The sequence below is a fragment of the Vidua macroura genome, chromosome 7 (assembly GCF_024509145.1).
Source record: "Vidua macroura isolate BioBank_ID:100142 chromosome 7, ASM2450914v1, whole genome shotgun sequence".
In the NCBI taxonomy this organism is placed as follows: domain Eukaryota; kingdom Metazoa; phylum Chordata; class Aves; order Passeriformes; family Viduidae; genus Vidua; species Vidua macroura.
In genome coordinates this window covers 26795055-26867143 of record NC_071577.1, presented here as the reverse complement: position 1 = coordinate 26867143, position 72089 = coordinate 26795055, and the positions used below count along the sequence as shown (strand labels likewise).

Below are 72089 nucleotides of genomic sequence, written 5' to 3'. Positions count from 1 at the left end.
CTTTAAGTAGCCAGATCTCAGAAAATCTACACAGAATCAAGGGCAGAGCCTTTTTTTTAAGAAAAAATGGCAGAGGATTTGAAGGCCCAAAAAAAAGGGCTAAATAAGAAAAGGTTGTGAGGTAAATTCCCCCTGATATAATAGTATGTTCATGTTGTGTCTGGATCACATTCTTTTACAGTTTGGGGGGTTTTTATAGATAATATTGGTTATTAAAAATTGTAAGAATATAACTATTGCTAGTCATATAGAGCACAAAAAAACACTGTGCAAATTAGAGGTAAAGGACGGATCCAGTCATAGAGACCTGCAAAACCCAATGAACCCTTTCTCTGCTTGTACGAGGCAGTAACTAGAGGGCAATTTGGAAAATGGAAGATAAGTGCTTGTTGGCCTCCAGGTATGGCAAGTCATTTTTCTATCAGCGAAAAATGAAGAGCAAAAAAGCATTTGCTGAGACCAGGTACAAGGAAGGAGGGACAGAGAGGTGAAAGAAGACAAATCACTTCCTATTGTGGCTGGCAGCAGAAAAACCTGCTGCTGCACACTGGCAAGGCACAGTTACTTTCTCCAAATAATCTTATAACATTTTCATAAGGTATTAATCAGCATTCACAATTTTCCAGGTAGGCAAATAACACTTCCCATGTTTATCGTGTGGATACATGAGTTGCTGAATGACAGAGATTAACTCAGATTCTTACAGCGAGTTAGCAATAGGTTTATAAAACTCTTTCTGAAATGGAAGGACATATACCTTCATTAGCTTTTGCTGCTTCACATATAAAATCTAAGAGCCCTCCTACTTGGTTGTGAACACTATAGTGCTTGGTCCTGAGCACACTCCTTTCCAGAGCCAGTGGTGATTCCCAAGGGTCCTTATTTCTTCACTCTCAGCAGATCCAGGGACCTCCACCTTTTAGGTGGCCCTGTCTCAAGGTATCTTGACTCCTTACTTTCAATTTTATTATAACTCCCTTTCTAAGTTTGTCTTTGCCATTTTCTATATCTTGTTTGACTGTACCTTATTACTGGTCATGCTGGTGACTATATTGTGAAACGAAACTGGTAATTTTTAAAATTACCAATAATGTAGAAAGAAGGCCTAAGGGTAGATGAAAGGCAAGCCAATATATGTGAAATATCAAGAGGATCCATGTCACACAGATGAAACCTAACAATAGTTAACTTTTATGGGTTGCAACTGTGTTGATGTCCCTCTCCTTCCTTAATCACACACATTTACCTTGTATTGATGCTGGGATGATTTGTTGCCATGGGTTTCAGCTGAATTTCAAGAAGAAATATATTAAAACAAAATGAATAGCATTGTGTAAGTTCAGGGTGAGTATTTATTTCTGGTGTGTTGCATTTCTTTTCTGCTGTGCTGTCAGATTGTCTGCAGGGCAGCAGCACCCAGCATAGCAGGTGAATCACTGCACTTCATTCCACAGCATGATTTATACTTCTTCTGTTTTGGTCACGCTGCTGCTGCCTCTTGTATTTATTGCTCTTTTTTTAGGCATTACACTTAAGACTAGGATCTTGATCCTCTGTGCTCTCACAACTCACAGCACCATTTGTGCCTACCAGGGTAGCGAGTCACTGGATTGGAATGGCTGATTTATAACTAATTTGTACAGTATGCTTTACATAGAGGCAGAGTAGGCAGCTGTCTACAGTGGTGTGTTATTAAGGGCTACAAGACTAAAGCCTGTAGCAAGGCTGAAGGAAGGAGACCATCTGGGACACCAAGAGCAGCTGTGCAATGGTGGATATCCTGGGCTTCACCTTCCATGAGAGCCTGCAGATCACTGGGCTACCAAGAGCTTACCTCTGGTAGAAGGTAATAGAATCGTACAGTTCTGATCTCCACCTTTCTCTACCCCTTCCCAAGGGATATGGAGAGTTATTGTTCCCCCAGAATACCTTCCCCTGGCTGTCAATCCCACATTGCCTGGGGTGGATCTGACAGCCATGCTCAGTACCAGCACAGGATGGGAGCAGAGGGAGGTACACAGAGGGAACAGGCACACCACAGGAAGAACTCAATTATCTGTTACAGGAACCAAGGAGGTGTAAGAGTCACAGCCTCTTGACCTCTTGAGAAGGTCAGATTTCAGGGCAACCGCTCTATTAGAGCCTTGAAGATTGAACTATGATGAGAACAAAAGATTTACTCTATTATCATCTTTGAAGGTTACTCAACACAATTTTGTCTATGCAGTAATACACTTTGTTTCTTGTAAATGGAAGTGCAGGCTGCAGATGATGAGAATCTGTTCCACGCTTGTGCCTCCCAAATCCTTCAAGGATCAGCACTGTTTGACAAAGAAGTTGGTATTGCTAGGGGAGTCCAGCCAATCAAACACTTCTTCATTCCAAAGGCATTAAATCAGATCAGCTACAGGAACTGATCACAAGAACTAGCTTGAATCCACTTTTAAAACAACACCTTTAGCAGCCTAGCTGCTGGCTGAGTGCAGCCAACACAAAAAGTTTTGTATTGCAAAAAAAAATTCTTGATGGTTATTAAATTCCTACTGTCAAAATAAAATCATGCCAGTGGGCTCTGCAGGAGAGTTGCATAGAAATTTCTATGCTGCATTATTAATTAACCATATATAATTTCACTTTGTGGAAAAGAAATATTTTGTGAATAGTAGAAGCCAGAAATATTTGCGCAGTTAGAACTGTCTCTTTTTCTCTGAGTGTTTGCAGGGGCTAGAAAAACAAGGCTCCTTACTGCAAAACAGGCAGTAAAGCTGTGTTCCTGAGTCATTTACAGGAGAAAATACTGCACAGGCAAAGAATATGCAGAGGTATTTACAGAAAAGAAGCCTTCAAAACTGTTGTGGAGTGTTACAAAGAGAACCATTTTTAACTACTTTATCCATGCTTATAACTGAAGGAACAGTTTCACCTTGTTCTTTCCTCATGCAACCAAGTTGAGCAGCCATTTAATGTCTTTTGCAAGGCAGGATAGAACTTATATGCTAGCACTTATATACTACAACCTACACACTAACTTGGTTTTCAATGTCCTATAAAAGTTCTCCAATGGAAATTCTGGGAAACTTTTTACATTTCTACTGGCCTTTCCACAATATTTACTATTGTTTTGTTCCAGTTCTATGTTTAAGAATATGGTGCCTGCCTTTAACCAGACTGGGCTTGACCAAAGAAGTTTTATCCAGTCCAACATTTCATCATGTCATGTTGGTGACATTTCCAACAGGCTGCCACTGATGCATGAATAACCTCAATTAATCTCCTGAGAGATGATGAAGGAGAGGGCATCAGATCCATGCAAAGTGCAAAAGCAGTCAAAACTATCCTGAAACATCAGAGGGGATAAGCATCACTCTTTTCATGACCTTGAAACCTGAGAAATCCCCAATTCAACTGAAAATGGATAAGAGAGATTTTGCTTTTTAGTCATCCAGAAAGTGAAAATCCATTTGACAGGTGTCACAACATCCTGACTGCTGGATAACCCCCAAGGACCACAGGCAATCCGTTTACTTGGCACCTTGACGCTGCAGGTATCAATCCCAGCCAAAAAGAAACCCCACACCAGTATTCCTGCTCAAGGTCCAGTGTGGAGGACAAGCAAGGTAACAGAAGGTGTCAGTGTCCCTGAGTTAGCTCTGCAGTTGGAAAAACCCCAGATGGGTCACTCCACGATTCTGAAGGGTAAGTAGGTCAACACTGGAAAAATGCATCCAGTGTTTTCCTAACGGGCTTCTCTCTCCTTGAGCTGGTTCAAAGGCATTCATATACTGACCTTTTCTGGAGTGACAGTGAATAACCAAGTAACACCCGTTTTGGTTTGGGGTTTTTTCCCAGTTCTATGTGACAATAAAAGTGCTGAGAATCCAGAACTTTCTAATAGACTGGACATTTTAAATTTTATGGGTCACTGCAGGTCCAGCTGTAACACTTGTGTTCAGTTTCAAAGAGAATTCCTGGGAAATAATAACTGTCAGTCATATTCAGGTCAACTTCTCTATGCTGTCTTGTTCACTGACTGTCATCTTGAAACTTTCATTCCTCCAGTGCATTCTTGAGTCAACCACTGCTGCTGAGTTGCTAAGGTATAAAACTGGAAGAAAGTAAACAATAAAAAATAATTAGGAAAAACAGCGAGGTATGAGAACAGACTTTGGAAAGAGAGTATTCCAAATACCAGGAATAATAGTTAGAAACATAGATTTTTATTACATAAGCACATCAAAAAACTAAATGGATTTCCTGAATTACTACATTTTCTCCCTGCTGCATGTCCTAAAGTTGTAAATGTTTTACAATTAAAAATGTCCTGTTTCCTGCTCATGCTGCTTCTGTCCCAGAATAGATTTCCATGCTACTGAGAAATCCTTCCATTTTCACAATTTCTTGCAGAGTTCCCAGCAAACACAGAAAAGCTCCCTGCTGTGCTTTGTATCTGGTCACCCTTCAGCTCTGTTTCTCCTGGGCACCAGACACTCTAGGTTCCACATCACTGATTTTCCATATATTGTACTTTTTTCCTTGATTTCCCTCTCACTTGTTACAATTTGACCCCTCTGTTCAAAAAAAAAAAAAAAAAAACCACATTTCACCCCCAAATTGACTCTGTGTAAGTTTGTGATGGAAGTGGAATAAAGTCCCTCTTTCTGCTTGCAACACCCCATGCTTTCATTAACACAACCTCTGAACAGCATTTCCCTCTTTTTGTGACTCTGTTATTTCCAGTTTATCATTCTTTCTATAAATTTTAGCTCCCCTGTCCTTCTCAGTGGCACTGCTGCCTCTTCAGGATGATTATTAACTCAGTGGTAGACTACCAAGTACTTAAAAGCCATAAAAAAGATGTGTTGCACTTTATATTTGGCTCAGGATACGTTGGGGTATCTATTCTTTATTGGCATTATTTCTCCTTTCTTTTTTTCCCCAGCTTCTAGCAGTGGCTTGCAACAATAGCAATGATAACAATGAAGCAGCTGAAAATGTTGCTGTTATTTTGATTTAATGAGCCCTCTATTCTATAAAGGAGTCAATACTTCCCAAAAATAACATCAATGCTTCCTGTAAGATGACTGGAGAGAGTGGAAAATTTTGTGTGAGTAGCAGAGTTTTTTCTCAGTCACTATTCATACTTGAAGACTGATGGTAGGAGAAAACTCCTCTGTTGTTTGCTGCCTGGTAAACCAAGCAAAGGGAGCTAATGATTATGAAAACTTCTGCAGTAGCAGAACAGGATCTTTTATCTGAAAACAAGGATTTGCACTATTTGTTACATGATGAAAACATGTTTTCATGACAAACAGGATGGAGTTGTGTCTCTCCGTTCATGCAGGTGCCCATGACAGCAACAAAAACAATCTATCTGAAAAGAGGGACTGACCACAATAAGTACATGTGTGCCAGAAAAACTGCATCTGCCTTAGAGATGGGCAATTTGATGATTACACACCTCTCCCACATCACTATGAAAGACCTGGCTTCTCTATGTGCTCATTACAAGCTGAACCTGGCTCATCTATTAAACAGACACAAAGCTCTTCACATTCCTGTAGATATAATTACCTATGATGAAGATAACAATCTCTTTCAAAAATATGTTCCATCTTTTAAAAAAACGTGTTTAGTACTGAAGAATCCAATGTAACCTTTGGTAGTTAAGTTCAAAGACTACTTTCCCTAACAATAAGAAAAATAAATTATTTCTTGTCTGAAAGTTAAGGGTTAATCATGAATCCTGTATCTGGTCAGGGACACTTTCAAGTAATGACAATTTATTCTCTGCAAACTTTTTTTTTTTCATATTTGTGAAAACTTAAGATTTATAAAGTAGAATTTTAATGAATGCTTTAGAGAACTGCTAGACAAGATAAACAGTCTAAAACAGAATAGCTAAATCTAGGAAAAGGAAAAAGATAGAAATTATTTATGTGAGAACAAGGATGCAGGACAAATGTAGAAATCATTTCTAAAAAAATTATGATCCTCTAAATTAAGATGTCTCCAGTCTACAGAATCAAGCACCAGAATCCTATGCTTTAGAGTCCTAAATTTCCACCCTTTTTCTGCTAGACAGAAATGCCATTTCTCCCCATACTTCCAATGAGCTTGTGTTTAATTATTGCTATGGCTCCTTTCCAGCCACATTTCTCAGTGTCAAAGCAAGCCCAAGTCCCCCACAGATCTTGTGCCACCCCTGCCTGCCCCATACAGAATCAGAGATATGGTGCCATGTTCCAAATGCTCTGGGTTTCTGGCTTAGGTGACTGAGCTCAGTCCCTATCTCTCATGCAAACACCACTGAATATTTATTTCTAGAGGTTCAACCTGGAGCTGAACCCCACAGGGGCACTTTCAGTTCTCCAGTGCCTGTAGTGCCATTTGAGACATCCACGAGGGCTGCCAGAAATGGCTCAGCACCTACAGGAAAGTCTTCCTGTTCTGGGTAAGAGTCGTAAGTCAGGCATGTTGTGCAGAGCACTGGATTGAAATACCAACACTACCCCATGTGTGTCCTGGAGATCAGTCCAGTCCAGCTCAATCAGTTTATTGATTGGAGATCTATATTATACTAAGCCAGAGAGGCAAAGCTTATGATTCCAAATTCATAACCTTTGGTTTTGTCACAGGTGCTGCAGTAGCTCAAAACAAAGCCAGATTAATATGCAGAAATCTCTAACAGCTTTTATCCTCACTGTTGATTACACGTAACAAACTTTCCATCATGTCACTTAATTCCCCCCGCCTCCTTCAGAATCATAAATTAGAATGTCACCTACAAGAACACCCTTCAGAAACTTTTCTTCAGAAAGAGTCAGGAACAGAATTATTGACCTTGGAACAGAAAAACAGAGAATGAAGAATCCAGGCCTCTTCTATGTTTGCTATGAATAGGAATCAACAGCTTCAAGAACTGAAAATTATTTAATGAAACTGTAGGTTTCCAGAATATTTAGCATGACTCCCAGGCTAACTAGTAAAGCATTATAGAAGTTTGGTTTATTGGTTGTCCAGGTAATACTAACCCTTTATCCTAATAAACTCAGATACTAAAATTAACATGTAATTAATGGATGAGCCATTACAGCTCTGAACAACTTCGTTTTAACATCAGAAACAGGCTGTAATTATATGGAGCTTTACATAAGCAAGCTGATATTATTCCTCAATGGTTTTTCAATTTGTGGTTTTTGTTTACAACCATCTCATGCAAGCTACCACATGGTACCACCCCAAGACAGAGCCCCTACAGTAAAGCCATTCAAATCTATTGAAATCAAATGTTAAATTTTCCTTGATGCCTATATTTATTGCTTTTGCATCCAGGTTTTTCTGTGCTTCTTTATCTGCCGCAGAGTGATGGTGTTGTGACAACAGATGCTTTCTGAGCTCATCTCAGTGCTGCATATTCCCACTTGAATCCCTGCTTGTCACTTTGCCTGGCTGTCCAATTTGTGCTTTTGTAAAGTATTCATCTCTAGAAGCATCAATTACTCTGGAAATCATTAGAAATGGAACAAACACCCAGGGTTTTTGTTGACTACTAAAAGCAATCCTCCCCTTCACTCTGAACAAGGTGATGGCAACCATTAGGCTCAGAGCCATGCAAGGACAGAATTAATCTTTTGTGCCATAAGACTGTCAGATGCCAATGACCTTTATTGAAGCAGAAACATGAAAATACAACCTCAGAGGAGAGACGATAGAATTAGCATTGTTTAGTCTACAAGACAGTAATGAGATACATGACAAGACTAAAATAAGTGAAAGGTAACTTCAATGGACAATTTATTCTCCAGAAGGCACTCCAATTGGGTGTTATATTTGAATGGGTATACTGAGCAATTTGATACACATCATAGTGGGGAGGGTATGTTTGTAAAGAGAATATAATCTTTTTGTGATGTGATATAATGCATTTCTCTGATTTGCAGAGTGATATAATGCATTTCCCTTTGCATTTTGCAGCTGAAGGATGTGATCCTAGCCAGGGAACTGCTAAATCTTGGCGGATTCACAGCAAAAGACAAGCTCTACCTCAGCAAGTGCTTCACGTTATCTAGGTTTATCTTTCCTGTTGAACCCTCCTTTGTAAACAGAGAGGGGTAAAAAATAGATTCCCTGTCACACAGTTGAATCCAGTTCCTGTCACCTTCCAGCTGGACTCCCACTTGAAAAACAGGAAGAAAACTTTTATCATTGAAATTGCTGAGCTGGGTCCAAACCGAGCTGGTGCCCTGGTGACATTTGAGTAGCAGTGATATTTTTGTTGTTGTTTTCAAGTATGTCTTTGAAGCAGCAAGATTCAGTGCTCCACATCTCTTATTGATCTTGGCTGCTGAATGTTTTATGACAGGGAGTCGCCCTGCATGAATTCAGAATAGAAGATCAATAGGCTGCTTAGGATGTCGTGCTGTTTAGATGACTGACATGCTTCCTTTCCAACACCACCACCACTCCCAACCCTTTTCTTTCAACATCCCATTCAAACCCTGAACTTTTTCCAGGTGTATTCTTTGAAAGGTTTCACCAGTGGTGTTATTACCTGTCTGATGTACACCCTAAGAGACTGGACACTCAATTTGCCTGGGACTTTTCCTGTTATTAATATAATTAGCACCAGGACACAGTCTGTAGGAAGGAAAAAAGCCTGCTTCCCTTGCACCTTCAAAGGTTCCATTCCAAGGACAGACTCCTAGAAAAATTTTTTTTGCATGAGGAGTACATTATGTCTTACTTTCCTTCCAAGGAAATATAGGTTTATGCCTCAGACTTATTTGGGGACATTCTTAAGGATTTCACTAGACTAGAGTGCTCTAAAGCAAATACTCTTGAGCTCACAGGGACAGCTGGGCTGTTTCTCAGGCTACGTTCCCTCAGCTCTTCTGGGTCTGGGAACAAATAAGCTGTAACCCAGGCACAGAATAGCTCCCTTCTCTATGGATTGCATGCAGTTTCCTTCTGCCTGTCTCCCTCTGAGCTCAGAAGTTAATGCAATGATAAGAGAGACATGAAGGGAGCACCAGTGGTGAGGTGGAAACCCTTTCACTGAGAACTGGACACAGATCAATGTATTTCATAGACACCAACACCTCACATGCTTAGTATCTGATGCAGCTCACTCCACAGAGTGCTCACCCCAATTAAGAAATGTTAGCTCCACAATTTTCTTGGCTGTGGCGCAGCTCTAAGGAGGCAAGGGCTGCTGTCCCTCCTGGAGGTCTGGGATAAGCAAAGTACCTTCATGAGCCCTCCCACTGGCAAGATGACCTGTAAAGACACATTTCTAAGGCTTCCCAGCATCACTCTGCCCCAGCTTTGCCATTTCTACTTCTCATGAGCAAGCTCAATTGCGCTACTTCACCTGTCAGGGAAGGAAAATATTCTCTGTCACTGCCTAGAGTCAGTTCAAGTTCTGGAATTACTCACCAGATTAGACTTCAAGGGAGAACTCTCACCATGAACTCTTCTGTCCCCTCCTGCTTACTCAAAAGAATAAATTTTGATTCAAAAGCTATATTTTAATTTTTGAGCAGTGAATAAATATCCTAATGAATATTCTAATTAACTTTTTAAGAAGTGTTGGCTCAAAAAAAAATCTTATTCTATTCTGTTACTTACATTTATAGTGGAGAAGAGATTAAGCAAAGAGCTCAGTTCCTATCCCAGGTGACTGACCAGGGTTTATAGCCTGTGGTACCAACCATCTTAGTGACTCTCAGGCTAATTAGCTGCAGTCTAATAGATAGGAAAATGTGATTAGTCTTATGTTGAGAATAGAACCCAAAAAACTAAAATCAAGGAATATTTTGTGCTGTCACAAACCAAATATTTGCCCTTTATGAAAAGTGTTGATTTTCTTTAGAATTCCTTTTCATTAAGAATGTCTCAAGCTTTCTACACATTAAAAACTACAAAATTTTGCTTATTGTCTTTATGACTGCCAAAAGTGTTAACATGTTCTAGGGGGTTCTGCTTGAGCAGGGAGGCTGGACTAGATGACCTCCAGTGCTCCCTTCCAACCTTACCCATTCTGTGGTTCTGTGATTCTGTGAATTTTGAGGTTTTCAGATGGGGAAATGAATAATTTTAAAGTCATTCTCATTTAACCTTTTGCACACTAAAATATTTCCATACAGTTTTATTTCACACCTTTTAATTATCAGTATCTCTATTATCAGTAATCTCTATAGTATACTTTTTTATTATCCATTTCTGGCCAGTTAAGCAGTGGGTGACTGGGCCCTGCAGAAAGTCCAGGGACAGAGCAAGGAAGGTGGTTCTGAAGGATGGGAGATAGCTGCAAGGAAAGGCAGTGTGGTACAGGCTACTCAATACAGACTACAGAGCTGGGACTCTGGACAGCATCTGTCCCTCTCTGGCTGTGAGATACTGCAAAGGACCTTTCCCTTCCATTGTGAGGAAGGAGTAGCATCATCTCCAACTACCACAGTAACTCCAGACCTTGGTGGGGTGGGCAAGGCAACAGGGTATTTCAGGAAAGACTGTGAGAAAGAAATGGCTAAAAGCCTTTAGCAGCACATAAAAAGCTGCAAATGCACCATTTACTTAACCAGAGAGAGGGACTCGTATCAGACAATATTTCAGGTCACAAAACAGATAAGCCAGGTACTTGCCAGGCAAGGAAATTAGTAAATGTTGACCCTAGATCAAAGACTGTATCACTTCTCTATAACCTAGCTTATATTTTACTAACTGAAAACAGAATTAGGCTAAAACATTTTGAAGCCTGCAGCAAGTAGATGGAAACTGAAGAAAGCTTCTGACTGAATACAAGTACCCACTCTGCATAGCACCTAGGAGTGACTACAGGGTCATCAAAGCAGAGAAATAGTAAAAGGTAATTCTGAACCCAGATCTACAGGCACAACACAAAGATAGAAGGACATGAGAAACAGCACAATAACCCAAACTCATCAGCAGACAATGTGATCAGCATGGCCAGATTATAACAGAAACTAAGTAGGGATCATAGAGCCACTAAAAAGTCTCCTACCTTGGTGCTAATCTGAAATCCAGATGTGTTTCTCAAAGACCAGAGATCTGACACATTCCATGACTTTGAGAACATTAGGATCCCCTCATGGGCCAAATACCTCTCCCAGGCCTGAAAAAGTGGAAAGAGGTTGTGTGAAGAGAAACACATGGCATTTTCACTCCCTTTTTCTACACTGTATTTTTTTTTTCAGGAAAGCAGGTGAACTGGCATTGATAATTGAAGGAGAACCTACTCTGAAGGAGGAGCAGAGATCCTGAGAGCTTGCAATGATCTCATTGCCTTTCCATTTTGTTACAGCAATCATACTGGTGTCCTATATGTGCTTTGTAAAATTTCACATCTCATCTGAAAAATCTTTGTACTTATTTAAAGTTCTTAGCACGACTTGATTGTGAATTCCTGTAACAGACACAGGCAACACATTGGTGGGCATCAGATAAAGTATAAGAGCATCCTTGAGACTCTCCCTTGGATTTGCTGCTCTTCAAGTAATTACCTTTTGCTTGCACGGATGCTTGAAGCTTAGTGTAATCCAAGCTGATAGGAGCTGGCAGTGAGAGCACAGAGAGACCCCCCAGATGCAGAAACATAAACTAAGCACGAACTCCACACGCCTCTTGTTAGACGTTAATTGTCCTCAATTGTAATACGATGTTTTCTGAGCTGACTGGTTCTCAAATGAAATCTTTTATAGCTCCTCTTTCGAAGGGAGCTAAGTTGTCTCCTGCTGGGTATAATCCTAACAGAGACTGTTCCCCTTCTCTACAAAGAGATTTGACCAATCTCCCTCCCAGAGACAGAGATGGTCTGACACAACGATTCTGCTCTCCCGCACAGAGATGCTTTGATAATCCTTGATATTGCTGTAAGGCTCTAAATGTTTCAGTCTTCTAATCTCTCTTTAGGGGCTTTGTCCAGACCCACTGCATATAAAAAGCAATTGACATACTCAGGCAAATATTTATGATGCCACACTTTACAGCAGGGCTGAGATTTCCCAAACCATCTCTCTGAGATGAATGACCAACATCTATAAGTGTTAATGTAAATCAATTGCCTCAATGCCCTACAGGGCTTCACAGATAACCACTGGAGTCCTTTGACATATAAGAATTCTCTGGGTTTTTTTACTTTCTCTACCTATTAGTTAGAATCTCAAACAAATTAATGTCACAGAACAGGTGTTTTTCCATCAAAGAATAATTATGAAATACCACAGAAAATTTCTAAACATACAGAAATATGTCTACTTCTGTGAATTTTTAATTTTTCCTTTTAAAATATTTTTTGTATTTGGAAAAAGTATAGTAGTAAGTGGTGGAAATTAACAGTGGAGCTCCACAAGGTTCTGTGCTAGTAAAAGCTCTCTTCTGATAAACATATTCACAAATTGTGTAGTAAAGCAGACAAGCATGTCTCAAAAATATTTCAGTGTTTCCACTGAAAAAAATTATATTCACATCTACTGAAGACTAATTAGTCCTGCTTTTATTAACCTGCATCTGATTCTTCATTTTTCTTATTTCATATTTCTTAAAAAAATTATTTTGCCTGGGATATAGCTCAGTTCAGCTTTAGCTGACTTACAGTGAGCAGAGTGCACAAGTGTGTAACATAATCACTACAGAGAGGCTTGAGGAGAGTACACACGAAGCTTTATTTGTCACAACAAAAGTGACAGCAAATTCAACCAGTGAACCTCAAAAAGGAGATTAAAAAAATCAGTCTGTGATTTTAAAAAATGTCAAAGTGAATATTTTCCAACCCAGCAGATTTCTTGTTTGAGCACGCAAACCCAACATGGTAATAACTAGTTAATTAGTGAAATAAATCTTGTCTGTGCTTGATCTGTCCTTACCACATACCTGTAGATAGACTAATGATTTAGGCTGTCCATCAGTTTTATGTTCATCCCAGGATGTGAGTGTGAGGGTTCACTATGGATGGTAAATTAATCTAGTCCTGGGGGCAGGGTTGGACTTTGAGTTAATAAGATTGTATATCCTAAATCATCCACCATGGCTCAGTGATTTGAGGTTCACAATGTCCACATACAAAAGCATTCCCCTTTGGAATTTTATACCTTCAGATTTTCATCCCTGGTATTACCTGCCAACTTAGCAGAAATTTTGATTTTAATTGGGAATAACATTGTCTGTTAGTAGCCTACAATGTGCATTGCTGAAATTATTTGTACAACCTGACTGCCACATACAGTTAAGGAGATCCACACAAAAATTAAGTCCTCCAATCACCCCACTCCCATACTATTTGGTAACAAACAATCATTTAGAAAAAATTCCTTTGTGAAAGTTTTTGTTCAGTGCTGTATTGTGTCATCATTTATGAAGCAACAAACTTTTCTTCCATGGGAGTCAGATGTGATTTAGCAAAAGGGCTATTTCTCCCTAAATCTAAATTCTTTCCAGCTCCTCCTTTTATCCTTTTATCATGTCTTTTCTGTACTTAAAACTGAAAATTCATGAAGCACAGGATTCTGTTTTAACTTGCATATCACATTTGCCATAGACAAGAGATGATAAGAGATGCTGCAAATTTTTACTTTTGAATGTTGATGAGTCTTTAACATTCAACATAAGAAGGATCTCCCAAATTATCTGAGAAGGATTTTCTAAACTATCATGACTTTTGTTAGATTTCTTTTTCTGTGTATTGTCTTTGTTGCTTCTTTATTTAAAGAGATTCATCACTGTTAGCCATTATTAAAAAAACAACCAAAAAAACCCAACAAACTCTAATACAATAAAATAGAAAGGAAAAAAGAAGTGTAATATAAATAAATAATTGGGTTCAGATCACTGGAGAAAAATTGCTCTGCTATCCCAGGAAAAAGTAGCTATATTCTATCTCCTAGGACACCAATGTAATCCCTCTGAAACTGGAACTGGTAGGGTAGTTTACCTTAGAATTATTAATTCACAGTGTGGTTGTTCTGATTTTAATTTGATTAATCCTAATATAATTTTATTCTGATAAATCTAGAAGAATTAATTGGTTTTACACTTACATAACTGAGATGAAATCTTACCTCCCTATAGCTATTACCATTTAATACCAGTCTTGCTCCTCAAGCCTCCTTGTAGCCTTTTTTGAATGGGATTAGAGAATAAAAAATCCTACTTGTACAAAAGTGAATGGAGGTTTTACCCAGTGAATTTTGCACTGCAATTTCTACAGGCTTCTAGTCTAGTCTATTCTGTCTCTAATCCTGACCCATAAACTGATAAACCATAACTGATAACCATAAACTGGCTCATCATCCATTCCAGGGAAAACTCCATGTCTTCCCAGCACACTCCCATGGAAAAGGGCCACTCCCCTGCTCACTTCCCAAGCAGGCTTGCAGCATTGCAGGTCTCCTTTAAGGCAAGGAGGAACAGTCTATGGGGAAAAATGTTTAAATGTTAAATGTTTTCTCCCTTGCACGGGAAGAAAAAGGATGAATAAATAATGTGACTATCAAGAGTCTCTTTTGATTCTCTGGATTCTGCAAAATGTTTGACCCCAATATCTTCAGCTTTTTTTACTTTTATACTTTTTTTTTATTATTTTAAATTTTGTGGCTGTGGGTATACTCACTACTGTACATTACAGTACCACAAGCTCCAAAATATGCAATATCACTAGGCTTTATTAAACCAGGCTGCTCTTCATAATCAGAGGATGACTTTGTAGACTAGTATGTGCTGGATTTATTGGAATCTGAGATAATTTTTCAAGAAATCATGAGTCTCCATGTCAGAGATCTGACCTGGAAAATCTCTAGAGCATGACATCAGCACTTCTCTGCCTGTAATATTTTACTTTTTTGTAGTAATATACAAACCTGTCATATTTCTATGGGATGAAGCTCTCAATAAAATAAGCAGGTTAAATCATAAAGTAAGGGAAAGGACGCTTTTAAGAACAATATTTACATAATGGGTCAGAAGAAAGTAAACAATACCTAGACATGATAGACAGTTCGTATTTGAAGCTAAACCAGTTGCAAAGGGACATGCCATCACTCAGGGATTTTTATGCCTCTGTATTTATTTCTCTATTTACAAAGTGAATTGGCAGCCATTCTAGGAAAGCTCCCACTGCCCATCCTTACATACATGCTCTGTGACTAAATGAAATATTTCCTGTTGCCATGCCTACTGGGTCCTTTTTATATTTGTCCTCCCATTTGCATCCATGAGAAACAAATTATGCTGACCAATTAAATACCAAATAATAGAGGGGAAAGTAGGAAAACAAGGGCTTCACGTGTCCTCACCTGTAGCTGTTTGAATGCTGGGTGGCTACCAAGAAAAGAGGACTTTCAAGTTTAGAGATTTCTAACTTAACTAATAAAAGAAGCCACAGATATTTCAGAGCAGCAGGATGTGTGAAGGGCTTTTGATGCACAATGCCATCTTAGGCAGCTCACAAAGTACCTGGAGAGGTGAAGCAGCTCCAAGTGGCTTCGAGTCTTGTATTCAAATAATCTTGGATTGTTACACTATCCTTATCTCCCTGGCTCAAGCTCATTATGTAAATTAGCTCATTTCACAATGGATCAGGTCTCTATATCCTTGTTTGAGCCAGAGCTGTCAAACCCTGAAAAGACTGAGCATTAATAATTTGCATCATAAAAGTCTACTTTTCATCTGGATAACTGAGCTGGCCAAGAAAGTATGATTTAAAACAACCTACTATTTTTTAAATCAAATGCATAGACAAATTCAGGAATAAGTTTACACTGAAGACATTCATGCAAAGATAACACTTCTGAGATGTTTAGGACACAACTATTAGGGTCAATGTCTGCTTTTCAGGATAATGTTGACCAATATGTTTAAGATATATGTCATATCATATATATATAGTTTATATACCTCATAAGATATATCTCATGAAGTGCTTATGAGCCATTTCATGTCTTGGCACTGAATGCCAGAGTAGCCCATAGGAGCTGAAGAAAATCAATACAAAAGGGCAAGGAATTATCCCCAAGTGTTGTGCCTTCTGCATTCTCCACATGTCCCTGATATTGAAGAAAGTTTCCCATAATGCAGAAGTCATTGCAGTATATTTCTCTCACCTGACCTTTGTTTCTGAGGGAAGTCTACCAATACAGCAGCAAAATTCATCCTCAAGTTTCTGTGGTGAAATGTGTCTTTTACTGCCACAGTCTCACAGCTGACTCATGCAGCATAATCAAGCCCTAAAGCAATTAAGCTACTTTGGCCTTTGTAAGGCAGTTTAAGAGACAGATCCATTTCAGCACAATTCAAACAGCACAAAGAAAAGCTTTTATTGTCCTGATTTATTGAGTTTTTCCATTTCTCTTTTATTTAAGTCCAATGTCCTGCATTCAATTTAATGACAATGATTCTGTAAAGCATTAAAACACCCTATGACTATTAAAGGAACATTTATTGAGGTCTAATAAGAGACAAATCAACTTTTCATTTAAGTGCCTCAAAAATAACACAAGCAATAAATGGCTGATTATATATTTAATGACACTGTAACTTATACTGTACCAACAGAAAAAGCTTTTGCATTTCCAATTTACCACTATTGCATGTCATCATCATTAGGGAAAATGTTTATTGTTATTCTAATTGGAAGCAGCAAGTTAAAATACATCTTCATTTAAAAGCAAATAATGCAGCTCAAATGCTTAGTAAGTATATACAACTCTTGGCTATAATGTAGGGCTCATTTCAGAAAAGGCTACTCCAGTTGGAAAAGTATGGCCCAAATTATGACTTCAGACTTGTATATACTTGCACATACAGAAGAAATCATGAAAAGAATATTTCCAGTGGTAGAATCCAACTTTTCTCCTTAGTCTTGGAAAAACTTTATTTTCAGAGTGTCTCATTAATCAAGGTGATTGTTGAAACTGTTCTTGTGTTTTCCTTCTAATTCTGTGTTCCATGTTTTTTTTTATTTCTCCACTGTGTAACTATCTTACACTTTGCAAACAAGACAAAGTTACAAAACGTCTTTTTGTTAATCTGTGAAAAATTCAGGAGACCAAGAAAGGCAACCATAGAAATTTACCTTTATAGAAACTTTATAGTTCATTCAGTTGTGAAGGAAAGAAATAAGTTGTCAATCTCTGTCCCCCGAAATAAAGGAAAATTGAAAACATTTTCAGAGGAAGTTAAAATTTTGATACAATATCTTCTATTAAACTAAGAAAATGAAGCATGAAGAGATTTAGTAGCTGGCAGAAAAAAATGTCAACAGAAGAGGTTTAAAATCTTATTCTGTTGTCTTGACTTCACTCTGACCTAAGTGACTAATATGTCTTATTTTAGAGGACATGGGTTTCTTTCCCAGTATTACATTTCTGGCTCAGTTTGTCCCTACAATTAGGTCCTTAAGCCCAATGCCCTGCAATACCAAGAATCAATGCAATAGAAATTTCATCCAGAGGTATCCTTCTGGCACCCCCTCACACACCTCCCCTGGTATCTCATGATAAACCAGATTTTTAGGAAAAAAACAAAAGCCATGATTATTGTGCAGTGTAGGAAAGAGAGAGAGGTAGAGGCTATACCATTTCCTTATAAATCAGACCCCAGGGCTACTGGATGTCCATCAAGTGCTGTGCAGGACACAAATGCATTTCCCACTGCTGAGGTCCTTCCATGGATTCAAACCCCATGGATGTTTCTCCTGGGGAAGTACTTCCAGCTCAGGTCTAAGAGCTCTCTAAACATTTTAATTTTTCATGACAGTTGTCTTACATTAGTTCATTTGTGCTTTTCTTGCAAAGATACAGTAATGGACAGGTGTGGTGATGGTAGCCACTCCTTGCAAACAGCAGAGATACAACTGTCTATGGCCATCTGTGGTATCATGAGGGCAACTAACTAACCCCTCACTGCTGCTGGTTTGCAGTTCTTGCATTTGGCCTCTTCAGTCCCTTTCATTTGAAGGAAGTTCAGAGTAAATTTATTTTCTATAATCTGCAACTGGCTCTAAGGAAAGGTAGACCTTTGGCTATGATTCACTGACAAGGTTATTTTCTTTCCTAAGAATTGATTTAACTATCAAAGCAAAAGCTAAGACAGTTATTGAACCAGTTAAATTACTTAAAAATAGGGGACTGAGTGTTTGAACCATCAACAGGCATCAGCACTGAGATTAAACCTGCAAGAAGGCAAGGACTTTTTTTTTTTTTTTTTTTTTTTTAAAGCCCATGTGAAGTTATTTAGACTTGAGACAAAGATTAAAGATGCTGTGAAATTTACTATCCCTGCACTCAACTGGGGAGCAGGGCAGAGTGGAGTCTTGGTATGAATGCTGCCACTTCTGACACCCTGTTAGCTTGCTAGGATGAAATACGTTCAGACAGTGCAGGAATATTTGTAAAGCTTATTGGGAAGGATATCAAATCATTCTGTTGTTTATTCAGTGAAGCTTAGGCATATCACCCTTGAGGTTATTCTGTGTCTTCCTTGACTTTCCCACACCTTTCCTTTGCAAAATATCTCCATTAAAAGACTTCAATTTACCTTCAATGTTCAAACAGCTTTGCACCATTTCACTCTTAGTAATGTAAATTATTCAATTCATGGCTAAGATTCAAAGCCATAAAAGTGGACATTTGCAGTTTTCTACAGTCTGCATTTGTCGCAGAAGGATATTTATAGAGTCTAGGGAAAATAAGCAGGCAGTGGTCCATGTGATTCCTGCTGTCCTGGTGATCACATTTTATTTGCTGTAGACCTCCTATACTGTCCTGTTTAATTTCTGTCATTCACCTGTTGCATTATCTTTGTCTGTCAACTTGAAGACTTACAGGGCCAAAAATTTTTGTTTTCATGATTCTGTATCATAATGAAGTCACTAGCAGCATCCACTTGTACATATACATTTGCTGCAGTTAAAGAGCACATCTATTATTATCCTTTCCTCAAATGGTCTAGTATCTGAATGCCTTCATGAGCTATTGTAAAAGATCCTGATCACCAAAGGAAGGAAAGACCAATCACTCTTTAGGTTAAAAAAAGAGAGAAACTTTTAGAGACTGCAAGTTGAATGTTTTGCTTTAGAAATAATGCATCTAAAAGCACATCAGCTCCAGACATTTCAAGCTTGAACCCTACCTTATTTCAGAATAATCCTCTTTTCCACACAGAGCATTACAGTAAAACTAAAATGTAATCAACAGAAAGACAGATAGCATTTAATACAGAAGATGGTACATCACAATATGTAGCAAACTGAAGCAAATTCAAATATTAATTTAAGCTGGATCTATTAGTGTCAGGGGGGAGGGGGAAGGGGGAGTGTTTCTGGTTATTTGTTAACACTGTCTTACTTCCCAGTGGTGATATACCCTGTATTGATGAGATTACAGAAACACCATCCCTCGCTTGATTTCAGATAACCATATCCACTTCCCATAAAACACATAATTAACCGAGGAGAGAATACTTCTTAATTAAAACTGTCTGAAATTAATCAAACACTGGTTTGCAAGGTTTGCAGAATAATCCTGGTTTTGCTCTTACTTCTTTGCTTGCTCAGAGGAAGCTCAAGTGCCCCATGCACTGGTGTCATGGTACAGGAGGTGCTCACTTCCCAGCACAGTCAGGGTGGCTTCCTTTGCAGCCTGGAATGACAAACTCGCCGAGTCCTTCTCACCAGTAGACAGCAAGCAAGGAGGAAACAGCAGAAGCCATGAAGAATACTACCTTTTCAGTTTTGAGGGTTATTCTGGCCTCTTCCTGTCTTTCTGAAACCGTATGGGAAACAATCACAGAGGCTGTTTCTCCAAAAGGACAGAGCTCTGGGCCTGCCTCCTCAGTAGGTGCAGATGCTCCCGGGGGAGCCCCGCTGCAGGTAGAACAGGGGAGGTCTGTGAAGATGCACATGAGCTTGTCCTGGGAAAAGAAGCCTAGAAGACACTCTGACCAGCCTGCAGCAATGGCACGGTGGCACGGGAAAGGGAAACAGCTCACAAACCACCTCTGCCCTGGAGCTGGGCCAGGGCAGCCGCCTCCTTTGTGAGCCTCAGCAGCACCTGTGCTCCCATGCATGGCTCTCGTGGATGCTCAGGGGCTGCACGGTGCACTCGTGCCACAGCAAAAGTACATCACAGGGGCAGGGAGGGCTGCTCGGCCATCCCACGGGGGAAGGCTCAGCACCAGCAATTCCACATCTAAGGGCTGTGAAGATGCCCTTGTGGGAATCAAAAAGAAAGATCAAAGGCAGGCCTGAACAAGGAATAGCACTCTCTGAAGTTACTACTTTCATTGTTACCTTTGTGCTTCATAGACTAGTACATCACAGGGGTTTTTTCATTCCTTCTTTTTTTTCTTGGTGATGTTCTTTCATCTTATTTGATGGATCTTCCCCTAGTTGTTCCACTTCTTTTATCTCTTGAAACACAGCTCAGGGCTACATTGTTTTCTCCTGTTAAGGTGGTATCATGAACCTTCTTGCTGTAACATGGCATGACCTCACACTGACAGCTCCTGAGAACAAAGCCCTGCTCTAACTGTGAGCTCAGTCTCCAGGGCTCCATATCTGCAGAGTTCAGTTAGCCTCACTGAGGACTTACACCTTTCTGGGGGGACAAGGACAGGGTGAGAAGCTGCTGAGAGGGAAAGACAGAGAATACCCTGAGCTGAAGTTGAGTATGTGTCATAGCACTCTTTAATTCCACTTTACATTTGGTCTCTGAGCTCAGTAAGGGCACTCACAGTTAGCTGGTACTGGAGGTACTGGTACCTTCAGGAGTAACAGTGGTATAAGAACTAGAACAGAATAGGATAACAATATAGTCACTGAAAGAACAGAAAAAAAAAAAATTCCATTTGTCCAGGGACAGAGAATTGATCCCAAATAAACTATTTCAAAAGGAGGATGCTGAAATATTCCAGAGGAAAAAAATTATTATTAATATATATATATATATATATATATATATATATATATATATATATACACATACATTACATATGTAAAATATTATAAGCTTACCAATTAAGACATGGAAAACACTTACTCTGCCCTGGAAAACAGTTCAGGAGAATGCTAAAGCAGCTGTGTGCCATCGTAGAGGGGTGTTTGCAGTGTAGGCACTGTGCTGGGACATGGTCCCAAGCCCTGGCCGGCCATGGCAGGAAAATGAGGTTGCAAATTGGCATTGCAGAAGGCATCTGCCAAGTCCAGGCTCCAGAGAGGCAAGAAATGGGGGCACTGAACTCCTTCAGATAGTACCTACTTCCTTTTTAGAAGGTGTTATTGCTGAGTTTACTCCATACCCAGTCACGGTATCCTTCTGCTTTTCTTTTATCTTTTTTCTCTATCTGTCTTTCTCTGCTCTCTCAGTGCAGAAGATTGTTTTTCCCATGCACATGGACAAATTTTACACTTCTCTTGAGGGGAAGGTCATAGGTATGGTAATCATTGATTCCCCTCTACTGTGGAAGAAGGACCAAGGATTTTTGACCAACAATGGGATCCTATGTACTTACAGGTAGAAATCCCTGAACACAAAACAGGTACAACATGACTGTTTAACATGGTTAACAGAGGCACAGGAGAGTCAGAGTAAGAGCCATGGGCAGAAGATCCCACAGCCTGGGCCATATAATGCAGCACTGTGGATTCTTCCCTCTTCAAAGGAAAAAAAAAAGCCAGCCCTCTGGAGGGGCCTGAACCTTTCCTGTAGCAGTCAGTGGCTGTCATTGCCAAAAATATAATTCCTCATGCTCCCTTGAACAGTACCTTTTCAGTCATGCTTGTAACTATTAAGAAGCAAAGCACTGCCCCTGCCTGCCAGGGAGGAGATGTCCCCACTTTGCCACAGACCCCTTTAGAAATGTCACAAATGTTTGGTTTCTGTATTAACACCTTTAGGAAACAAGGACCTTCATCTACAGGCCAACACCTTGTGCATTTTTGAGCACTCAGTCATAAAATCACATCTGTGCACAAGAAGAGCATGAGAAGGCCATTTTAATGACTTTTTTTAACCTAAAGGGAGCTTACACCATCTGTCCTGCTGACAGGTTTGCTGAGGAGACACATCCATGGTTTGTCAGCTGGGTTACACACATACACTTGTGAATCCAATCCACAAATGGGATACTTCTTTCTTATGCCAAGGGTACTCACTACTTTAATTGAAAATAAAACAGAGATTATCCATATCTGTAATCATAGTTTCAAACAGCCACCAGGTTTCCCCCAAAGGTGCCTGTGCTCCAGGGTATGGAAGACAAACATTTCATGAGCTTTACATTTCCAGTATGTGACAAGCCAAAAGTCAATACAATGTACAGCAACAGAGTGGCAGAGCATTAAGCGAGTGTTGGGCATCCTTTTGTGTTTCCACCAAGATTTTCTTCTTCCATTCAAAAGAAGCAGAGGTGTCCATGATGATTTTCTTGCACGTGGTTTTAGTAGTGCTTTGTTTAATAGAAGAAACTGCCCAACTCTTGCATGCCACATGTAAATGGAAGTGTCTACAGACACACTTCTTGACTTTTTACAGAAAAAGACTCATCTGCATCTCTAATTCAGAAACTCTATTTCATTGGCCCTTCTCCATGTCCAGCAGCTGGCTGTGATGATGAAGACCCCCAGCACAGTGCCCCTCTCCTTCCTGAGAGTTCATATGGATCTCAAAGCAGTGTCTCCACTGTGGAGGCAAATACTCTCTTGGCTTCACTATTTACTTCCATGAACAGAAGAATCCTCAGGTGGAGGAACCAATGCCTTTACTGCAAGTGATACCATTCAAGCTTTCTGCAGGGAGCCAAACTGGAGTATAATGATTCCATTGAAGAGTACCTCAGAGAAAGTGGATGGAGTAATGCAAGAGAAATGAAGACTGAAAGCAGAAGCTGACATTTCATCTTGCATTATAGCCCATGGGACAGAAGGCACAAATACAGTAAATTATCTCTAGGAGACTCTTCTTCCTAGAATGAATGACTTCAAAGGCTCTAGCAATACAATGAAATGAATGAAAGATTCCCCCTGTCTTTAGAGGACTGAGTAATAACTTACATGCTTCTTTGTACAGCAATGCTTTAGTCAATATTTATACAACAATGCAGTAAAGGAGCTTCAAATTTGTTCCTTATTTGATAATAAATAAAGATGGTATTCAGATTTCTAGATGCCTTTAAAATGGTCCAATCTTCTATTTTTATGTGATTTCAGCCTGAATAATTTAGAAAACGTGCCCTAAAAATTTAAGGTCTCAAAACATCCAGAGAGAAAATTTGAGAAGCAAAAAAAAAAAAAAAAAAAAATATACATTTGTGTGACATAACAAAATATGGCACATTCAGACACTGTACTAAGACAGATCAAAATTCAGGGACAAATCTTACTTCATGTTCCTGTTGCTGGTTATGTGTAATAAGAAAGTAGGTGTTGATTACAGTTGCTACTGTGGCAAAAATTTCCAGTCCTTCATTCTTTTTGAGAGCCTTGAATTCACCAGTTTCAAGAAAATCCCAGTGTCTCTTCTGCTTCTCTGCTCAGTTCTCAGTTTGCACTACAGCAGTGGGTTACATTTGGATATGATAGTCATGGCTGTGGGAACAGAAAAGCACAGAGCTCCTTTATTTTACTTTATCAGTTTTTTCTTGTTCTTCAATTATGCCATATGTTCATTCCTCCATGCTTCAAAATCATTGATTTAATATGTAACCTCCAGTGTTTGAACTTCTGGAATAACACAGATATTAATCTGCTCTGAAAGGTGTCCTTAGCACCATTTATATTATAATTCAGTGTACTGTTTCCTTCATCATTACAGCTTATCTAGCATTCACCTCAGGTCTCCCACCTCTTTTTGTTTTGCCCATGATAAGTCAGTGAGTGAACTACCAGAAATTTCACACTTCTACCCTCTAAAAACACTCATTAAATCTCATTACATCCCTCAGTAGTGAATAGAAGCAGTCACACCCCTACAAAAGGATTTCTTATGTTACTATTCTTTGACAGAAACGGATAAATCCATTGTATTTCTCTTCTGAAATCTAAATTACATTTAAAACTAAGGGAAGAAATCAATAGAAGTCAGCAACCCAACTTGAAAAGGCTGAAGTTGGACAAACTTCAGACCAATCCTGCAGAGCTACCACATGCAGGAAGGCCCAGGATCAGGGCACTGTAATCCAAATCAATCTTGATTTACAGGAGCTGGGTATTAGACCATGAAGCATCAGCCCATCTTATCACAACAGCATGGTTTTCCACCTCACCAGCTGTGCTGCTGACCTTCAGACCACGTATACCACCACATTAGCTGAGGAACTACATTATCAATCACTGCAATAATAATTGCAGTAGTCAGTGACACTCTCCCTGACTTTATTTAGATTCATTGCTGGTGGATCTGTGTGACCCAGGGTCTCCTTCCCCAATGAACATATCACCGCTGTTATCTTCCCTTTGTTCATTCATGAGCTTGATTAATATACACATTTCTTTGAAAAATGCTTTAAAAAAAGACAGAAAAAGAATGTTTTTGTCTTTCTCTGTTCAAGATAGTTAGTTCCTTCTGGGCAGGTAATAGACAATTAAAACCCCCCAGCATGAGTTAACCTTTACCAAAGCAATGGGTGTGTAGCAGACTCCAGCAGGAAGCAGCAGCAGCAGCAAGGTAATAGCCACCCTCCCCTGTGCAGCTGGTCCTCACCCTGCCCCATCATGCACCATCTGTCTGAGCTGAGGATCTTTGGCTCCAGCATCTGAGATGCTCAGGTACCATCTGGACCTCAGTGACAGTATCCCAGAGAGGACTGATTTGTTAGTCAGTGTCTTCACACTTTTAAATCCTTCCTCCATCTCTCCAAACTAGTGACTTAGGTTTCCTTCATTACTTTGCTTCTCTAAGAACTATGGATTTTTAAAAATATGATGTTTCCACCTGCTTGACAGAGTGAAAGTGACAGCAGAAAGAGGAGAGCAGAAATGGCAACAGTTTACAGCCTAACCCAAAGTGCATCAAACTTAATAGAAAATAACCCACGGTCTCCAGCAGGCCCTAGCTCAGGCCTGAGAGGCAAAAAGGGTTCTGGTAGCCATTAGTTATTTTTAACTTACCTTGTATGGCATCCAGCTGGACCTGCTGTCGTATCTCAAGAAAGCAGTAAAGCCTGTAGAGGACTCTGAGAAAAGAAATCATAGTACACCTAAAAAGAGGTTAAAGACAGCCACAGGCCACAGGTAGAAAATGGAGCCAGGATCTAAAACTGGTGTGTGTCAAGATGCATAACTCAGTCCCCCTTTCCACCACACTCTACATGGAGTTCATCTAAAGCCAGAAAAAAATAGGTTCTCTCAGCTCTGCTCCAGCATTTGCTCTGTGACATTTGTGCTCCTGAGCCTTAATTTTCCTGCATAGAGAAAAGGATTTTAATCAGATGCTTCCCTGACTGGTTTCTTTAGGCTGGTAGCTCTTTAGGACCAAAGTTGGTTCTTACTTTGGAATACAGAAAATACTTTTGTTTTGGATCTATTCCTGATAAAGGCTTCTAGGTGCTTACTGGAACTTACTAACATTTGGTCAAGGAAAAATGTTGGGTAATTTTTCTCACTCCCTACTGGTTGACTGCTAGTCCAACACAAGACACTTGCCAAAAAGAATACGAGGAAAATCATAGAATTTTAGAATCTAGGCAAACACTCCCCCAGGTTTGACTTCCCCTTTGTCACCTGTGCAAACTAAAATCCTCAGTCAGGTCTAGGTCATGTTGTGCTGATGAGTGCCATGTTGTACAAGAAAGCTTCATCAGCACATTCAATCAAGATGTAATTGCAGCACCCATTAAATTGCAGATAGCTCCTGCACTCTGCTTTCAAGATGGTAATGATACCTCTTGTTTTGCTTTTCTGCTCTCATTTTGGTAATGAATTAAGGCTTGTGGAAGCATTCTACTTCACAGACAGATGATGAGGCAGGACAGAGACTCTGTAGTGCAAGGAGGCACCAAAGGTTTAAGAGAAATGTGCATAATTTGGGGCTTTTTAGAGGTTCCAATTATGAAAAAGGATTATAAGTCAAATTTATTCCCTAAGAGAAACATCCTTCACTTACTTGTTTATGGATCAGTTACAGAAAACCCATCATGCCAACTTGAAATATTCTGAGAACAGGAAATAAGTAGGACAGGTCAAGAGATTAAAGGAATGAGAAAAACCTAGAGACAGTGAGTAACCCCACTGTTCATTCTTATCAGCAACTTGAAAGATCTCTGCTTGTTAATTTGTGATCTGTCTTGTTAAACTCTGAGCACGTAGCTCAATGACACTGTGTCCTAATTATGAGTCTTCCCAAAGTTGTTAGACCTGGATGGTGCTTGTCAGTGTTTCTGAAAGTAGAAGGAATGTTTGTAAAGGAAACAGAGCTGTTCTTGGTTTGTTTCTTTTTCAGCTGCAAGGGAGAAGGTGCAATTTTAATTGTCTTCTTATCATGATTTGGTCAGGGATAGAGAAAAGATTCAAATGCCATTTGCACATGTCATTTTTGTACAGTAAAATGCCAGGATCAGCAGATTAGTATCTACCCTGACCCTGACACACATTTTCCAGTTACTGGGGCACAACCTTCCCTTTCTTTGTCCTGCAGTGAGAAGATTGTTAAATTTGAGGAAACTATCTTGGGCAGTAATTCCAGTCAACAGATTACTTCCTTGAGGAAAATTAGAGCCTGAAAATAAGAGCAGGCTACAAAATGGAAATTGTTCTGTCGTTTTTCTATGTTCCGGTATGTCTCCTCAGACTTCTTTATTTTTTTTAATCATTATATTTTTCATCCAAATATTTAAAGAGACTGGAGTTTTGGAGTGGCATATAGTAAAACAGAATAGATGGGTACTACTGTCTATCTAAAATGCACTTAGCATTTCCATAGCAAGGTGCTGTTAATTTTGTGTTCACACTGTCTTTGGCTCAGAGAATTAGCAGTTACAGCTGTGTGCAGGAAATACTGGAGAACAACATAGTGGCAACAAGAGTACAACACTGATAAGCTGTGCCTGATTGTACAAATTCAGCCTGTTTCACCATCCCTAACAAATAAAGAAATAAGTTTAGAAATTAGTTAGAAATCCTAACTGTAATGCTCAAATTAATTGGTATTATAATATAATATATATTAATCAAAAACCATATATGCAGTTAAACTATTTGACAGCTTCTGGCCCAAGCTGTGAAAATTTCATGCTGATGCTCCCTCACAATCCACTGAACACTTTAAACATGGGCAGTAACAAGTAAAAAGTGGTTTTGCCATGACAGCCTAAAATACCCCACTTCTGCAATGCAGGCATCAGTGCTTGGAGCAAAGGGGACATCTCAGTCTCATCACCCATGGGGCCAATGGTCCTTCCTTCAAGACAAGCAAATATAGATCAGACTGGGATTTAGTGGCTTTCAGCTTGTAGGTTTCAGGGCTTTTGGTAATAGAAACGTTTAGAGAGCAAATCTAGCTAAAAAATCTGTTCATATGAGAGCTCAAATGGGAGTCCTTGCTGGGGGGTTCCACTACCTCAGGGTGATGGAATAGGTCTGGTGCTGAGCCTCTGTCCTGCCAGAAACCTCCTGGTGGCAGAGGAGAAGGGCTCACACAGACATCAGCACAGCGCTGAGGAATGCAGGAAGCTTTGTTCACAGCACTCAGCAGATGGGCACATTCTGTCAGCCCCCACCCCACCCAAAAAGGCTGTGGCTTGTAGCTCAAGTCAGGAGATTGCTCAGCATTTTCTGTAAAAGAATAAATATTTTCAACTGTAAAAACAATGGGGTCAAACTTCTTACTGACAATATGGTGATCACTGTGATTTCTGCAAGCTGACAAATTACACCAAGCCTTTGAAACTGGTAATTAACCATTTATTACTGGAACAGGGGAACAAAGAGGAAGACCAAATTGAATCTTAATTAGGTTCATTGTCTCAGCATTAAACACAATTACAACTGCTTTCCTGGACACCTTCAATTTTCACCATCATTAAATAGACACATATTTCAACTACTTATTGACTACAGCCTAAAATGAGACCTTAAGGAAAAGAGTTCTCCAGAGCCAAGATTGTGTTTCCCTAGAGAGCAAATTCACCCATCTAGGCTGAGGCAGCCACACAGTCCCAAGCCAAAGCTGTAACAAATGGAGGCAATTAGTCCCTTCTCCATTTGGAATTCTTCCTTGTTGGGGTTGCTCAGCTCTCCCCTTTCCCACACACTGTGATTTGATCATGAAATATACTTCCAATGTCTTTTCCATAATGTGGATTGTGCTACATCAGTGTCACATGGGAGTGATAAATCTAGGATGTACAAGGATCACAGTCTTTCTCTAAAAGTTTAAGAGATTTAAAAGATTATGATGACTCCCTGTGACATCAGTGGCAGGGCAACATCATGACCTTCCCCACTTCAGGCCCACATGTGCCATGCCCGTGGATCAGATGTCAAATCACAAGCTCCAGAGAGCCAGAGCTGATGCAGAGCTGCATGGATGAATGCTGGTGAGCCACAGCTGGGCAGTGAGGGTGTGAGCCTCCTGCCTGGTGTCTGAGACTACACATCTGAGAAATACTGAAGAGTAGAGCCAGTTCCTGCCATAATCCTCTGCAGTCACTAGAATAATAATCTTTGATGTAATATGTAAAATAATATTATTTTCATTTATGTACATCTTACTTTGGCAAAACAGTCACAAACTTAATGAAAGAGCATATGTGTCCATTCCTGTATCTGCTTAACTTTGAACATGAGATTTAAATGCATTTAAGGTTCTAGAGCATATGCTTAAAATTAAATATGTGCTAAAATATTTTGCTAAAGCCATAAAACAACCTAAAATTAACACATACAGAAAATGTAAGTGCAGTGGAGCAAATAATAACAATAACAGGAAAAAAATCCATTCATTATTACCACGTTGAAACGTATTGCGATAGCTGTAACACAGAACCCAGGGGTCTTCATGGCATCCTACAGCAGAACATGACCTGGGAAGAACCTGTTGTGCTCATGCCCTTTCACTTTTTGGAGAACAGAGTTGTTCTTACAAAGCTAAGCCAGAATACAGGGACCTCGATTCTAGCCTTGACTTTGATGCTGCTCCACAGGAAAACTTGGGTAAGATCCTTGTTGAGTCCTGCATCAGTTTGCACATCTGTAAAATACTGAACACCTTTACAAAGCCCTTTTGATATATATAAGTTCAATAATGAGCATGGCTGATCACCTCTCCATTTTTCTACTGTGCAGAGGACATCAATGGAGAGACAGCTAAATTTGTCCCATGACCAAAATAACTGCATTAATGAAGAGGCTGATTGTATGAAGCTAATTGCCACCAAAAAGTCACAAGGCAGGTCTTGACTCCAGCACAACGACACCCTTGTGCAGGTCTACTGCTTTCAAACAGCCCACTGGCAGACAGTTCTTACATGATGCTCCATGTTCATGCACGTCACCCCATGACAGCCCTTCCATTTCCATGGACCCTCAGTCCCCAAACTCTTTTCTCAATAAATCAGTGCTGAAGTTATTTTTTCATCTATTTTGAAACGGAGGTCTAATAAACTTTAATTGTTTTTGTCTTCCCCTTAAATTCATCAGCAGTAGACTCTAGAGGGTGGAAATACAGGCCCCAGGTGCCTCACACAGACTATTTGTCTGCATAGAAGATTAATTCAAGTCAGATGCTCATTTCCCCAGCAGCTTGTGCTGAGATCCAAGACTGCAGGTTAAGCCCACCAGTATGTACTTCCAGGAGACAGTTTACGCTCACATTGCCTTTTTGATAGGAAGCCTGACAATTTCACAGATTCTTCCACTTGCATCTGTCTCATCCTCTTTTTCCTTATTACCCCCTGCAGAGAAGTAAATGAATTTGAGGCACTGAGGGTCTTCACCGGTCAAATGCACTTAAACTGCTGGAGCCTGCTCAGCAGTTGACAAGTTTGCATTGCTACAAACTTGACTTGTGACACCTGCCCAGCAGGAGAGCCATTGGTCTTCAGCAGCAAAATTGACCTTGGAAAGTCCAGGCTGGCCTCCTACTGTGTGAAATACAGCAGAGATGCTGTAGGGGATCCTGCCACGCAAGTAAACAAAGGGCAGGTTCAATTCTCTGTGTGTGATTTCTGCAACACCCAGCTGAAAGAGCCTTGCTAAGCTTGGAGTGCAGTTCCTGAACAATCCATCAGGGAAAACAGAGGGATTCCCCCCCCCATATGAGTGCAAATCAACTGATGATAAAAACGTTATTTATGATTATGAAAAAGTACAAAACGTTTTGGAAAAGCAGCACTTTGGGGTCAAACATCAGTCCAGTCCCATTCTATTCTATATTAATGACCTGGCTGAAGGAGTAGTTGTGCTACTTATTGAATTTGCAGTGATATTGGGCTGGAAGGGGCTGCCAGCACTCTGGAGGAATGGATCACTGTCAAAATTCTTATGCAATTAGTGGAGAAATAGAGGCAGAAAAATAACTCAAAGACAATGAAAAAACCTGGGCTTCTGTTGGAGCAGTCACAACTGGATCTTCAAGTTAGGTTGGATTACAAAGCTAAATTCAATAATGTCATACATTAAAAAAAATAAACCTTATTCTGAGATAAATACATAAGGGGAAGGTCACAGGAAAGACAGAAAATGGAAGAGTAATTTCTTCTTTCTGGTATGAAAGCAAAGAATGGTGCATCATGCCCAGTCTAGAACATCTTTAAAAGAAAACAAAATGTGAACTGAGTGAAGAAAGGGGAGGTAAGAACATAAGAGCAATCATTGGACTTGAAAATATGAGCTAGGAGGAAAATCTGAGTGAGTTTTCTCAGTCAAGTGGGACACACAACAATCTTCAAATAAATCAAAGTTGTGTAGAAAACAGAAGATTGTTGGCTTCAATTGTGACAAGCATGATTTCTAGGCTCAATTCAATAATAAACATAGCTGTTTGCCGTCATTTCAAATGATTTGAGGCATGTGATACACTTCTAGGAGGCTGCAAACTTGATACAGGTACTACAGCAGACCAAGCCTTTCTGGAGAGATAGCTGGGGATGGGCTGGCAAGATGAGCAGCCTTTGAGCACAGTGCCAATTGCCTGGCTTCCCAAAGCCTCTGCCAGCCAGAGGCACCATCCCTAAATTAGTTGGTGTTCTTCCTCTCTCGTACCTACAGGTAAGCAGGCTTTATGGGAAACAAGAAAAGCCTGTGCCCTGAAGCCTGCTGTTGGATCACAAGGCGTGGCACCCAACCATGGACTCTGGAATGCTCAGAGCATCTTCAGCCCCCAAACTGTTGCTGTTGCAGGTGATTGACAGGGATGAAATGCCTTCAGCAGCTCTTTTTCAGTAATAGGCATTAACACGGATGCAAGTGTGTAAGATATGACTCTGCAGTGCAAGAATTTCCCCCCCAGCTGACACAAAATGGTTTGGGTTGGAAGGGAACTTACAGATCATCTCATTCCAGCCCCCTTGACATGGGCAGGGACACCTTCCACTCGACCTGGCTTTGAACACTGCCAGGGATGGTGACTAAGCCCAGCTGTGAGGAGGGGCTGCAGTGCCATGTGGTCTGCTGTGAGGGGAACATTACAAATGTGTTCCTTACACATTGGATGGCTGCAGCTCGAGGATGGGAAATTAATATATAGAAAAAGAGAACTGGATACAAGAGTTAAGGATAGTTTCTGTACACAGGGAGCATGAACAGGGCATGCCAACCTACCCTAAAATTTCCTTTTCCTGTTCCAACATTTCTTTAGTATTTTGTGTTAACTCTCTTTCTTCCTCCTTCAATCTGTACTACAAGAGGAACAAGGTAATTTGAGTACAGCTTTAAAAGAATATTTGCCTTGAACTGGAAAAAAAAGGGAAAATTCACTCTGCTTGTAGAGGAAGAAGGAGAAGTGCTCCACTTTAAGTGGCCTTAGTTCAAAACTAAGCTTCTGCTGTTATAGGACTACATTTCTTTCTCTTCATTCTCATAATTCAAAACTTTGGTGAGGAAAGGAAAAAAGAAGGCATTTATTTGAATGTTAGAGGCATGCCAACACCTCTGAATTTACACAGGTTTCTGTGGTCTGTGAAGCTCTCAAGAGCTAATTTGTAAAAGCCCATTACAAGTGTCTGCCAAGCAGTGATGGCTGGGGAGGGTGTTGGTGGCTCAACAGGTGAGGCAGCCTCACCAGGAATCACTAAGGAGGGCTGGGAAGGTGTCGTGCAGAGACGGTCCAACATACGGTTACAAACAGTTACTGGTGGTTAAAAAAACTGTTAAAAACCCAACCTTGCTTATGCCTCTCAACACAGCAATACATTTCCTTTAAAAACAAGAATAAGCTGTCTCATTTCCTTCTCACTGCCAGGAGCCCCATGCTGTGTGTGGTTCCTGGAGCTGGCTTTGGCCCCGCAAAACACCCTGCTTGCTGAACAATGCTGCCTCCTCTTGTGGGGATGCCTTCAGTCTCATGTGGATGGAAAGCCCTGAGGGAAGAAAGGGGTTGAAACAGAGGCAGAAATTCAATGCTGTGCAGCCCCTCAGAGGCTGCCCGTGGGCAACAATAAGCCTTGTGATGGACCCTGCAAAGAGCTTCACTTGTTGCAGAAACAGCAAACATTTCTCAATGAGCAAAGCTCACAAAATATCAGAATAAAAGGCCCTTCCATCAGGTTGCAAAGTCAGCATGTCCAGCACTGTTCGTGCAAAAAGGTGGCTTAATTTTTCCTGTTTCTTGACTATCCAATTGGTGCATAAAACCCTCCAGCAATTCTCTTTCTAAGGTATTATTTAGTAACTCTGGCATGAAATGCTGAGAGGAAAAGTGCCTAGATTAGCTGAAGTAGCATCTGAGACTGAAAAGGCATCTAGATCTTCTGTATATTTAATGTTTCAATCAGAAATACAGTCTCCATGCTTCAATTTAAAGACAGAGAATCTCTAATCTTCGCAATGTGGCCTGGAGTTCACAGCACAAAAAAGAAAAAAAAAAAAAAAGAGAGTTGGGAAGACTATCATAACCACTTAATTAGCTGCTACATCAGCCACTGTAGCAGAGTGGGATTTATTTGTGAGATAAATGGGTTTTCAGGTTTCTGTCTTACAGTTTTATGATTCTCATCATGAGATAAAACAAGTAAAATAACTCAGAGTAAAATATCAAATAGGTTTTACACAATGGGTGGTTCCCCCTCCTCTTACCATTTTCACTTGTCTCTACCCACTCTCCTATTTAGTGGAAGCTCAGCACTTTTCAAAACTTTTCAACTCTGTTATCAAGACTAAAAATTCACCACTGAAATATTTGTGTAACAAGTTCTCATGTTCCTGGCATGAGTGGTAGGTCTCAGAGTATACTGAAGAAATATTTGTGCCTCATGAACTGGCTTCTTTTACACTGTAAGAAATACAAGAAGAAGAAAGAAGAAAGCTGGAATGGAGCCCACAGCACCTGAATTTTCCACCCGTCATTGTTACAAGGTAGCAAGAGATGGGTGTGCTGTGATTGCCCCAGAGACAGATTCCAAGCCATGGCCACCCCCTGCACTTTGCATGTCTGAGCTGACACCTGATGCTGCAGCCCTTCATCCATCACAGCCAGAGCCAGAGCAAGGCTGTGATCCAGGTGCACTTCCCACCTGATTAGTCTCATGTGAGATGTCACCTGCTACCCCCATGGTGTGAATGTCATCCTTTAAAGGCAAGTATGGAAAGGCCAGCCTGTCCTGTAAATTATCCTGCAGCCTTTCTGCCTCCCTGAATATTTTGGTTACTGTACTGTATTTTTCTCTGCATGCTGCAACTGCTCTGCTCTCCTTAGATGCTGCAGCTGCATCGATAAGTCCTGCAATCTTTCTGAGCTGAGTTCATTTCTGCATGCAATGACCTTGAAAAGCAGCAAGGCAGTCATGTTGCAGTAAAATGTTATGTGCCCACCCACTTAGAAAATGAAGGAGTCCAACTGCCTTGTGAAGGCAGCCTTGATGCAGATTCAGCAGGAAGAGATGGCCTCACTTTTCAAATATTTCCAGTGTCTGGATATAAACTTACGATAAACCAAGAATAGCAGTATACAGACCTATATAATGATTATGTGATTGGAGGGTTTGAAGCAAGTGAAAGAATCACATGGAGCAATAACTTTTCAGTGTAATGTAGAACGTCAGTATTTAGCTTTGGTAACTAAATGGGTCAAATCAATGACTTGGCTTTATCTTTAAACTAAAAGCTGTCTTTCAAGTCCATTTCCTAACCTTGTATTTAAAGAGTAAATACACAAGTTGCTTTCCTTTTTTCTTCCCTTTTTCTGTTTTAACTCAGAACATCTGTAATGCTTTTTTGTGGTGTTAGGATGGGTGTTTTCCCAGTCTCACCATGTTTCTAAATAACCCAGTGTGCTGAAGAACAGTTGACATAGCAAATTGAACAACAATGAACCAAAAGTCTACTTCATCCCATGTCTTGCTCCTTACCTCAGATCAAAAGCAGATCTCTACAGAAGAGGATATGTATCAATACTCCAAGAACTCCATCCTCCAGTGTGCAGCTGGAGGGTTTCAAATGCTTTGTATTGAATAATTTGCAGTGGAGACAGGTGTCATTATCTGCATTTTCTTTTCATTGGAAATGCTTTCTATCTGTCCTTTGTACAAACCACATTTTTCTTCATTTATTCTTTGTTGTAATCTTCACTTGAACAGGAAAAAAAAAGTTTCCTAAAGAATTTTTTGCGCAGAGCTAACAAAAAATTGGAAAATCTCAAATGAGATTTCAGAGATCTGATGAATATTTTCTTCAGTCACAGACTTGAGGGTCTGTTATACATTTCATCAGCACAAACTCCTATACCTTTCATACTCTTGGTACTCCAGACTGAGCAATAAAGCTATAAACATCTTCTCTACCTTCTAATTTGTAGCTGATGTTAGTCCAAAACACCTGGTCTGTTGTCCTGACTTTATAGTCTTTATTTCTATCAACACTCTCATCATTTTCTAAGCCTATCTTTTCAAAATGCCCAAGAAATTACTTGCTGGCAAGACATGGTTAAGTAGAGGACAGTGCTGGTAATTTAGGAAATCTATGTTTCTCAGTGTAGCAGCTAAGTTTGGACCTCAAATAATTAAGAAATGACAGAACCCTCTGAAATGCACAGAGTTCTTCAAGCTCCCTCCCATCAGCTTGTTCTCAGCTGGAAGTAAGCCTGTTTCTAGCAGAAATCTCATTTATTACATGATTTTTTAAATTTCAGATTTGTAAGACTGCATTTGTGACAGATCCCTGACTGCACAGGGAAAAGCAGCAGTTAAAGAATCACTTTGTTCCGCTCTGGACTCTGGGGTGAATTTTGGAGCAGGCTGGGGTAGATGAACAACTTTGATGAACACGAGGATGCTGTAAGCCCGTGTCGGCAGGTATGAGCACAGGAAGAAAATGACAGCCATTAATACAGCACTGGCTGTTAAACTCCAAATGAGCCTGAATGCAGTTCTTTGAAATGAATCTATTTCCTTTTTCCCCAAAGTGTAAAAGGTCCCTGTGCCTAAAGAAAAGGAAGGACACTGTGACTGTCAGAAGACGGCTGTAGGGAAGGCTTTTGCCTCATCTTCCCTTTCCTTTAATCAAGCCGTTTTTATTGAGAGGTCAGGAAAGGCTAGTGATACAGCTTCTTCACTGCAGGGAGACAGCAGGGCAACACAGCTCTGATGGAAGAAAGGCACACTGTGTTGTCTGAAAGAATTTTTTGCCTTATCATTGTTTGTAATTTAGAAAAGGCCAAAGCATTTCAGTGGCTTTTTTTGCACAGTGAGTTTCTGTATTCCACTTCAAAGTAAACTGGCTTTTCCAAATTTCTCTTAATAAAAATTTTCAAAGTCGGTCCAAGAAAGAAACTCAAATACTGAAATATCTTTCAGAATAATATGTTAATATGTTTTGGGTTTTTGGTGGTTTGTTTCTTTTTTTTCTGGAAGAGATTTGGTTTTAAATCCTGTTAGAATTGAAATAGAGTCTCATGTATGTTTTGGGAGATGGAAAGCAATGTTTCTCCTGGGTACCAGTACAGAAACTTACACAGCTCCAAAATAATGCTATTTGGTCTCTTTCCCCAGAAACTTTTGAAAGGACAGTTGTAACTCTGAACGTGTGTTCACATGAGCATGAGCAGAAGGGGACATTTTTTGGAAGGGATTTTATCTCTTCAGTGTCTTCCATGCCTGCCTGGGAATCACACAGCCACACACAAAATGCTGTAGTGATGCCTGGTGGTGTTTAGGACAAGCTACAAGAATTGTATTGTCATTGGACCACAAATGACTGGTGGATGTTGTGCACACAAATGAAAGTTGGGACTTGGATTATTTAAAAGGCCCCTCACAACTGAGGTGTCTGACTTCATAACTCTGCGCGTGGATCTCCTTTTCTTTTTCCTTCCTCTGCAGGTGTGCCTGACAAAAATGAACATAAAAATAAATTCCCAAGAGACAAGAATACAGCATCCTCTCCATATCTGCTAAAGATGAGCATATGGTTTTATTCTGCACCTTGAAACCTGCTTCACACTCTTAGTCTGCCTCCATAGACCCTAACCCACTTTCTGAAGGTCTCCATAAACTTCAATTTGTTTCTTTATTGCTGAAGAAGTAGTGAAGTTGCAAAAAAAAAAAAAAAAGCCATAGATTTCAAGGTGAGGCAAGCACAGCTGTGGTTCACTTAGAGCCAGATGTTGCTGAGATGAAGGGTGGTGCCTGTGGGCGCTTCGCTGTGCGGTTGTCGCCTTGCTCCCTCTGCATCCCGCGTTTATCGCTCCTCCTGTCAGCAGCTTTGTGTGTCACTGCAAAGCTCCGTCCTCCCCCAACCCCTGCACATTTTATTTGCTGTTGTCAGCACCACATTTCCAAAGTGCAATCTTTAGGAAGGGGCCTTTCTCCACACATATATATTTTTCTACTGTTTCTGAAAACACAGAGGTGTTCCCCACAGCCAGTTTGAAATTCTTTTCTCACATACAACAGAGGTGAGGAAGTACTCTTTTTTTCTTGGCTTTGCCATAAATCAGTGGAAGTAGTTATTGCTGCCTGACAGGGCAATTGAATGAAGATGTTTTTCAGAGGTGGCACTATAAGGGACACTGACCATTGATACAAACTACTCCTTAATAACTTTCTCTGGGTTCCCTTATCAAAACTGTACCAAACAGCAAAGATCTCACATTACGACCAAAAATCAGCAAGGGGAATAATATTCTATTTCAATTCTCCTGGTAACCACAACTAAAGAGAGAAGTGTGATAGACTATTGAGGTTAGGGATCTAAGTGGTTTTTAAGACAGGACTTGTGGTATTAAGCTAGTTCAGATACAAAATTAAAGAGCAGTCATACTGAAAATCATTCTTATGCTGAAGGACTGCAGAAATTAGCAGACACACTTAGACCTGTAAATAACTTGCTGGCAAACTGCTGTGAAGGTGGCTTTCTTAGAGGGGCATGATAGGCTTTGTTATAATAAAGATAACTAAAAAGGCTATGGTATGATGACGTGGGATGCGATGAACAAAATGAGGCTTCATGTGTTGATACTTTTTGGTTTACCTACAAGGAATGATTATAGCCTATTTCATGTAGGAAAGCAGGGCTTATGACTCCTACTATCAGCCTGAAGGTTCAGACTGGGTGTCACCCCAACAATAAATTCTGAAAACATCACTTGTCTTCAGCCAAATTTGACCGAGGAGCAGAGCTCTCAAATGCACACCTTTCATATTCCATGAAAACCTGCACCATCAAAACAGAAGAATCTGTGTTCTTCACCTATGAATATTCAGCAGGATGAACATGTCCTTTCCTAATCAGCAGCAAGCTCAGGCACAAATCACAAAGCTGTGCAAATAAGGTTTCATTCATTGTGCTGCTCTCAGCAGTATTTGTTTGTCTAAACAAGCACATGTGATGAGACATTCTGTAGGAGTCTTGGGGGCTGGGTGACATTCATGAGCAATCAGCTTCTCAATGAAGCTGGAATGTTTGGGCTTATGATTAAGGTGGACAATCAGGGAACAGAAAGTGAAATTTCATCAACATGTCAGCGTGCGTGCTCATGGGGCAAGACAGGCACTTCATTTTCACCTCTATATTCTGTCTCTGTATCCAAAAAATGGACACAGTCATTCAAGCAGAAAGAAGAATTTGCAATAAATGATGTATTTGACTTTGTTCCCTCTGACTTACAAAAAGGGAGGCCACAGTTTTCACTTCTGAATTGGTTTAGTGTGTATCCTCCAGGACACCTCCTTTGGTCACCCTGTCACCTTCAAACAGTTCCTACAAGAGGGAGAGAAATTAACAAAATGTTTCATCCAGAATGATTTGAGGAATTAAAGTCGAGTTTGTCTATCTAGTATAATGCCCATGCTCAACCACTGACACTCCATAGACAGAAGGAGGTTACTCTGAACCCCAAAGTACCTGGTTCAAACAGGAGGTTCCATTTGTGTCTCCAATAAACCTGTTTAGAGATTATTTCACACATTGCCATAAGCAACTTAATTAAATTTCAGTTAATAATCAAAAATAGTCAGATGGATATGCCAATAATTATTTAATCAATTCCACATTAATATTACATGCTGATTAAATGCCTAACACCATCTCTTGATTTACCATGTTAGCAAGCAATAAGTGTATAATCAGGTTAGTTATGAAACTTCAGGCCCATCTAGCATTCTGGACAGGCAGTCTTTCTTTCTCTTTACCAAATCAACTCTGGGATCAAACTAGCCAGTGATATAATGACACATCATCAATGTAATTATGCTGAAACAGAAAATTGCCTTTTGATCTTACATTCAGCTATATAAGATATATTTTGAAATTTAAAGGATACATCTTCATTTATGCTTTTCATTTGTCGATTATTTTTTTATCTGCTTCTGCAGCGTATTAGACAATAAGGATTCTCTAAAGTTTAGACTGGAAATAAACATGAGATTGAAGAAAATCACCTGTAACAAAGGAGCCTGATATACTCTGTTAACTGATCCTTTGGCCAGCCTGGCTCCCTCTGTTTCTGTTGAGCAGCTGAAGGTGCAAAAACTTGGTTGCTTCATGCCTTGACTTTCAGCACTACAGCCCCACTTTGTCAACCAATGCCACAGCTGTGTTGATTTCTGCTGAATTCCTGGAAAAGTTTCCTCTGTAAGCAGCAGGGTCTATCTGCCAGTGCAAAGGAGGTATGGCATAAGAAAACACCTCCACAAATCAGGCTGTTCCCAGTGCACCAGGCAGCACAAATGCTGGCTGCTCCAGAGCAGGGAGGAAATCTAAATTTTAATGGTAATGAAGGTGGGCAGAGAAGAATAAATACTGTCAGAGCCTGCTAATTATGAAAAGAGATGGATGGCTGCTGTAAATCAGTGTGCTGTGGGGAGAGAGTCTTGAGACAGATTAAGTTATTATTCATACTGGGGCTGTTCAAATAAATCAATGGAAATTCCATCAGCAGCAGGTTCCATTTTTGTTTCGCTTCTTGATTTATGGGTTATGCCTTTGGTCTTTTTATCAGAATCTCCTTCTGCTTTATTCCTAACAGGTATGTATAATCTAATCTGAAGCCACCAGATATTTTCTTGTGCAAAAAGATTTTCATAAACAGCCTAGTAACAGGAGAATTCACAGGGCAAGGTGCTTCTTATGTTTCAAATCCTTCAAAGTTTCAAATCCTGCTCTTTACTTACGTTCCTCACCAGAAAAAAACAAGGATTAAAATAGTAATTTATTCCATGTTGTTTTGCCTAGTCTTCCAATGAAACAGTATCAATGTAGTCACTACATTGGCTGTACTACTTGACCCTTCCACAGCAGATCATTTACATTTTTTCACCGGTTTCAAGCAAATTTAGGGAAAGATAAAGAACCCAGGGACACTGAGTTCCCAGTGGGATGAAAATAGGTAGTTGGGCAGAAGATCCCACATGTCCTTATGAGGAAAGTATAGTGTCTCCAGCACTATACTGACGAGTGTGAAATCTAAGTAGAAAACAACCAAGGAGCCAGCTCCTGAGCTCTGACATTTATATGTCTACCTCATTGCTTATTTAGATGACAAGTTTTCTGTAATGGTGTTGGTCTTTCTGAGTTGATGTTCAGCATCTTATGTGTCACAAGAGTCCCTGTGCACTGCTGAAGGTGAATCAATAAATGGCCCAGGGTATGTGGTCAGGAAGGCCGAACACATTGCACCTCTCCTTAACTTCTGCTTCAATTTATTATTGTGTAACCCTATTTACCCCACCAGCAATGTCTCAGGGTCTAAATACAGGTAACACTGTGAAGTCTCAGTGGGTAGTTATGTCTGCCAGTATTTCTAACAATGGGTCGATTCACGGGACAAAAACATGGATTGCAGTCAACAGATGAATGCCCAAGTAGTGGCTGGACAGTACAACAGCACATGGAGAGGAGAAGCATTTCAAAGATGAGGTGAGTGATTTGAGAGAGGGCAGCCAGCCACCTTTATTGAATAGACAGGCTTAAGCTGATGGTAATGGGGCACAGATTCCTTTGAATAACAAGAGCAAGTTCATGGGCTGGGCAATGACTTCAAGCAATGAGGGAAATTATTAAGGGCCAGCTGACATCTACAGAGACCTGGATTATCATCAGGCAGGTGCCTGATGAATGTCTACTTAAAAGGGCTGAGTTTTACCTGCTCACAACAGCTTAAAATCACCTCTGGCTACACTGTAGGAGCAATGATGCAGACAATAGTAAAACTGGATGGAAAACATTTATCTTTTCCTGTCTCTTACTTGCTTGACAGAGCCATTCATACTATTCAAAAAACCTGCTATATCGTGTGTGCTGCTACTAAGTGCCCACTTGCTTTGCATTTGTAAAAAAATTGTTTTCAACATTTTGGCAGCCTGGCATAGTGTGTTTAGATGTCCTGATCCCAGCAGAGTGTTTGCAAATCCAGTAATTGCATATCATTACCTCCTTTTGTTGCTGATGTTATTGCCTGTGCCTTCATTTACCTGTGGCTCTGAACCACTCACTGTTAGAGAGGGCTATCTTTAATGCTCTTCTCTCCAATGGTTTGTTTGAAGCAGCATGCATACATCTTAGAGTCCTGCAAGCAAAGCAGCATGCCACAGAGCTTAATTAAAGAGGAAATAAAAAAAGAAGCCTTTCCCCAGTGAGCTGGGGGAGTTGCATACTGCTGAAGCTGATGGGACAAGATTGATTGTCTGATGTTAACATACAGAAAAAGGGAACTTATGACAGAGGTGAGAGAGCTATATTTCATTAGGGACAGCACAACTGAAAAGGACATTCACTCATAATCTACTCAGGTTTTTTTTATTATTATTTCAGTATCCCGCAGTGTTTTAAGGCATTTCCTATCCTACCTCCTGCTGTAAGCTTGGAAGTAAAAGAAGCCAGCTTTATACATCAAAGCTACACTAATAGCCCCTTTTCTCTCCCATGAACCATTAGCATGGGACCAGCAATACTGACAGGTCATGGCTGTGCTATTTCCATCAAACATCAGACCTGTGCTGGAAATGATGGCAGGATCTCGTCCAATTAGTCTAGAAAAGGCACTGGGATATGTCTTCCAGGTGATTACTTCTGACAGCCAGGTCCACCATTTTCCATTTCGCATTTTCTGGAGGTGCCTACTCCAGGATTAGTAGTCACTATTTCAGAGCCTTCAGGACTCTTTGCTCTCTTTAAAGCACAAAGCTGATTCCTGTGGGATTTTTAAATGGTTGTTCAAGACAGTTTGCAACCAGCCAATGACAATAGAGGCAAGTCTGTGGGAGTTTTTCTTTCTCTCCAAAGCAGGAAAGCACTTCATAAGCTCTTCATTTTTGCTGAACAGAATGCCATCATGCATCTCCAATAAATGCTAAAAATCATTCCTGAACCTGCTGGAGCCTGTGCTGATAAGGCAGAGGCTGCACAGCCAGGGAGTGCTGGCTGTACAAGCCAATTGTGCCAGAGGATTGGTCCCTGTGCCCACATCAAGTGGCAGCTTGCAGCAGAGATCCCTGTGGGCATACTTATCTGGGATCATTCACAATGATTCTCTTGAAAGGAGCTTCTCTCGTTTGCAAGCTTCTTTATTCCAACATCAGCTTCTTAGGAAGTCACCCCAAGAGTGTGTGGCTCTGCTCTGTTTTCCTTGCTGGTCAGCCACGTGAAAGGGACAGTGAGGGTTTAGGTGATCCAGGTGGTGAACCTAAAAGGAACCTGGGATCTCTGGGTATGCTCCAAGGAAAATTGCCTTGCCATATAGAGGGTCTCTATCTTCCTATGTGGTATTTGCCTGACAAGTTGACAAGTTCCATGCTCCTCTCTCTCTGCAGCAGTGTTACAGGATTGAGGCCATGCAGGCTGTGCAGCTCAGGGCCTTTCCTGCAAGGACACATATACTACAAGGACACCCCATTACCAGGATGCACAAAATGGGCTGCCAGCCTACAGCCCAGCTGAGCTCAGGCTGTCTCCAAGAGAAGTTTGGAGGCACAGCAACACAGTTGTTGCTGCACTGTGCATCCAAAGGTAAAGAGAATTTTGGTGACTGGACTTCTATGCAGCCACAAGCACCAGTACAAAGACTGTACCTGAGGAGAATTATGGTATTTCACAGCAGCCTTTTAGGTGTAGTTGTACATAACCCATTCTTCTTCCTAGGAGGAAGAACAGGCTGTGCCTCAGAGGTCATCATTTTCCTTAGATGACAGTAAGTTTGCTGACCAAAACATGCACAGAAATATTCAGATGGGTCCTCTGCTCTGCCAGAAATGCCATCTCATGCCCAAGGTTACTTTCCCGCTGTCTATCCAAATCCCCACCTTGATGCTGCATAAATTGGAGTTAAGTCCTTCTCTTGACATGAGGCACCAAAGGAAAGATCGTTCCCTCTCCTCGCCATGTCTTACAGGGATGTTTTTCCATACCCATGTGTTGCCCACACAAGTCAGATAATTATACAGAAACTTCAACTCCAGCCCACTGTGGCCCTGTGGATTAACAGTCCATGTGGCTTTTTCTCTTGTTTCCATCAGCTAATCAAGAATCTCTGGTTTTGTACCATTTCACAAATATCAGTCCTTTCCCTGGGATCATTTCAGCTGCATAATAATGACCTGTAAGTGCCATTTCCAATATTCAGTTGACCTTCAAGGTAAATTGTGTTTTGCATTTGTCTTACACACTTTCATAGAAACTTAATCCACTGTCTAACATAAATGATCATTTCCAAAGAACATAATGGCTCTGAGTGCAGACAATAACTGGCTGTAATTTGCTTCATGAGCAATTTTATTTACATCGACAGCAGAAGAGCTAAATTGAAAGGTCTGCTCTTTGACTGTGGCTGTATTTGTGCCAATGCCAAAAGTATGTTCAGCTTCAGGAAATCAATTCACCTTTGATTTAGCCCTCTGTATTATTAACACAAGAATAATACAGAATATAGATTTCCTGCCCAAATGAAATGAATGAACGTCTGTCTTCATGCCAAGGCAAGCACCACCCAAATTATTGAGAAATAGCCATCTGATGGGGGACAGTGCACGTCTCAGAAGGGCTGTGGTTGGGGCTCACACAGATGGAGCCAGCTCGAGATAACTGCTGTGCAGGCTGCTCAGGTGCCCTGTGGTGCCTTGTTGTGTGGCTACTGGGTCGTCTTCATTGTGTGCTAAAGGTAATTGCAGCCTCTACTGTCAGACCCAGCTGCCACACAGACTGTGAGTGTCACAGTAAATCTTAAAGATGCTGGAGTGCATTACCTGGAACAGGTTTTGTGTGACACAGCCATGATGCCTAGCATTGGGAAGGAATTATCGCACTTGCTGCCTTTCAAAATCATAGAGGTTACTTTTTCAGAGCAATGCAAATAAAGCCTCTAGGCTGGATGATGCAAGCAGGTTACTCAAGAGGATGAGTACATGTCTGACATGGCGATGGGGTAGGATGCCTCAGGCACACAGTTCTTTAAATTCTCCATTCCTGGGTGGGGCTTCATGGCTGCAGAGGGAAATTGTCTTGATGCCAAATACACTCACATTTTTAGAAAATATTCTTCTTTACATGTTCTCTTTTTTTGTTCCCCTAATCAAAAGGATAAATCCATGGAATGCTGCACAGAGATTAAGGGAGAAAGTTGGTCACTCTATTTGCACAAAAATACTGCATGTGAAACCCCAGGTACTCCCAGTCCCAAAGAACCTGCAAATTATGTAGGAAATGCACAGCATGTAGATAGGGAATAATCATAAAAGCTTTGTGGATTATCCGAAAGGAAGGAAGAGCATGATGTCCATTTTATGAGTAACAAGTGGAAGCCAAGAAAGGCTAAATGAGTTATCCACAGTCTTTAGATAAGTATGTCATAAAGCATCCCAGCTGCTAATCTGATATATTAAGAGGAGTCCTTTGCTGTGTGTCAGAAGCCCGTAATGGTGTGGGTGTGGAATTTAGAAGCCATTCCAGTATTTTCCCACTGAAGATTTGGTAGAGATGAGGGAATCATGTAGCAACTTACATTTTGCTGAAAGTCTAAGAAGAAATTAGTCCAGACAAAGTCAGTCTAAATGAGTCATGACAATTTGCCAGCTGACACCATTGCTAGCAAAGCACTAAAGAAATATTAAGTGCCTCCAGGTCAGAAAAAAGTAACTTTCATTGTGAAGGCTGAGAAAGGGAGAGGAAGGCTGTCTCAAGTGCTCTAGCAGCCTCTTGGACTGTCACCAGGAAGACTTAAGACTTTGTAAGTACTCTTTGACCTCTGTCAAGGGGAGTGATTGAGAGCTGGTGGCAGTAGTGTGAAGGTGACACACACAGAGGAAAGCAAGAGAGGGAGATTCTGTGCAGCAGTGACATTTGCACATACAGTCATGGGCTGATGTACAGCCTTACTTACTGGTGCCTCTTGTGTTCTGAAAAAGAACAGTAGAAATAACTGTTAATAAAAATAAATATACCTTAATTCAATATTGCCCTCATAAAAAAAGTATAGGAAAAATATGTTATTGAGTTTCTTTTTCTTTTTTCTCCAGAAAGTATATAAATAATCACAAAAATGTCAGTAGAAGAGAGGGAGGCGAGGGAATAAAAAAGAAGCATCTGGTGATCACAGGAAGTTTATAACCAGAACTCCAAGACTTTCCGTGGTTATCATGAAGGCTGATTTGTACCACGGCATGGAATACAATCCAGAGAGACCCCAGAGCCAGTGGTAGCAAAGAGGCAGCCTGTCAGACTGTCCATAGCCCTATGCCAACACAAGGCTGAGTCAGAACATGCTGTTAGAGCAAAAGTCACCTCAGCAATCCATTGCCCTCAGGCACCAGCAGGTACAGGAAAGGGGGAAGGACGGATGCAGCAAGGAAGCAAGAAAGAGCCTTGAAAAAGGGGGAGGAGGTAGTGGGGCAAAAGCTTAGGAGCACCCCCATTACATCAGAAGCCACCCAGCTGTTTGCCTGGGAAGGTGGCAAGGAGCAGAACCAGGTGACCTGGCTGGGTGGGCAGAGTGGAGAGTCACCAGCCCAGGGGCTGCAGCTCGTGCTAGGCTAGCAAGGCCTGGAGCAGCTCCTTCTGTGCCGTGGGGTGGGAGTGACAAGGAGAAGATCCCCAGGGCTTAAAGGGTGAGGACCACCCCACCAGGTCTTTTTTCCTGGCTTAAAAGGTTCCCGAGTCACATGAGCCCTCCCTGGAGTTAGCAGTGCAGGCAAGCAGCACATAGTCCTGGCAGTCCTTCCCCATCTGGGTTATAGCATGGAATGCTAAGTCACTACTTGCTTTATTCCTAAAGACAGTTATTCATTTCACTACCCACACCCCTTCAGATTTATTTCAGAAAAAACATTTTGCAATTACAGCCTTCTCTTTTTCTAATATGGTTAAAATTTTCCTTCTAAACCAAAAAGGTGAACATCAGCTGGCTTCTTCAATGACCATTTCCATTATTATTTTTTAGATCAGCTCTATTGTCAGTTAGCCACTCTTCTAATGCAAGCATCCTGACAGCAAGAGTAGGAGAGATTTGCAACAAATTACTCCAATTTAAAATCAGAAAAGCACAGCAGGAGCAAGCACTGTCCATATTATTGAAGGCCACTTCAGTTCAGTCCTGGATGGTAATCACAACTCCACAGAGGGAAGGAAGATGTGTGTCCTACCATTATAATGGGGCATTATGCTGTCAGACACTGAATAGGTATTACCATAGAGGGACTTTTCCTTCATCAAGCCCTCAGTTTAAAGGGCTCTGCTGTATCTAGAAGTGCTGTTCATATCTCAGCAATGCTGCATGACTTAGACATTAGATGATATCAAATCCATTAAGGAGTATAGTTTAATAATCTGCATCCTTTCACTTCACCTTGTATTTATTGCCACAGTATGCAGTAAATGCAAGACATTTCATGCTAACAAGATTCACAAAGACTGAAGATGGTTTTGTTTTGCTGGTTTCACACAGTTCATAATGGGACCCTCTGCACAGCGTGAGGTTCACAGAGCTGGGCTTGTTCCAGGAGGAAAACAATAAATGTGTGATAGGTTTATAATCTGTGAGACACAGCTCAAGTGCCCTGCTTTCACCAAATGGGTTCTGGAAAACTTTCCTTTTATTGCTGTTCAGGCACACACTGACACATATGGTTTATTAAATAATTTTGCATCTTGTTAAATTTCAATAAAGTGAAGGAACCAGAAAAATTTCTGTGCCTGCAGAAGGTTTAATCAGTGCTGCATCTTGGCCTATCCACCAGCAAAGGACAATTACATCCCCAAAAATCCTAAAAATAAAAGGCTATTGCAGTAAAGCATTTCTCAGTTCTGTTTACATCTCCTCACAACTACTTATTTGTATAACATACAGTGCTTTTTGAGCCTCAATTGAAGAGCTTTAAATGAGTGAGGATGAAGGAATAGGAGCACAGCTGTCTCCTTCACACAGACCTGCCTAAGCAATGCAACTTCAGAGGAAAAAGAGGACTCACAGACAAATCCCTGCTTGCTTCCCCCCTCCATAGGAGGGAAGTAACTCCATAGGAGTTACTCAGTTACCTCTGAGTAACTACTGGCATCAGCAGTGTTACTGACAATTTTGCACCCACCTGACTGGAGCACAGCATGAATAATTTGCAATCACTCCCTGCTGAGCTGTATTTGGTCAGGTGTCCATCAGGAGAAAGCCTCCATCCCACTGGAGCCATCAGTGCTTCAAGCATCTCTGCTTCAAGCCAATTCCTGGCAAAAGCAACTTGGAGCAGGTGGCCAGTGGGTCCCTCTGAGAGGGCAACATCTGCAGGTCAGCTGCAGCTGCCATGGCTATTCCAAGAGCTGCAAAGCTGAGGGTGCTCCTTCTCAGCCAAGTCATGCAATAAATACATGCAAGGGGTTGTTTTGCCACCTGTTCCCATTTCCTCACCTTCGGCAGTGACATTCAAAAGAAGTTTGCTATTCCCCCACAAAAAGCCTTAATAAATACCTCACTGAGTTCTGCTGCCAATAAATGGAGCATTGTAAAGTCTTGACACAGAAGCCCGGACCAACAGGAAGAACAGGAGGTATGTGTTCTTGTCACTGCACTTTGCCCTCCAACCAAGCATGGCTGGGGCTGGTATTTGGCCCTTCCTCCTTGGTGGGAGTTTCAAAAGAGAAAGGGCAGTTGCAAGGTTTCTGCTGAGCTTCCAGTCTCCTGAAAAGTCTAAGCTAAAAAACAAAAAAATCAATCAATTATAAAATAGTGGGGATGCTCAAGGTGAAGGAACCTCTTCAGCTGTTGTGGCCATCTACCCTGAAAACCCAGCCAGCAGGTTTTGACTTTTGCATTTAAACATTTCCTCAGCATAACAGCGTGCCCAAAGTCTGGTACCAAAGAGATTTTAGCAGACAGAAATCTCCACAGTAAACCAATTGCAGCAGGTACTTCCCTCCCCGTTCCAGATCACAGGGAAGGAGAATACAGCACCATTCATCCATCCATCCATCCATCCATCCATCCATCCATCCATCCATCCATCCATCCATCTATCCATCCATCCATCCATCTCCAGCTGCCACAAACCAAGCCAAACAAGGCAGATACAATTTCCTGAGAAAATATCCCATCCTGCTCAGTAGCTTCCTAATTCTTACTGTTTGTATCTGAATGCTGTTTCTCAGGAGAGCCCATCCAGACAGAGCTGTTTGCCTCAGCACTCAAAGCCTTTCCTATTTGCAGTTATTTCAGTGGCTGCACCTTCGTGACAGGGCTGATAAATTCAGTTCTGACTGTAGAGGGACTGGGTGACAGCTGAAAACAAAAAGTACAAGCAACCCTGACAGTGCCTCACTTCAAAGAAAAGAAAAGGCAAGGTTGGAAAATGTTCTTGAGGCAATCTGGTGGAAAGGAGCTGCTGCTGAGCCACTGCATTCACTGGGGTTTCCAAAGGTCACTCCCATCTCCCTCTTTCTGCAGCCTCTCATAGATCATCTGTGGTTCAGACAGCACAGGTTTTATTTGGCTCCCCACCCATCTCAGCAAAACTTGATTATATATGTCTTTTCCTTTTGAGGACATTTCCTCTCCTTGTTCCCTTCGTTACCCATTCTCTCTTTCATGTCAAGATGGATCAAAGTGTTCTACCTTCACGGGCAACTCTTATCCCAGGAACATGTGAATCCAATCCCACCAGAACATCATAAACATCACTGAAATCTTTCCTTGCTGGTCTGCCGTAACAGTGACCTGCATTATGGTATCCTGCAACCAAGGTTAATGAGAACAGTAGCATGCAAAGCAACACTATTGCTTATTTGTTATTAATACCAGCAAGACAGCAATATTTAGCTATCATAAGAAGGAAAATAGAAAAATGGCTATTACCTTGCTCGTGCTAACTCTGCTACTCACACCTTTCCATAGTCAACCCAGCTGCTGCTCTAAAGCATGTCTAAACCTTAGTGGAAAAAACCCAGTATCTAGAAAAACATTGCAGCTCGTAGCAAAATTTCATTTCAGAAAACTCTGTGGAGCCCTGGCATCCTGTTGTATTGTCACACACATAAAAAACAGCATCAAACTGAGCACTAATGTACATGTTAATACAGGATTGCTGTAGTACAAAGGTGTGAAATGTTCCTTCTCTGTCCTGCTGCAGGGCTGCATCCAGGTTTGGAAACCATTCTTTGAGAAAGACGTAATCTAGCTAACTGAAAATAATTATAAGCAGAACAAAAAGGATCAGCAGATATCTAGGAAGTCTGACTTAATTTGGAAAAACTAAAAGAAATTGAGTGATTTAAGTCTCCAATGATTGAAAAAGAGGAGAATTAGAAAAGCAAATTTTACATGCACTAAAGGTAGCAGCAGAGTGAGTCATAAATAAATAAATGCATGTATGCTGTAGATATAAGAAGGTATTGGCTTAAAAGCAGACAAGGAGGATTTAAGTGAGACATCAGGAAAAAGCTGGCAAGGCCCAAAATAAACTAAAACCTTGGCCCAAAATAAACTAAAACCTTGGCTAAACCTGATTCTGCCCTGAGCATGCATCTGGGTGAGGAAGGTGTCCCTTCCTCCTGCATTTTTTACTACAGAAGTTGGTTCTCCTTGGACAAAGTTATGTCCTAGAAATACTTTTCCATCCACATTTCCAGCATAAGTTACATTATTCCCTGGAAGTACCAAAAGAGTCTGCCCAATTTAATAGCACTGCTTTCTGCATTCATAGGCTGGAATTTCAAGGAGATCCTAAAGTTGCTCAACTTCCTTAGACTTTCAATGAGATTTGAAACTTTGGGAGCTTATGATTTTGTGTTTGTTAAAGTAAAATGCCAATTTCAGTGATAAAGGGATTAATATTAACAGCATCTTATCTAAGTAACAGAGCAATGAGCAGGCTGCCCTCTGCTCTGGTTGACTTTTTATCACAAGTGTGACTCAGTGACTAGGAGAGGTCAAGGAGGGCCTTCCTCTGACTGCTCTGAGTGTGTCTAGGAATGCTGGGGAGCATACCCAGCTGCCCAACCTATTGTAGAAACAGGAAACAACAGAGCTGGACACTGCAAAGTGAATAGATTCCATTTTGTAGCTGTCTCTGTGGTTTATCATGACTGAAAAACTTTTTCACATTAATACAAAGATCTTGGGAAAGAGATGGAGAGTGGTATACAAGCTATAATACAAACTTTTCCATATTATAACGTAAAGCAGCAGGCTATGCTTTAGACCAGTTGTCCCTGAAATATTCTCCTCTTCAATAATCTGTGTCATTTGTTTTCTACCATTCAAAACCATTTAGAGGCATCCTCTTATGCTGAAAGAGACCTCCCTGTGCTCTTCACACGAAAAAGGTAATTGGCCTACAGTGCAAAGAGAGAGCTACCTAAACAAAAGCTCCTTTCTGGTCTGCATAGATAGACAGGAGAAAATGGGATGGCTTTGGGGGTGAGATCTCTTGCAGAGAAAAGAAGTTTCTGGAAGGTCACTCCCAGCAGGACTGAGATCCATTAGAATAGCATGGCATTCAAGCACCACTGCTTATTTCCAAGGAGAGTAGCAATTTCACTTTGGTTGTCCTGAGAGATAATAACTTCTTTAAAATAGACTATTTCCCACTCATCTGGAGGGTAACCACACGGCTTCAAGGAAAATGGGCAAGCCTAAAGCAGAGGGCATCTCAGCCCTATGCAGAGAGCATCACCACCAGCAAAAGGACACAAGATCCACTAAGATGAAGAGACGCCTTATTGCTTCTTGGCATTGCATTGTGCTGCTTCTCTGCTCTGTAGCCATAGTGATCTGAGCCTGACCCTCTATTTGGTCCTCTGGTCTTTCTTTGGGGATCCAAGGTGAAAATCATTTCTCTATCCAGTTATAAATGTTATCTTACTTGAGACCTTATTTCTGTAGCAATCAAGCTACTAAAACTATCTATACAATTAATGTATTACCATTAATACCCTGTTTCCAGGATCAAGAGCTGCATATGGGTTTCTTCAGGAATAAGACATCCTCCATTGTTTTCTAATCCTGTTAAAACCCTCCAGGTACCTGAATCTTTTCACCCCAATTACTTCACCCTGTAGGAGGGACAAGATGCAAGGAGACAGAGAGGGTAGGAGAATATGGGAGAGCAGTGACAGAACAGACAGATCAAGGAAAACTGTGCAAAATCCAGGCACACCACCAGCCCCACTTGTGTAATCTGTAGCACTGTCGGTCATGGCAAGCCAATTAGAGTTCCTCACCACAGCACCTATTCATGAGCCCAAATACTTTTTGTTCAAGCACTGTCAACAGAGAACTTTACTCTGAGCTGTCCAAATATTCTATAATTAAAATGAATTAGCAAGCAGAAAAGCAACTGCAGCAAGAAGAAGTAAGAAGGAAGCAATTGTGCAGAATACTAAATTCCTTACCCAAGCTTTAAGTCTAAACTGACAGGCCTGTGCACTTTCTCCCTCGTTAGCTTTTTTCTTCCTCTTCTTTTTTTTCCCTTCTCTTTCCTTTGGTGACAGAAGAGTGAAAAGGACACAAATCACTAACTACTAAGCTGAAGCACACATCTTTTTTCCCCCCCTTGCTACTCTTCAGGAGCCCTTTAATCTCAAAGAAATTCTTCCTATTTCCTCTCTGGAACATTGATTTAAACCACAGAAGTTGGGAGTAGCAGGAAGCAAGCAAACAGGGGGAATGTGGTTCTGACACCTAGAGCTTGAAGGCATAAGAAAGTAGAAGCTCTTTCTCTTGGAGAAAGCAGAGATTTCAATGGTTTTCAGCCTTGAGTTTGAAGTAACCATAAGTTTTGTGCAAGGGATAAGCATATAAAAGAGTATCTTAGCCTAGTTCTTCTTTCTTCTCACTTAGGGTCCATTGGCATGTTGAGATGCTCTGCTATGTCAGACTCATGTCCAGGGGCAGCTTTTTTATTGGATTACCTGCCTTTGCATCTTCCAAGCACAGTAAAAAATTGAACAACCAAATGGCAGCAACAAGCTTACATCGTCATACCTTTCTCTTCTTAGATGACTTTTGTTCTCAGCCCCCAGAAAAGGCTGAGAAATTCTTCTTCTCTAGCTGTGTTTGTGCTGTTGTCTCCTGGGACTGCTGCTCCCCACAAACAGCAGAGCAGAAGATAAAAGAGAGAAGATAAACACTTTGGGTCTAATTCTGGGAATAGAGCCCATAGGTGGCATAAACCCACAGTTCTCTCCTTAAGCATTATTTGGGTGATCATGGGACTGTTTTGGAACAGCTTCCCGCTCCACCCAGGAATGTGGGCAGATGAAGGTTGGCCTTCTGGTCTAAATCAGAAGGAACTGCTCAGCTTAAACCATGAAAGTTCTTTCAGGAACTACAAACTCTAAGCAAAGAAAGCCTGTGATGCTAAGGCAGAAGCTGAAGTGGATACATAAAAGGATTGCATCTCCATATTTTGACACTTATTTGACCTTCCAATCATCCTTTAGGAAGATCCTAAGTCCCAGGAGAGTCTATAGGCCTTTCCTAAAATATTTGTTTAGATGTGACTGAACTGTATCAGAGCATAAGGGGAGGTTTAGTAGTGGAGTTTGTTTACAAGAGAAAGGGCAATTCTGGAGTTGGCCTAGACACCAGAATAGGTTTTGGTTGTTTGTCATATGTAGAAATATTATTTAGTTTAATTTACTTTATAAACCAGATTGTTTAGTAGAACTTTATTTCCTCTTGCTTATAGGAGGTTCAGACTTTTTCTCCCTCTGGTGGATTTCTGCTCCTGTGATGCAGGGCACATCTTTACACTTTGTCTAATAAAAGCTCTTCATCTGGCACATGAAATGGGCCATTAGTCTTTAAAAAGGACCATAAGATGTGTCTTTAAGGGTAAAAGACTGTAAGGAAAGGCTTTCTAGGGCAAGGTGAACCTTTCAGTGTAGTTTTGCTACACATTTCTTGGCGAGAAGTGAAAGGGGAAATGGGCATGCAACAGCCCATTTTGCTGGCAAACAGGTTAGAGTCTAGAAAGCTGCTCCGTCTCTTTCACCCTGGGAAAAAAACAAAAAACAAACTCTTCCACTTCAGTCCCCAGCAGCCTCCTTTCCCAGAGATCTCCTGTGATCAGATTCAGCCATTCAGAAACACTGGGAAGTAACGGCTGCACGGGAAGATCAATACGGAAAATATTCAGTAGGCAGCCACCCCTGGCCCCGAGGTTCATCATTGCACAAATGTAGCCATGTTCCTCATTACAAACAAGATTGATGTATTTAGTTCACCCTGCAGCTCTCCTTAATCAGCTGTCTAATTTAGGCCTTTGCTTGTAGGCTGGGAAAGGGAGGAAGGAGGGAGGTTATTGACAGAGTTCTTAAAATACTGTGGCAAAAACCTACACTTATTAATCATTATGTATCTGATTTATACCCAAAAGATATAATCTGCTCTTCCCTCCCTCAGCTCCTTTATTCCTTACGGGATTCACATTGCAAAGAGTGCAAAAAAAAAGAAATCAAATAGAAAAAAAAAATCAGGAAGTTTCACATTGTAGTTAGGTTCTCTGTGTGGGATAGCTCATTGCTTAACACTTTCTAAACTTCTTGGTTGCCACTGAAAGAGCCTCAGCACTCAAGCACTATTGGTCTATCCTGTTGTCAGAGACAAACCCAGCACCTTTCTATTCTTTGGGCTCTTTTCAGCTCATTTGGTGAGGAAGTTTTTTGGCAGCAAATAGCCAGATGATCCTTGTGGGTCCCTTTCAATTCAGAATATTTTATTATTCCATGTTGGGTAACTCCTGCTGTGAAACCCATGAATTTCAGTCCCAGAAAGAATGAGAGAATTCTGACTCCTGCAGGCTGGTGATTTATTTCTATGTCTCTCTGGAAGAACAATGTCAATAAAAAGTTATTACAACTCTTTCTTTTCCTATAAAACCTAGTCAATAAGATATTACTGTGGTGCCTTGTTTTAAAAAAAAAAAAAAGCCTGGCAGCCAAAACCACACAGAGAAATAAGAAGGAGACTTGGAGGAATCCCCTAAATACAGAAGGTCTGTGTTTATCTCCCAGGTGTGTCTGAGGGGGCAGTTCAGGATCTGAATGTCATAAAGATGGACTTGATGCACAGCCTGAGTGATCTTATGGTCCTTCACAGCAGCACAAGCTATGGAAGCAAAATAGCACCTCCCCAGCTGAACCCTGCTGCAGCTCTTCTCCATGTGGATCACAGGCAAGATCCTCACAGACTGAAAATCACTGTACTATACTATACTATACTATACTATACTATACTATACTATACTATACTATACTATACTATACTTCAGTGGTGGATTTGATTATTTCTAAGTCAAAAGTTACCTAACTTGGTCTTTTATTTACTGCAGATCATTCAGGTTTATGCTGAGGAGCTAGTGCAATTTGGGCTGAAATACAAACAGCAAGTAGAGCTGCAAGAAATGTGTTACATATATTGTACTGCTTGCAAAATCTGTCAAGGATTACCTGTTTGGTGGGTGTCCCATCACACATCTGCCTGTGTCACACCCTTTTTCCATCTCGTGGCATACCTGAATGCCTATGAAATAGAGCTGCTTTAACAGCAGTGCAAATCCCACAGTTTGACAGCTGTAAAAAAAGATCATCCAAATATCTAATTTGTGATATCTGGTGTGTGCCTAACAAAAATTGGTCCTCATTCAAAATCTATTTACAGTGTCTGTGTTGCAAAAACCCTTCCAATGAGGATGAGTCTTTTGCATCTCTCATCACCAACATGAGATGGATCTCCAACTAATGCATCTTTGACCTCACGTGTCCATTTTTTTACTATGATAAACCTTTCTTTACTATGAAAAACCTAAACAAATCAACATTTTTTGGGAGTACTGACAAAAACCTGTTCTATTTGTATTAGCAACCACAGTCCCAGATGATTTTGTTTCACTGAAAGAATATCAGAATAGGTGAAGTTTGTGGCTTCACACTAGAGGTACTCTACTAAATCATCAGTCTCTGGATCAAGCAAAGCATTTGGAAAAGGGTGGAACAGGAAGAATAAAAATTTAATTTAAAATTACTGTCCAAGGTGTATTTACAGATCCGTGGTTTGTGTAGATACTATAGGTGTCACAGAGAGACAAAATAATGCAGGAAGGAATAGGCTGGGAGAGGGTCTGTAACCTAGCAAGCTAATCCAGGTGACAAACTGGTGGGACTGTTCCTTTCTTTACACAGTCCAAATGAAATATGTGCATTTCCCAGAGTAGTAGAGAAAAAAACTTATCAGTCTGATGTTCACTAACCTCATTACTGTATAACTGATGGCAGAAAGAAGCAGGGATGGGCTAGTTACAGCTAGTCCATTAATCAGGTCCCTGGTGAAGCATCTCAGCTAGAGTTAAAATTAACGTTGGAAAATTAATCGGGACTTCACAAAGGAAACCGCAAAGCATATGGTGTCAGCTAATGGAGAGGCTGCACGGCTGAAACCTCGTGTCTTCCTGAAATCTAATTAGACCCTAATGGGAGGAAGACCGAGTGAAGGCTCTTAATTGAAAATTACACTTCCAGTTCAATCAAAGCTTGCTTCCGTGTTGCTATTAACGGCCTTTTAAAAATAGCTGGATTCTACAGTGACCTTGCATACAAAGTGCTCACTTACTGAGACTAGCTGTATAGATAATCAATGGATGCCTGAGTGATGGATTTGGACCCATTCTGTAATAATTTATGACTAGTGTGTATTGACCTGGTTACTGGGATGTTGTCTGTATGAATGAATATATGGTTTAAATTAATAGCAGCTGTCCAGAAAGAACAAACAAGCAGGTAAAAATGTCTCAAGGCAAGCCACTCCTTGGCAAACACTCAGAAGTGTTATGAGATAATTCACAGACAGGAAACTGCCTGGAAAAAGTCATGCACTATAAAAGGGAAAATTTTTTCCAAAGAAAGAATGACTGTTCTCCAGGTGGTTTATAAAGGGCCAGCTTTACCTAACTTTGGACATGTAACGAAAGTACACATATTAGTGAGGGAAGGTACTGAAGTGCAATTGCTGCAGGCTCTGTCTGTACCTTCTGGACCATTGCAGAGCTCAGCACCAAACAATTTATCTAAATGCTACTGGAAACCACAGAGAAAGCGAGCTGCCTTCAGAACAGGCAGCAGAGTATCTTCATCAGGACCAGCAGGAATTATGACTGTTACACTTTAAAGATCCAGGCTAGAATTTGCTCAGCAGGGGATGCTTGGTAAAAGCAAGGTCAGAAGTACTGGCATAATCTCAGACCTTCCAAACTGAAGACTTTCCAACTAGTTTCCAGAGTTCTCAGCCCCATTCCAAGACTTTTCACGTCAAGGCAGCTGAAGGCAACTCTCCAAAACTGTGGATCATAGCACTTTCTCCTTTTGTACACAGCCCAAAAGTACATCTCATACCTGTACATGAGCTCTGTGAATCATCCTCTAAATTTCTTTCCATGGATTTAGCAGTACAGCAAGTTTGCCCTCTATTTCCCTGTCCTACAGCACAGATTACCTGTGTCAACATTCTCTGAGCCCCAGCGCTCCCCACACTCTGCCACTCCATTGCAGGCTTGGAGACCACTTTGCAGCTTCCACAACTTCTCCTGCTAGTTTAATTTTTATGGTTTGGTTTGCTTTTAGTCTCAGCAGTGGCTTCTGTGCTTCTTTTCAAATCAACCAATGATTATGATGCACCCTGTGAAATTTTGCTCTCCTGAAACAGTCTACGCTATCTGAAAGGCAACAATTCTTTCTGCATTGGGATTTTTTTCCCAAAACTGTATTTGAAGTCCTGTGTAACTCACTCATATTTCTTTCCACTGTTCTGACTCTGACACAGCATTGCATAAAGGCTCAATGTCACTGGTTGCCTCCAATGTGAATTCTCCCTTCAGGATACTTCTGTCCCACTCTTTCTCTGGGTCTTGAGGTAGATAGGCCATGACACGAAATGTGTGAGCAATGATTTGCTCATGGTTTGTCTGACACTGACTTGTGACTCATTTTGGTTGGCTCAAGCTTGGAATGGAGTAGAATTTGTGTGATTTTTGCAACAGTTGAGAAAGTAAAATTAACTCAGAGATAAGCAAATTCCAAACAGATGTAAGGGAACATTTTAAGCCATTTTTATGGCTGTTAAAGCACTAAAAATATCAAAAGGAGTCATGATTCCTCCATCTTTTCCTATCCTTAAGTCAGGGTTACAGAAACTTGATTCACTGGATTTCTTTTTTTTTTCCCTAATATAGTTTCCAAGCAAAAACTATTCAATTCCACTCCTCTGAGTTACTTGCTGTTCTTTCTGTCTAGTCCATCTCTACTATTGCTTCTTCTGAAAATGTGTTCTGGTTCATCTCATAATACTCTTTTTTTTCCATATATCTTCTTCATCTGCATGTCTGGACATTGCCATGTGCAGCTAATTCCAAATACATAATTTCCTTTTTATTCAAGTGAATACATAACTACATGTGGGCATTTCCATATCTCTGTTGGTGGGAAGATCTTCCCACCCAGTGGTAAAATTCCTTCAGAATTTTTTTTTTTTATTCTCCAAGATATCTGTTTTTCTTTTTTCCCTGTCTAGCATTTCAACAGTTTTCCACATCTCACAGGAAAAAAAAATGTTCTATTTGAGATAAGATTTATCTTGTTTTAGTGTTCTAGGTTTGTGACGAGAAAGAAAAGAGCTTTGATCTATTTCAGCGTGTTTGAGGAGAAAGCAGGAAAAATTCTGCAGCCTGAGTTGAATAGGATGCTGGAAAGTATGCTCTAATGATCTTTAAAATCCATGTGTCTATTAATCAATCCACTGAAAAAAACCTTTGATTTCCTAAGCTTTGTTGTGAGACTATTTCTAAGCTTCAGAAAATTGACCTGAACAAAGTGCAATATACCACAGAAGATGGGATTGGACAGGACACGTGGTAACTCAGGTGCCCCCTTCAATCCAGTTCTGGGCTGTCACCAGCAGGTTTCAGCCTGTCTCATCACACTGCCAAGGCAGCACCTTTTTTAGAGGCACGATCCTCTCCATCTTCATTCACAGAACCAACACCACACTGGGATCCAGTGAGAATAAATGCCTCTAACTAAGCACAGGATTCTTGAGGATTTCTGTATTTTCATTGGGCCCACAAAATTTGGCTTCACTCCTTTCTGAAGTCAATTTTCACACTTTTTTCCTTCTGCAAAATGGAAGCTATAGAAGTGATTTCTTTTGTAAAATGCATGAAGTTGTTTTCGTGGATAATATAGAATAATAGATGCTTCCAAAAAAACATTTCCATATCATCTCCAAAGAAAGATTGGAAGAAATGAGAAAAACAGCTAAAAACTAGAAGTCAGAGCAAGGCTTTCACAAGAGCTAATCTCACTTTGACAATCGAAAACCACCCTCCAAAATAACCTAATCATCTGCTTTTGCCAGTGCCTCTGTGAGCAGAGGGAGCTTTTTCTTCATTTTAATTGTCCTGATTCCTTTTTAATTAAACCCCTTCCTCTCTTCTGCTCAATGACATCAAATACTGGAAGAAGACATTGGATTGCAGCCTAATATATTTCGGCTGAATCAAAACTCATGAGTTTCAAGTTTCTTTTCGTATTCACAGACATTAAAAACCTTTCTTATTTAATGAAGTTTTATCAGAGGCCTCTAACAATTTGGGCAGCTGCTTGTTCACACAATTTGGTTTTGCAAAGGTTCACTGCCTCTCTGAGGTTAACTTCCCTTCACTGCCTTAATAAGTAAAACCCAAATCTTCGGACTAATTTTTTACAAGACAGAGCTCCTCAAATTGAAAATGAGCATTTTTGTCTTGTCAGTTGATAAATTGGGAGTGAAATTACAGCTCTGCAATGGGTGGAAGAGTTTTTCAAATCAATTGTGTTGCATATTTCACATCTGGAATTTAAAACAGGCAAAGTGGCCATAATGCTTTGATTCTGGAGTGTGGGAAGTCTAAGTGGATGATAACACTGAACCTCTCAAATCTAATAATTCTCTGACACTATGAGCTATGAATTTAACAACTGGAAAGCATTTTTTTGCTAAGAGCAATAAACAAGCATAAGTAAGGGTAAACAGCTTCATACATATAGAGTTAATATTTTTCTTTCAGTATTTGATTTTTAATTTTTGTCTCCATACTTTGAAGTTGGATCCAAAATGGCTTATTGAAAAGTTGCTTAGTATTAACATAAGAGTGAAATGACAGCTGGATCTCAGTATCTCCATCTGGACATATTTGATGATGCCTGGGACCCTGATATCTCATGCACTCAGAAAATCAAACCTAATGTTTTAAAACTGTGTTTCTCCCACACAGACTTAGCTTTACAAATTCCACATTTCACACATCCCACAAAGTTTTATTGCCTTTCTTTCAGCTGCTCCTGAAGACACTAAGCACTAAGCCTTGAACAGTGGAAAGAACAGATGCTCAGCAGGGAAGAAAGGTCTCAGCCTTTCCACTGCCACAGTCATGTCTCTGCTGTAAATCTCATCTCTGCAAGAAACAAGAATCATCTCAGAGTCCCACAAGACCAAGAATAATTTCAAAGTTTTTTGGAGAGTGCCAGGTATGTGTTTTCAGTGCACTTTCCCCAAAAGGGACATGGGATGATTGAAGCAATAAAAAGCAAGGTGAAGCTCATAAGGAGCATGCCTCTTCTCATGCTACTCTTTCCCACAGCAAGCGAAGCAAAAAGTAGAACTCACAAGGCAGATATTACAGAACTTAACACATAACTCAAGGGCATTCAGCTAGGATCCTAGAAATTCAGGCAGAATCCTAAAAATTCATGTCTGAAAGGAGCCTGATAGGCCTTGTTCCATCCCCTTAACTGAATGGACAGAATAGACATAGTTCATCTCCTATGAGAGGTTTGTCCCATTCATCCTTAAATATTTTCACGTACAGAAAATTACAATCTTTTAATGTTATCCATCCCAGTACTTATCTGTGCTTCCAGGTACAATGTCCTGGGACAAAAAACTAGAACTTAGTGTATACCACAAATAGTTGTAAGTTTTAGTCATGTTATGCTCAGCAAATGCAGTTTTCAGGAAGACTAACTCAATGTAATTAATTACTAGACCAACTTATAAAGCTAAAAAAAAAAAAAAAAAAAAAAAAAAAAGAGGCAAGCTTTCATGCATAAAAAGCCCCTCACATCCTTTCATGTTGTCATTCACCATCTGTACTCAGACCCTCAAAAATGCCTGTGCAACTCCAGCACCTATACCCAACAGGAGATTTGTGAGACACTCCTGAATCTCCTGGATGATTCTGAAAATGCTTTTTTTTTATTAACAAATTCTTACTTTATGTGAAGTGAAATCACAATTTCCACTTCTCCCATCATCTTCTCATTCCGGGAGCTGTCCTGGTAACAGCACTCAGTAAAAGATACTCCTCCACCAAAATATTTTCTGTCTTACATATGTCTCTCTTATGCATGGATAGATTAAAAAGTTGCTGCTCATTTTTTTCTGAGGGAGTTATAATTCACAGAGGCCCACTATGCAGAAGTTTTACAGGGATTGAAGAAGAACATAAGCAGCAGGGAAACATTTAGGCCTCTTCCTTCTTTTTAATCTAAAAATTGTTTGCAATTACAAAACAGGGACTAGACACCTCATTCTCTCTATTTCTGGCAACATTTTGACTCATTTTAGCCTATGGCAATGTCTACATATACCTCAAAATGCAGAAAAGCTTCCTGAGAAGAGATTCTTCCCAATCACGTTTGTAAATGGAGTAATCCATGCTTTGACCTACATACAAACCATTTTGAGCTTCACCACTGAAATTCAAAGTGGCACCTGTCAGTTAACAACAAAATCTCCTTATTACTTGAGCAGGAGAAAGAAATTCAATTTGATTTGCAAGTTCACTAAGGATACATCTATATTGCAGGGCTGTAGAGGGAGTGGTGAGTGACATTTTCCTGATGTATGTGAGTGTCCATTTCAACTGGCTGGCATTTGCAGCCCAGGCTGAATCCTGGGTAAGGCTGACCCTGAGCTCCAGCAAAGTAAAGCAGCAGTCAAGTAGGGCAGCAAAATGAGGGGCAGGAAAGTCAGATTCTGAGGTGTGGAAAAGATGGAGTAGACACAGTTCAGGCCTCTCTCAAAGTCTCTTGGGTGGCACTCTCTCAACCAGAAGGATCACGCAGAGCAGCCTCCCCAGCAGAGAGCCACAGGCTCAGCACACTCATGCCCTGTCCCAGCCAGCAAAAAGCCCAGCAAGGGACAAGCCATGCACAGAGCAACCTTCCAGCTCTGGTGGCTCTTGTCCCCCATGCTAAGAAAAAGCAAATGCCTGGAGCAAGTTCTTGCTGTCACAGCATTACTGGTACTCAAGGCAACTTATTTAAAACCATTAAAGGTGCCTTCTCTTGGCCTGGTCACACTTCCCAACTGTGGTGCTGGCAAGGAAACAGCATTTTCCAGCTGTTTTTTCAGCTCAGAAATGGAATGTAAGATTTAGCTAGGTATGTCTTACAGACTATCCCAGTGGTATGGGGGCTTCACCGACTTCAACAGCTAGAGAAACTGAGTTAGAGACACTAAACTCATTAAAAAGCAAGTTGAGTCTTTCATTGCAAGTTTTCAAGAGCTGTTGCTGTTCCAACATTTGGCATCACGGGAAGTGCAGTTGAACTCATTTCTCTTAGGAGAAAACAAGGCTTGAACTACAGCAGCCTGGAGGTTCCACAGACATATTGCTGACTTATAAAAAAATCAGTCTTCATGGTACTCACATTTTTATCAAAAACTATTTTTCCCCAGAAAACTGTACATTTATTTTTTAAAAGCTAATTTTTAAGCAGAAAAATTGACTGACCATTTTTTCTAGTGCCTGAGTCTACTCTTGCTTTGGGAGACAGAACTTCAAATTACTGTGTGTTCCACAGCCTGCCAGTGGGAACAAACCTTGCACATTCCCTCCTTTACTGTATGGAGAATATGAGCCATTCCCCACTATAATGCTTGTAAACAGCAAAGCAAAAAGCTATCATGAAAACTGAAACACTCTGAGGGTATAAATCAAAAATATTAGTCAGACCAAGGTTGGGGCGATGAGTTAAAATGGAATTCCTTATTATTTCAGCCTTCTTTCTGTAAAATGAAACAGAAAAAGAAGAAAGAGATTCCACAGTGGAGGAATTTCTTGCACATTGAGTCTGCAGGGCCAAGAAAGCTCTGTGCTCTTCAGCAAATGAGACCAGAGGAGACCAGTCCTCATTTTCTTTAGAGGGAAATGGCTTACCTTGAGTGCCTTCACAGACAGCTGCCTTCCCTCAAACATACCCACAAAGTCCTCCAAAACAGTGTGGTCCTTAAAGCCTACTGATTGTCAGGTATCCCCGCAGAAAACTACAGACTAGGCTGAGTCAGCATGGCAGAAATTGGTGTGTATGAACAAGAGCTCACTCATTTACCCTCCAGTCACAACGACAAATCACAACCCATTTTCATCAGACAGCTGTCCATGCTTTTGTGACAATTAAGACCTGACCCTTGGCTCCTGCCTTTTAGGGGCAAACATGACTCAGTAGATTTGTTTCACATGTCTCCCTTGATTTCATTCATACACTTCAATTGCCCTCCTTCAGTCCTCCCGCCTGAGAGACAAGCTGTCAGCCTTCAGAGCTGAGATGGCCAAGGTAAAAGCTACAGTCTTCCTTTCAGTAATCATCCATACTTGGCTTACACACTCTTCAAGTCAGTAGGTTGGTACAAAAGAAATCCCACAAATAGAGACTGCAGTGAGATAACAAGAATGAAACACATAACAGTTCTGGTAACTAAGATCTATGACTGCCTGCACTTGTGATGATTTTCTATCACTAGGAGACCTGGAATCAAGACTGGACAGTTTTTCCAGTCAAGCTGTTGATGATGACAAGAGTCAATACAGTGAAGCAATCTGGTCTACCAAACACAAAATATCAGAACAGATAGTTACAGGAGGGGGTTTTGACCTTTTGAATTAAGAATCAGACCAGAAGACTAAAAGACATAAAACAATCTGACAACATTAGTTTTAGGTGTTTCCATCTGCTCAGTCTTCCAAGCTGTTACTCCCAGAGTGGACATCATTTCCCTGTGCCCATGTTAATGGTAAACCTCTCCAAGCTGACTTATCTAGATCCAGAAACCACAGGCCAGCCCAGCTGGAGCCAAAGCTTCCACTCCAGCACAGCTGTCTGATGTGATGCTCCCAGCAGAGGCTGATTGCATCACGCTGCTGTGTCTACCAGCAAATGCCAAACTGGTTTCCAGTAATCCCTCATGCTCTGCTTGTAGTTGAAACGCGAATGCTTCCATGTTCCCAGCACAAAGAGGAAAGTTTGGAGTGAGAGATGAGATTCTGCCTGACAAGGAAGCATCAGCTCTCTCCAGGGCTTTGTGGCTGTGCTTACCTAAAGGGAGATGGTTATTGATACCAGCTGTCAGTGAGCTTGCTGCCTCGTTCATTTCTTTGTAGCTGTTCCAGTGGCTTCCTGTACCAATTGCTCTGGAGCAGTCTAAAGCTGACTTCAGATGAAACCCCAGAAAGCCCAGAGACCACTCCCTTTCAAAAAAAAAAAAAACAATTGCAGGTATTAATAGACTCATAGAATGGTTTGGGTCAGAAGGGAACTTAAAGATGATCTTGTTCCAAACCCCCTGCCACAGGCAGGGACACCTTCCACCAGAGCAGGAAGCTCAGGCTGCTCACACACACGTACAGTGCCTACCACAATACTTGCAGTGTGGGGGTTTGCTTGGGCTGGCCAGAAAATTTTTCTCAGTGAATGGGGGACAAGAATGGTGGCCTATTTTACTTGAAGCTTCTATATTTTCCTTGCTGTTTTGGTATGGCATTTTGATTCATTGCCAAGAAATCCCTGCCCAAGCACTCGAATCACACTGCCTTGGACATACATCCCTCCAACACAAAACCCAAGTTGTAATTTCCAAACAGAGAGACAGCAAAGCCCACCCCTGCTGAGCCCAGCTGTGGATATGGTGTTGTTTGGGACTCTTTTCTACAGCCATACCTACAATAAACTAGGACATCTTCCTTCCTCACTTCAGAGATGACTCCAGCAAGAAGTACTGGGACATTTTTTGGCCTGGCATGAGCCAAGGTATGATCACATTGTGAGCACACCTGCTTACTGGTAAAGAACAGCACCACATTGCAGAGCATGAAGCTGCCATAGTTTAGTAGTTACACATCCTTTGGCAAGTTTTTCCTCCATGGCACTCCATCCCAGGGTGACTATGAATGCAGATCCATTTGAAGGAAGTTTCCAATTCCTTTTCTTTATGAAACTGTTTATTTAGTAGTCTCACACTAAGTTATCACAGGGAATTGTGTTTGCACAGGGAAAAAAACAAATAAACAAAATATGAGCCAGTTTCCTTTATTGCTGAAATCAACCTTAGCACTAATGACAGGAAGTTTTCTCTTATTTCCAGACCCAGTACAGGAGAAATAAGATGAACAGCAGCTCCTACAACATCACCCTAAGAAACCACTCAAGGTGGCTATCATTTTTATCTTTTAAAAGCCTAATTACCTTAATTATTAATTAGGTAAATACAGCAATTATGAATTCCCAAAAGCACTCAGGTTATCATATTCTATTGGCTTACCACAACTGTATTTTCAGTGACCTCACTGTAATGTGAATTCATACCAGTATTTTACTTAACCTGAAAAACAAAACTGGAAGTAAAAAAAAACCCTTGCTTTTATGGAGTGCATTAACTGTTTTAAATATCAAAGCATTTTCTCTTTCAATTTCTTTAAACCCATTCCAAGGATAATAAATTGACACATCCATTTTATTGTTTATGGAGCCTACATAGCAAAAAAATATAGAGGATCACAGAAATGTTGGTGGGATGGGACCTCTGGAGGTCACCTAGTCCTACCTACTGCTGAGCACATAAGCTGTGTCTTTCTTTGGCCCCAAAATGCCTGTTCTGTCTCTGGTGCATGCCTACAAAACAGCAAGCCAGGGCAAACTCAGTCTCCATGCTCAGGAGGAGGATCGATGGGGAGGACAGAGCTGAACTCCAGGCAGCAGGACGTGCCTGGGACCTGCCCCCAGTGTATCAACCTCTTCTGTACCAGACTGGCAAATCTCGCTCAATGTCCTGAGATGATTTGTGAGAACTGATAGGAGCAATCCTTTTCCACATCAGCAGAGATTCCACAAAGCCAGGCAATATGCAGTGCATCTTGCCTGCTGCTAATTCCATTTTTTAGACACCAGATCCCCCAAAAAATAAAAAAAAAAATTCTTGAGACATTCTTGTTGATTTGATCCACACATGCCAGAGCAGCTGTGTGTGGGCACACCATGCGTCTCAGATCATTGCAAACTAATTAAGGGCTTTCTTCACCACGTGGATAATTATTATTATTCAAAATGCAGTGATTCATTAAAGAATTTGGCTCAGACACAATAACTCCCTTACTCCTGGGTAAGGAGGCTGTTGTATAGCTCAGCCTTGGCTTCTGATCCTTTCCACTAGAGTTTCAGCGTCTGATTATCCTCAGGTTGCATCCTTATGAATTCTTGCTCTTAAACAAAGCTGTGCTAGAGAAGATAGACCAAAAGTGGGGTTTCTAGAAGGAACAGCAGCAATTATGTCTAATTTTTCAAAAGATTTCTACATTCAAGGAAATCAGTTTTGAACTTCCCTGGGAGTCAAGCTTCCAAAAACTAAGGCCAAAGCTAATAAGAAAGATTAATACCATGTAGTACTGAAAATTCCAGAGGAATGTCATGTCATCTTGTCCAACTCCCTGCATAATGCAAATGAGATAATTCCATCTAGTACTCAGAGTGGCATGAAAGCACATTGTCCAAAAGGTAGCTTGCCCTGATTTGACAACTTCAAAAGAGACCAAATCCATACAAGACTAAAAAATTCCCCTCTGTCATTTCAGAGAAAGATGGGAGATGTGGACTGAATTCTGCTTCATCCTATGCTTCAATTATTTGCTTGTCACACTTGACTGTTGCTCAGTTTAGCCAAGGGATTTGGCTAATTTCTTCCAGGAAGAGGAAATCAAGGTCCACAGATGGCTTATTTGCAAATATCCATAAAATCAAATCCCTCTAAGTAAGGGATGTCTTGGGCAACCCTTTGTGATTATCTCCTTTTGTCCCTGTAAGATGAGCTAATTTGGTTTATCATTTTTACTAACATCCAAGTACTAGAGGTTAGATTAAAATAAAGAGTTAGACAAGACCTATATTTTTATACACCATCACCCACCTCTTGATCACTCTCCCACTTGCATCTTGAACCCATACCAGTCACCTTTACACCTATTTTAACACAGAAGTGTCAGAAGTTTTTCATCCAAACAGCAGCCTCGCCTTACAGGTATCCAACTAGGAGTCCCAACAACTGTCCACATCTTCAGTTCTGAAGAGCAGAGTCATTTATACCAATGAGCTCAAGAGCATAACATTCAGTTCCTTTACATTTTGCACATCCTAGCAAAATGCTTCATTCCTGAAGGCACACATTTTTCCTCAATTAAACATGAAAGCTGTTCAAGCCCAAAGATGACCCTTAATTATAGCTTTGAATGCACTTGTTAGAATTACCTCCTTGCTCATCTTGGGAAAGTATAATAAGAAGTAACATGATAATATGTAGTGCTGTAGTTTTGGAGTAATTGCCGAGTATGCATGAACTCTGTGAGGCCTTTTCCAATTACATTTGTAGCTTGCTAATGTTTGGGGATTTTCCAGGATAAATTACGTTAATTGTGTTCCTTGGATCTGTTTTCCACAAAAAGCCCAATAAACAGCAAGAAGAGGGAAGGAGAGAATTAAGTGGCAGAGTTAATTAGATTAGGCTTGTGCTGTAGTGTAGCAGGAAGATTCCACTAAATCCTATAATAGGCCCTAATGAGGATTTTATCATGCTTGTTAAACGGGTCATTTAGTTGTGTGACGGGGCTGCTGAGTGAAATGTAAAAACTGGTTAATAAAAAAAAAAAAGTCTTTTAATTGCACACACAGGCAAAGCAGTGTCAAAAAAATCCAGCCAAATGGAATAGCCTCCAACCAAACACAGGAAAAGCTTTGCAGTTCCTGAAGTGGTGAACACGTACTGTGATTACGCCACTTAATTTTCCTTGACTGGCATAAAAATTAATGCTTCATGACTGATTCACACTGGGGAACTTTAATAATCCAGATTTATCAAAATAGAAATTACATTTTTCTTCTTTATTTGTTGTCTTTTGGTTTTTTTGTTTTTGTTTTTGTTTTTTTGGTTTTTTTTTACAGAGTGTACAAAAATGAATGTAGATCTGATTGCTGTTGAACCATCTGTACCTGTCCCTCTTGTTAGTGTTTGTAGAAATATCCATAACAGAGTCGCTGACTGTTCTGACTAAGCTCTTGCCAGGGATGGGATGAGGCAATCTTAGCATTTTGTTTTCAGGCAGCAGAAACCACACAGAAAAATGAGAGTCCTGGAAAATGCACTCCATAGAGAATTCTTCCTTTTCACTTTAATTTTTCATTCAAAGACAAAGGTCCTGGATTTCCTGCTTAGTACTGGGCACAAGAACCCATATATGTCCTGAATTGGCCAAGGGGTGTGAACATCCACTACTCTGTTGGTTTTCTGTTCTCTCACCCCTGAGACCAACTTGAAAAGACTAACCTTAACCATGCAGACATATTTTGAGGCTATGTTTAATGAACAAGAAGCAAATCTAGACCATCGGCAAAAAGAATGAAGGATACCATTTGAACCACCTGCTTGTCAAGGTTCACTAATTCAAAATGAGACTCATAATAGGAGCTTAAAGGTCTCCTGTCTCCTGGAAGCCTGTAAATGGTTGCTCACTACAAGCTACTTTCTTGGGTGACATGTGGCCTGCATATCTTCAGAGGCAGAGAACCTCTCATCCCTAGCTGGTATTTCAGCCTGAAGGTCACATAAACAATAAGGGAAGAGGTATCCTTTGTCTTGCTCTAGCCCTTGATTCCTCTTCCAATGCTCCCAGAGATGTTCTCATGTGTTCATGACTTCCTTCAGCATTCAGCTCAAACAGCACAACAACCCCCCAGCTCACTGCCAGCCTGTCAGGGCTGTATCTCTGACACTTCCTTTCTTGTACTTGAAAACATCCATTTGTTTTCCCAAGTGCAGGAAGGGTTTGATTTATATCAATCTCCATGGCGTGTGGCAGAGACCAGGTGGCGGCTGAGCAGAAGACCATGGTGACTCTCACCAGTCCAGCAAATGAGAGCCATTACGCTGACACCCCATGGTGACACACCAGCTGCTGTGCCTCCAGCACAGCTTGGTGGCACCCCCAGAGGCACCGATACAGGACAGCAGGTCATCCATAAACGCCTCTTCCAGCACCCGGTGCTCTAGTGTCTCAGCTACCAAACATCTGCTGGGGAAAATGAAAACAAGAAGTTCAACTCTTCCCTGCTTATTCATTCTACACTAGCAATTTTTCAACTTCTTTTGGTTTGCAGGGGTCTAAGCATATTCTAATGGCAGCATGTGAGCCCCCCTGCAGTGATTCAAGCCAATTGCTAATCAACTTTATTTTCTTAGTTCCCATTTCAGGAATGTTCTATATGCTCTAGGAGACACAGAACTAGCTACAGCTACAGGTAGAATATCATTGTCCTGATCACTTTCTAATAACATAACAAGTAAAATAAAAGTAAAAATACCTGTCCAATAAGACATGACAGTACTAGCCTACACACACTATTGGCCTTGTAACTGTACATGTGTCTGAGCTCATTTAAAATCTAAGTTTTATCTGTGACAAATACAATCCTTATAGAGCAGCGACTAGAATTTGCCACATTTATGGTAGCTGCTTTATTTTCCTTCCTTGAGTCCTTCTTACAACAATCCTTTGCCATAGAATCTCCCCAAAACTACGTAAACATTGAGTAGATTTCACTGCTTTGCAAGATCTATATCTTCATTGTATTAAGTTCATATGTCTCATTCTATTATCCTTTTTGTATGCTTAGTCTGTAATCACTGAATTCCCTTCTCTGTGTTTCTCCAGCACTTGACAAAATGGAGCCTGATCTATATCTGGATTTCCTCTACATTATGAACATGCAAATGGTAAAATGCTGTTATCCTTTAGAAGTAGGTGCATTGTGGGCCAGCTAGGGTCACAAAGCACTTAAAGATAAGGCAACTCCTGGATAAATAAACTAGCACTGCAGTTTGACTTCCTTGCTTCTTTGTCTTGAGTTTTCAGAGCTATGTTCAGACAGATTGCTATGGTCCAATTCTCCTGTCCATCAAGATATCTGAACAACCACATCAGTCAACATGTAAAGTGATCACTGTTTCTCACAGCTGGGGTTCAATGTGCAACCTGTCAGTGATCCTGCAAAAAGCTCTAGCTCCTTCCTGCTCACAGTCAATTTTCTCAAAGTCACAATATCAGCAAGCACAAGGATGCTGAAGAGCTAGGTGAGATAGCAGATTAAAATCACACTAGTGGTCAAAGTCACAGCAATGCCGTCCAGACAAGTAGGCCAATGTGCTCTGAAAAGAGACCTGAGAGACTCAGGTTCACCAGGCCTGCTGAAATGGTTAAAGCCAAGAACAGGCTCTGTTGCCATATCAATAACCATGCTATACATCTGTCATACTACAAGATACAGCTGCTTGTAATGGCTGGATAGCATTTTGCCCGTAATGTTTCACTGCATTTCACATTGCACAACTCAGTTTGCTACTCCCAGCTTGCAGAATTAATTTCACTTTACTGAATCATTTTGCCAAGGAAAGACTTCTGGTTTTCTTCATCTACATGTCAAAAATTATCTGTCTATGGGTGCATGCACGTGTCTATGACAACATCCCTCAGATACACAGTTGTGACTAATAACACAGAAAAGACCAGAAACACAAACTAACAAATGTGACCTACGATGAATATTCAAACAGTGGATGACAAACTGCTTAGAAGACAGGGAGAAGATTTGGTAAGGGTATTCAAATAAGTCACCCAGGGAGAGAAAGCCTCTGCTTTGACTTTAGAACTAGCTCTGCTTTGAAAAGGAGACTGTTCACCCGACAGCTGCCCAACTCTGTGCTATAACGTCCCCTTGAACTCATTAGAGCAAAAACAGCGGGTGTAAACTTCAGCAATGGAGATTTAAATTAGATATCAGGAGAATTAAGAACTAGGAAGCTGAGGCAAGTATGATGACTCTTGCAGAAGGGTTTTATAAACCATGTAGAAAAACATCATCCTAGAACAGCCTCTGGGGTGGAGGGATAGGATTAGGTGATCTATTGAGTCTCTGCTATACATCTGATATCTGTGATTTGACACATTTCCTAACAAAAGCTGGACAAGTAGGATGTACATGAAAGGAGTGTATTGCTTCACAGCAGAGCAGACTTCCCTTCCAATCAATGAGGCTCCCAGAGTGCAAAATGCTGAAAAAAACTCAAAATATTTTAATTGGCACCTTCCTTTGTTTAAACAATAAAGAAGTCATATGGGTCACTTCTGTTGTGGAGCAGCATAGACTGTCTGTCAGGTCCAGGCAAGACTTGTATAACAACGAGATGGAAAATGTTGGCTTTATGTTCTCTGCCATTATACTTGTGACCTGGACTTCTCCCTTTTCTTCCTTTTTTTCCCCTCTCTCACTCTTGTTTTTTTCCTCCTAATGCCCAGCCCTGAAAACATCCCAATTTGCCAAGTTCTCTTCCTACAGACAGCTGAAGCTGCTAATTGCAATCCCATCAGTAAAATGCAGACCTGCCCCTCATCTCTCCTGTACCACTCCTGTCTTTCCCTTGCAGTTAAAGAAATGTCTCACACTGCAGAGGGAGTAGTTCATAGACCCTGCTTTCACCAAGATACATACAGTGCTAGGCTCACAGCAAGGAATTAGAGCCAAAGCTCTCTAAAAATCAAAGGAAGAAAGAACTACCCACTGTTTTATAACCTGGGCAGGCAGTGGGCTGCAAATACAAAGTGGCTGGGGATGGCTCTGTTGCATGGATTGCTCTGGATGCTGCTGTCTCCTCTGAGACTGTTTGTTTGCTTAGTCCCTGATGCAGCCCAGCAAGCCCATACTCCAAGATTCATCTCTTTGCTTTTTGTCAAAAGGTCAAGAACACTGTGGATACAGCATGGCTTTTTCTTGAGAGGCAGAAGAATGTACTTCCTGGGGGAGAGCAAAATCCTTTGGCATGGGAGTGTTGTACAGGGAGCTGACTTGCCTTTCAGCTCTGTTGCTGGAGGCTGGGGCAGCTACACTTGTGACACCCAGCAAACTGAGTGAGCTCCCTGACATGGCACGACAGCCTGACGACACTCTTTGCTTCCCCAGCCTTCAAGTTCCTGTGGTCTGGAGGTGCAAATGTTATTTTTTCTCCAGGGTGTTGGGTTGGTTTGGAATTTTATTTTTCCAATAAGTTGCACTGAATTAATCTTAAAACTGTGACCTGAATTAAACTGACTTGAGACACTCTCTAAAATTCACCCCCAAAGTGGTAATCAACATGTAAGCCTGTCTTGAAAATTCAATGGTGATGGAGGACAGATGTCTCACAGAAGCATTAGTTTTAGCTACAAGGAGCCAGAATTCCTTCCAGACTCTTTTGCCCACTCAGTCTCACACAGAGAGTCACCTAGGAGAGAAAGAGGAGGGATAATTCCTAAGAATTAATAAATTTTGTATATATCATGACAGCTCCCCATTTTTATGCTTGGTACTGGCTTCCAGGATCCTTGCCTGTCTCTGCTGAGCCTATCTGCCCCTGCACCTTCTACACAAGTCCAGAGTTTGTACAGTATTTGGGCCCAGGGCACTGCATCCCCTCAATCAGAGTATTTATTTAAAAACCTAAGTGATGAAACTAAAATAAAATACTGAGGCCCCAGGTGCTGTGGAGATTAATACATGGCTGTATTTATGTTAGCACCTGATTTCTCCAGAGATGGAAAACTGGCTCTCATCCCTGTCACAGCTGCCTCTGCTTTCTGTG

At 40.8% G+C, this 72089-nt stretch overlaps 3 long non-coding RNA genes across 4 annotated transcripts; 1 reads left to right on the top strand and 2 right to left on the bottom strand.

Moving 5' to 3' along the window:
• Nucleotides 1-9427: 9427 nt before the first annotated feature.
• LOC128810095 (uncharacterized) lies at nt 9428-10353 on the bottom strand. Of its 2 annotated transcripts, none has more exons than XR_008437935.1 (3): nt 10159-10353; nt 9628-9744; nt 9428-9485 (listed from the first exon to the last, which is right to left on the bottom strand). It is a non-coding gene; the product is annotated as an uncharacterized LOC128810095 (long non-coding RNA). The 2 variants fall into 2 exon arrangements; XR_008437936.1 differs by having other exon boundaries at nt 10205-10353.
• A 5984-nt stretch (nt 10354-16337) lies between these two features.
• Nucleotides 16338-19623, bottom strand: LOC128810094 (uncharacterized). The gene is made up of 3 exons (XR_008437934.1): nt 19552-19623; nt 19144-19190; nt 16338-16408 (listed from the first exon to the last, which is right to left on the bottom strand). It is a non-coding gene; the product is annotated as an uncharacterized LOC128810094 (long non-coding RNA).
• A 954-nt stretch (nt 19624-20577) lies between these two features.
• On the top strand, nt 20578-23106 carry LOC128810129 (uncharacterized). The gene is made up of 3 exons (XR_008437953.1): nt 20578-20679; nt 21377-21442; nt 21550-23106. It is a non-coding gene; the product is annotated as an uncharacterized LOC128810129 (long non-coding RNA).
• Nucleotides 23107-72089: the final 48983 nt, after the last annotated feature.